The sequence below is a fragment of the Rhinichthys klamathensis genome, unplaced genomic scaffold (assembly GCF_029890125.1).
Source record: "Rhinichthys klamathensis goyatoka isolate OS25496 unplaced genomic scaffold, OSU_Roscu_1.1 h1tg000107l_1, whole genome shotgun sequence".
Taxonomy (NCBI): domain Eukaryota; kingdom Metazoa; phylum Chordata; class Actinopteri; order Cypriniformes; family Leuciscidae; genus Rhinichthys; species Rhinichthys klamathensis.
The window spans coordinates 2,203,011-2,268,577 of NW_026606645.1; the positions used below are offsets into that span (position 1 = coordinate 2,203,011).

General features: G+C 38.0%; 4 protein-coding genes and 1 long non-coding RNA gene across 7 annotated transcripts; 2 read left to right on the forward strand and 3 right to left on the reverse strand.

Moving 5' to 3' along the window:
• Positions 1–10,796: 10,796 nt before the first annotated feature.
• ppp3r1b (protein phosphatase 3 (formerly 2B), regulatory s1ubunit B, alpha isoform, b) lies at positions 10,797–30,703 on the reverse strand. Its single transcript, XM_056253626.1, has 6 exons — positions 30,638–30,703; positions 25,811–25,850; positions 17,211–17,387; positions 16,768–16,827; positions 14,087–14,271; positions 10,797–11,415 (listed from the first exon to the last, which is right to left on the reverse strand). The coding sequence occupies exons 1-6, from the start codon at positions 30,638–30,640 to the stop codon at positions 11,368–11,370; spliced, it is 513 nt and encodes a 170-aa protein (XP_056109601.1). The 5' UTR covers positions 30,641–30,703; the 3' UTR covers positions 10,797–11,367.
• A 2,059-nt stretch (positions 30,704–32,762) lies between these two features.
• cnrip1a (cannabinoid receptor interacting protein 1a) lies at positions 32,763–34,916 on the reverse strand. The gene is made up of 3 exons (XM_056253625.1): positions 34,637–34,916; positions 34,130–34,274; positions 32,763–32,973 (listed from the first exon to the last, which is right to left on the reverse strand). The coding sequence occupies exons 1-3, from the start codon at positions 34,813–34,815 to the stop codon at positions 32,809–32,811; spliced, it is 489 nt and encodes a 162-aa protein (XP_056109600.1). The 5' UTR covers positions 34,816–34,916; the 3' UTR covers positions 32,763–32,808.
• An 843-nt stretch (positions 34,917–35,759) lies between these two features.
• Positions 35,760–36,228, forward strand: LOC130087351 (uncharacterized). The gene is made up of 2 exons (XR_008807351.1): positions 35,760–35,974; positions 36,017–36,228. It is a non-coding gene; the product is annotated as an uncharacterized LOC130087351 (long non-coding RNA).
• Positions 36,223–37,068, reverse strand: LOC130087350 (F-box only protein 48). The gene is given in 3 exon segments (XM_056253630.1): positions 36,223–36,678; positions 36,773–37,011; positions 37,014–37,068. Coding segments are annotated over 3 exon segments (456 nt in total). The 3' UTR covers positions 36,223–36,516.
• On the forward strand, positions 36,565–55,732 carry aplf (aprataxin and PNKP like factor). 3 transcript variants are annotated; one of them, XM_056253629.1, is made up of 11 exons: positions 36,565–36,701; positions 37,976–38,068; positions 39,738–39,809; positions 41,000–41,160; positions 42,679–42,853; positions 43,981–44,086; positions 47,835–48,019; positions 49,459–49,721; positions 50,534–50,671; positions 53,092–53,138; positions 55,432–55,732. In XM_056253629.1, the coding sequence occupies exons 2-11, from the start codon at positions 37,976–37,978 to the stop codon at positions 55,611–55,613; spliced, it is 1,422 nt and encodes a 473-aa protein (XP_056109604.1). In that variant the 5' UTR covers positions 36,565–36,701; the 3' UTR covers positions 55,614–55,732. The 3 variants fall into 3 exon arrangements, with proteins under 3 accessions (XP_056109604.1, XP_056109603.1, XP_056109602.1); XM_056253628.1 differs by lacking the exon at positions 36,565–36,701 and adding an exon at positions 37,454–37,738; XM_056253627.1 differs by lacking the exon at positions 36,565–36,701 and adding an exon at positions 37,454–37,684.
• Positions 55,733–65,567: the final 9,835 nt, after the last annotated feature.

A 65,567-nucleotide genomic window follows, 5' to 3' on the forward strand; every position in this document is an offset into this window, starting at 1 on the left:
ATGCTTAAAGTAAATCACTCTTGTTCAGTTTATAATGAAGAAGAAATTTTTAAAAATGTTGGTTGGTTGATTTGACTGTTTTTGTCAATGTATGAGTCTTTGTGCTAAAATAAGAAGCCCAGAATAATAAAGTGACTTCAAGTAAGTGATGAACAGTATTTATTGAGTTGGAACTGTCATTGTAATCAAGGGAATATTAAATAATTTACAAATGTCCTGTATTTCATCTATATGCTTCGTTTCAGAGCGACACTTCATCATAATTAATCTATTTCAGGTTCTCCCAGTCATTTTGAACATTCATTTTGGAAATTTGGGTTTTAAAAACCTGTGACTGGTTGCATAAACTGCTAAGACTAGTCTTACAAGTCATCCAAAAATGTTTTCTTTAAGACTTCATAACTTTAAGTTCCTTACATAAACACGAAGATTGGTCTAATTTGATACTGAAACGTAAGACCGATTAGCCCCAACTAACTGCAAGTTGGTCATATTAGTTCTTAAGACACAGTCATATCATGATGGCTCTTTATGAAACTGGTCCCCGGTCAAGTCATAGAAATAAAGTCTTCTGAACGATTCATTCAGCTAATGTGACTACATGATTTTTAAACATCCTTATCCTGTTATTTGCATTTTCAGATTGCCTATCTGACCAATACCTTGTACTACTTAAAGGTAAGTAGGCAATTTGGGAAATGCTAGCAATAGCAAGCTAGCTTTGAGAGCATGAGATCCCACCCTCCCTTCAGAGCGTCTCCAAAGCCACGCCTCCTTCAAAACGTAAACGCGCACAGCCAGAGCAGAGTCTGCAAAGTGTTAAAGGGGTCATATAATGCCATTTTTGTACAAGCTAGTATGATTCTTTAGGGTCTAAATTAAAAGTTTGTAATATACTTTAATTACAAATTCTCATTAGTATTGTAAGAAAACACTTATTTTACTTAAACAGCTCTGTTTTCAGCACGCCGTTTCAGTGGATATGACTTTAAATGATAATGAGCTTTGCTCACCCCGCCTCTCTGTTCTGTGCGTACATCGTTTGTAACTTCATAACACAATAACCATAACGCGTTGTTCATTATAAACGTGGGATTATGAATTATATTGAGAACATCATTCATAGAAAACATGCCGTAATGTACCCTAAGTGTAAACCTTAGACGCATTCATTGTGAAGCGTGCAGTGCAGCTAGCGATTTGCAAAGATTAATATAAATATTAATATAAAGTTTAATAAATCGTTACACTCACTTCAGTTGTTCTAGAGGTTCAGCAGGAACACGAATATCTGGTACCGATCCTTTAATCATGAGCTGCTTCTTAGCAAAACCAGCTCATACTGACCCTCGTTTATAAAGCAGTCTGGTGAGAAATGATTTGCGCAAACATGAAAGCATTGACGTTGCTCGTGGGGAATATTCCCTTCGAAAACAAACTCAGCCACTGCGTCTTCAGCGGTTCGGCCTTAGGAACATTAAAATGACTGCTGTGTTCGTTATTACACCCAAGAACAGAACACCACAATCGCTTAGACGCCATTCTGCTCATAGACAGTGCTCCAGCATATCAACAATGACCGCGCCGGTCCGCGCAGACTATGATTGACAGCTCTCACGAGCGAGGGCGGGTCTGTGTTGAAACGCTGCTGTTAATCAACACTCGTGGGAGGGGCTTCTGAGCGTGTGACGTCACACGCTCGAACGGCTCGATTTGAGACAGGGGAAAACATATAAGGAGATTAAAACAAAAACACTGGATGGATTTTTATCATTTTATGATGGTTGTGTACAGGCACTGCCAACACACATTTCAGTACAATCAACTTGTAAAAGTGCATGTACCATTATATGACCCTTTAAACTACCTCATGTCTCAAAGCAAATAACATTACAATAATAATGAACGTAAACAACTTAAGCCTAGTTCACACTACATGATTTTAAGCCCGATTTGCAAATCGTTGAGCTCGCCGACAGGTCAGGGTGTTATCGCGTGCAAATCGCTGGGGACTAGCGGGCGATGAACGCTCGCCAATCTGTTAGTATGAAAGAGCCAACAACGCATCAAAGACGCTCGCAGACGCCTTGCCGAGCCCAGAAAAATATCTAGCATGCTAGATATCCAGCGCTGTCGCACGACTCAACCTCACGTGATGTTTTGAGCAACAGCCAATCAGAGCAAGGCATTGCGTGTTGTGTTCTTCGTCTTCTTCGCTGGGTATTGGCGCGCGAGCTGTTTCGTGTAATTTCCGGTTCGTTTTATCGCGTGATTTTTCGTGACAAAACGTGGTTTGTAGTCAAGATAGAATCGTTGGGTGACAGAGTTGTTGTCAACTCGTGTAGTGCGTTACCTCCTGTTGCGGATCAATCAAGTTGTGTCGTGTGGTGTGAACAGCTCAAGAACTTGAACACTGCTGATTTCACAGAGAGCAAGTCATGTAGTGTGAACCGCACAGTTCAGCCCGATGTTTTAAAATCACGTAGTGTGAACTAGGCTTTACAGAGCTCAGTTGTACCACCTGACTGCTGCAGATTCAGTTTGACATTGATAGTGTTGACATTGAAACGCTTAAACACGAGTCTGAAGACGTGAACAGCTCCGGGTAGAAAGTCACGGGTTGCCATCTCTTAATCACGGTAACAACATGGCTTGAAACACATTAGTTTTGGTTCAGGAGGAACTGTAAAACGCGGCTGCTGTTAGTTTGCGGCGCTCGGTGACTGACGTCTGTCTAAATAGCCTTACAGAACGCGCTGATGAAGTGTGATGTCTGTGTAAATACATGTTGACAGGCAGGTAGGACATTGTATCGTAATGATTGGATGAACATTTTGGTGTCCTGAGACTTCCACAGAAGATATATGTGCATGTTTTAATATTTAGACCACTTTTATTATTGATTGTGTGAAGAGTGTTTCGACCAGTACAACAAAAAGTGTTTATTGCCTACCGTGCCTTTAAGCACAAACGTGCAGGTAAAGGGGTGTAAGAGTGTGTAAGGCCTCTCAGGCGGGCTGTTTCTCATCATTAGCTGTCCTCGGACACCTGCGGCACACATGAGTGCTCCTGAAAGTCGAGTCTTGTTATCAGCCTGCCGGTGTGTAACTGTAGCTAGCGCACAGAACTATGAAAAGCCCCCGCGGCCAGGGATGCGGTTTCACCTGACCAGCCGAGCGTCCAAGCACTTACCTGGACCGTGTGTTGACTGAACTCTGATGAGGACAGCATGAATGGGGCCTTCTGGTGAGCTTCATGTCGTACATGTGGAGATTAGTGTGTGTTTTGATATGGGGCTGACCTGAGGATTACATGGCTGAAGTCAAAGGTCTACATCTGTGCTTCATTAACCACTAGTTCCCAAACAAGTACACACAACACATTAGGTTGATGTGACTGCTATTAAAGCTGAAAAATGTCTCAATTTACACCAGTTCGGTAGCTTGACACATTGTTGAGGCAGAACGTGTCTGGCGTAAAGTGGGCTTTAGAATTAGGCCTACATCGTCATGGTGTCGTCATTACAATTATGATTCCCAAGCCTGAAGGAAATCAACAATGACTTACATCTTTTGTCTGACTGGAGAATTTTGATTTGTGAGAGTAAGCTTTAATCAATAATAAATTATTGGGAGAAGTCATGGACATTCATTGGTCAGAAAGTCTGGGAACTTTGATGACAGTTTGTAATTTATTTATAAGTCAATTGTCTAACTACTAACAGCTTTATATATATTTTTTTACTATACTTATTTTGGATATATTCATATTTAAATATATTAAATTAATAGAAATATAAATTAATAATTAATATATTAAATTAATAATTAATATAAAAAAATATTTTTTTGGATATATTCATATTTAAATATATTAAATTAATACCATAACTTGTTTTATGTTTAACATTATAGAAATTATATTCATTGTTTTATTTATCATGTTAATTATAAAATAGGATATGAATGAAATTCTAATATATATATATATATATATATATATATATATATATATATATATATATATATGTATGTATATAATTTATTTACACACACACACACACACACACACACACACACACACACACACACACACACACACACACACACATATATATATAGGCCTACATGAATATTTATGTCATACATCTTTCCAGCATAGGAAATAAAGAAAGTGTGAGTAATAACACTCATATATTTTTCTTATATCTCATAATTTGCTTGAATGTCATTGTAATGTCTGGTTAGTTAGTGAATCAGTTTAATGAGTAGGTTCATTTTCAAAGCATCTATATCAACGCGGTTCACAAAATCAGTCCGACTCTGAATGGTTTATAGTGAATCGGTATGAATTTGAAATGTCTTAAAACACAAATTCACTGGTCAAATGTGTGGGAGCCCATAGGAATACATGCAAATTCTGTGTAAGAGACTGCACCATTTATTCCCGTATTGCATTTTGTTGCTCCATTTAGAGCCTGTCTGGCCTTCCCTCGCCAGCACATGGAGACGGAGAGCAGGTTTAAACTGAAGCAACAGGATCCTCACTGTCCTTTTGTCTGCTCGATAAACATGCTTATCAGCAGCCTGTGTTCAGGAATAAAGTCACCCGAGAATACACCTGAACTCCAGATGAACCCGCTCTCCTCTCTGCTTTACTCCGATTCTCTCAGTTTCATCAATTATTCTCCTTCCCAATCAGTACGGACACCGATACAAAAATATCGCTCGCTGTCCCAGTCGCCGGGCCTGATAAATGCCAACCTGTGAGGCCAAGACTATTGTCCTACTGGGGCACAGATTCTGGAAGTGGATCAGTGTCCTCTGGTGTGTGTATGCATGTGTGTGGGAAACACCAGTCTGTCTGTCTCTCTCTCTCTCTCTCTCTCTCTCTCTCTCTCTCTCTCTCTCTCTCTCTCTCTCTCTCTCTCTCTCTCTCTCTCTCTCTCTCTCTCTCTCTCTCTCTCTCTCTCTCTCTCTCTCTCTCTCTCTCTCTCTCTCTCTCTCTCTCTCTCTGTGTGTGTGTGTGTGTGTGTGTTGTAATTGATAGATGTTCTAATTTGTCTGTTGTGCTTCACCTGATGCTGACTGATAGGGCTGGTCTTGAATCTCTCCTGCAGAAAGATCCAGTACGGGACTCGGTTTCTGCAAGGAAAAAAAATGACGTGTTGGAAAATGTCTGTTGTAAGTTTACCCTATGGTTTAAACAAAGTGTCATGCCATGGTAACACTTTTATTTTGATAGTCTGTTGACTATAAGTAACTTTGCAACTACACTATCTCTCAATAGAGTAGTAGACTGTGCTTAATATCGGCTAACTCTTTATTGTGATGCTCTCCTAACAGACATACTACTGACTATAAGTACCTTTGCAAAAAAGTAATCCGTTACTTTACTTAGTTACCCCCTTTGGAAAGTAACTTTTTATGTTACTCGTTACTTTTACGTTACTTTTATGTTGCTTGACTTTGGGCAGAACCCAATATCTGTTCCTAAATGTGTAGGCCTACATAAAATTCTACTATGAACTCTACTTATTGAAAAACTAGAAAAAAAACTAGAAAAAAAAAGAGAGATTTTGAGATAGAAAAAAAATATATTTATTTAAATAAGATTTGAAAAACCTGTATAAACTGAACACCAAAGCACAATATTAACTATTGAGCGGTGGTGACGCGTTAATGAAAAATGTCACAAAGAATCGGCAAAAGAAATGATTATGAATATCGAATATCAAATATAGCAAGGAGACATTTCAATTGTTTATTAATAAACAAGTGTTTTCTTTGTCAGTCAGTGTCGGCTGCAAAGATAAAGTTGAGATGCTGACTTGCGATCTTCACAGTAGTGAACGCGCCAGAGAGAAATGCACATTTCATATGGATTACATAAGCAGAGAGTCTGTTTTCTCTCGTTTTGAATAGTTTTGTTTTAAAGTACACATTTCAAGCTTTCTATATATTTCTCAGATCTTTGAGGCAAGTAGCTTGCGCTAAGTTTCGGTTCATTTATGAGACGAGCTCAGTCCACGCGCCGACACGGAGCTCCTGAGAAGTCCTGATTATATTGCCTGCTATATTTACTGCTTATTTATTAAAGACAATTGGTTGATGAAACATTGATTAAAATTAAGATACAATTAATACAAAACGAAATTCACTTTAAAGAAAGGCTTTCTACAAAAACAAACTTAATGAAGTGGTCAAAATCATGTCTGCCCACTCCATTTGTCTCCCGATTGCGCATCTTATGCTCTTACTCATGCTTTTCACTTTTCATATAGCCTAATCAACATTGATGAAATTAAAAAATAAATGATTTTATTTAAACATAAATATGAAACTAAATCGTTTTCTTTAATGACTAGGCTACAACACGCAGTCTATACAGAGAAATTTAATATCGGAGCGGGATTTGAGCGAACCCCGTCTTACTGTAAGCATGTGGGGGTAGAGATTTTCGAGCAATCATCGAATATTATTTTGCTTGATATGCCAATCCTTAATATTTGGTGTTTTAAATGCCTGTTTGAGGTCTCTGTGAAAGATTTAAAGCAGTCTTTTAGTGCCGCTTTCAGAGCGGTCAAGTCCGAAGAACTGTTACGTCCATAACATTGTTTCTTTCCTCATAAATGCGAACACGAAAAATTCAATACAATTAATATTTTATGTTCTGTGGAGAGCCAACCCTTCTTCATCCGGTGGGAGTATTACTTTTGGTTTGCGCAGTGTAATTCACAGAATTGATTGCTCTGCTACCAGCCTCTGTCACGTACCATGTGGAGCTTGTGACTATTGCAAGCGCGCAGCTGAGGAGACAGTGTTGCTGTCAAATTTGTCCATGGGGAAAAGTAACGTTGTGCGGAATTGAAAAAGGAACTACGTTTCGTTACCAAATTTTCAGTAGTAACGCGTTACACTACTTTTTACCCGAAAAAGTAGTTACGTTACTGTAACGCGTTAGGCCTACTTTGTAACGCGTTACACACAACACTGCTTACGAACTATTAATAAGCAGTAATTAGGAGTTTTTTGAGGCAAAATTCATAATGTTTAGTTAATATTAAGAATTGGACCCTAATCTAAAGTGTGACCAGAAACTCTGATCCTCTTGTAGGGTTGCCACCTGTCCCGGTTTTACCGGGATTGTCCTTTTTAATAGCTTGTCCCGGGAAATGTATGCACTCTCCCGGGACACTGAATGTCCCGGTTTTCGAAAGGCTACGTGAATATGTTCAAACTGTGTAGCGCGCGGACGACAGAGAGGGAGAGAGCGAGAGACCTTGCGTGTGTGTGCTAGTGTGCGTGTGTGCCTCAAAATGCGCATGTAAGAAGCGCGCATTTAATCGCTTTTCCCCGTTGGGCGGGTCATCGATATGTCCCGGTTATTTATCAGACATAGGTGGCAACCCTATCCTCTTGTCTAACGGCTAGTTGGTCAAAGGCAGTTTAAACAAGCTAAGACTAACAAACCAGCTTTGGCTGTTTTAACTTAACGTCTTTGCCAGGAAAATGTGTTGTAAAGCAACAAACTACAATAACCTTATTTTTTCCCAAAAGATACAACATTTAGTACCTTTTCGCTTTGGTAAACGTTTCGATATTTCTTCATAGGTGTCATTTCTGCCCGCTAGCGTCTCCTAACGGAATTGTAGGTTAGTTTTTCTGTAACCAAAGTCTAACTTTCCCTGAACGTTACAGGGAGTTTTTTTGTAGTGACCTAATGAGAACTTATACAAAACGTTCTCTAATGATTTTAAGTGTTAATCTTATTATAACCATAAACTAACTACAAATTGTTAGCTGGGTTTCCCCCTTTGACTGCATCTTTGACTCACTCAACAACCTTTTGAGTTCGTTGGTTTTTTGTGTATCACTGACACCTAGCGGCAAACAACTAATATTACAGCTTTAAGACTTTTAAAGTCCCCATGAATCAAAATAGAAGTTTTTTGGCTTGTAGTATGAATATGTTAGTCTTACTGTTACCTATATTGTGACTCAAAACAATGGCAGTCTACAGTCTCTCTTCCGCCGATACGGATCAATGACTTTGATGACATCACTCTGCACTTCAGCTTCTCATCAGATTGTCTGTCCAATCAAATGCTCTCAAGAATCTGAAACTACATTATAAATAAACTGCATCTGAAATCAGTCACTTGTTCACACGATTACCATTTACTACATGGTGTGGCACATATTAATGCACTATATAGGGGATAAGGAAAGATTCAGACAGTGTAAATTTGCACTTTAATAGTATCGGACCCCTTTGAATTCTGCCCAAATGCTATATTTTAAAGCGATATGGAGGATTAGGAGAAACGATTAGAGATTAGGAGGAAACTGCTGCTTAACTGAGCTCAACGGCCCTCGCCGAGCTGTGATATAATTAAACGTTGTTGGCTATAAGGTGAGGAGCTGTTCGATATGTCTCACCCTTTTTCGTTTCAAGACAATTCAGTGAGCCTTTAGTTTAAAGGGATCATAGTTCACCCAAACATTTTAATTCTGTCATTATGTACTCACCCTCAAGTTGTGCTAAACTTGCATGAAGTTCTTTCTTCTGCTGAACATAAAGGAAGATATTTTGAAGAATTTGGGTAAATAAACAGAACCAAACGGGGGGAAAAAAGTCAATGGGGACCAGCTTGTGCATGGAATTTAAGGACGCATCTCCAAACTTAAAGGCATAACAAACTTATTACACTATTAATAATTTATTTACACAATGGCATGAAAATGACACGGAGGATTTAGGATTGAAACAGATAGGCTAGATAGCCATACTCGTGACAATTTAGATATTTATAACCAGCTTTTGACAATTTATTACCAAACAGGATATTTAAGAGTGAGACAAACCAACTAACAGCCGTAAAATTAATCAAATCCATTGCTAATAATTGATGTTTTGTTTTCCCACCAAACAAAACGTCTATTCCTGGTAGATTGTCAAGTCTCCCTGTAGTCAATTTATCCCTTAAAACATCTTTGATCACCAAAATTACATATTTAAATGTTTTTCCTTGAAAAAAAAAAAATCTTCATGCCAATGTAACTCTACACCCTTGCCTCATTTAGTATTTCCAGTTCTATGCATATGCAAATGAGCCCCGCCTCCACTCACTCACAGCAGCTCAGAGATCCACTCGCTGACGATCAGGTTAAAAATAACAGTATTAAGGACAACCCAACTGTGACATCAGTCTTATAAGCATTACATCCAACAGCCTATATTAAGAAATGCATGATGGGGACATTAAAATGTTCTGCTTTTTCGACATTATGGTGCAATTGACACAACCAGAACACAGTTGTACAAGTCTCAAATATTTTATTTCTCACTTTCAAGAATGACATTTGGTTCCCACAGCATATGACGCAGCATGCAGAGAAATGAAGAAAGAAACAAAACGTTGAACCTAAAAGCGAATGTTTCCTTTGTCCAAAATCCCACCACACCGAAAGTTATATAGACGGCTGTCTGACCCCCAGCTGAAGAAATACAAAACAGAACCGAAAGCAAGAAGCGTTAATAAACACACATTCTGTACAAAACAATTCAACCAAACCAATAACGAAAAAAAAGAAGAAAAAAAAGAGGAAAGAACAAAAAGAAGCTTCGCTGGGAGTGATGGACACCAATCCAGAATAACTCACACATTTCTATTTTCAGAATAATATTTATGGATAAATGTAGTGAAGAAACTCGCTTTAAAATCATTTCCATATTTAAACATTTACCAAAACTTTGGCAACGTCCATATATTTATATGTAACTGTCATTCAGATTATATCTCAAAAGTACTATTCATATGTAAACAAGAGAATCTCTCCCCCCCCCCCCAGAAAAAAAAAATCTACATGCACAATAGAAAGAAAGAAATAGAGAGAAACCCTCCCGTATCATGCAAGCACATCACGAGACCTCGACGGTCTTCGGGAAAGCCCGTCTCCGTGCAGAAGATGGCGCCGGTTTGCGCGGGAGATTCACATTTAAAGCAAACTAGCGGAGTGGCCGAACGCTTCGAGTTTATTCATCCGCATTGACAGCGTTTAGTTTGGTCTCTCCTTCTTGAACCCATCGATCCGTCTTTGAAATGATGAAGAAAAAGAGAAACTGATGGTCAGTCTGTTTTTTTGCCAACTTCGACGGCAACATGCTGCGAACCAACTCGATTAAAGCTTAAAAAACCCAAGCCCACAAAACACACATTCTGTCCTTCAATCCCTAATATACAAATATGAGCTACTAAGATCTTTACAATGCTGCCTGCAGTCAAGTTGAAAAAATTAACCTTAAATTTCCACAACAAATATTCAAATTAGGTGTTATTGTGGATTCAGTCCGTCACAATATGCACGGTATCCTCGCAAGTAACTACGATGTCGAGAGGTAAATCAAAATGACTCGTTTGCGGTGTTAAAATGGTAATAAATCCAGAACACACACACACAAAAAGTTGAGTTTACTGATGGCACGGTTCCATCCTACAGTAATATGTGATCTGATCGCCCCTCCTCCTCACCCCGACCCCTGCGATAAAACACAGGTCTTAAAAAGTAAACCATACGTATATATGTGCACAACTTCAAATATATTTACTTTTTATCCTAGTCTACTGTATATCAGAAAGCAAGACGGTAGATGAACTCCCTGACAATATTAACACGGCACACGTTCACATACACACACACATTCTCGGTAGAAAATTCGAATTGGATTTGCATTTTTTGCGTGAGATCGAAACCAAAAGAGGTGGAAACAAAAAAAACAATAAGCTTGTTAACAAACTTTTTTTAATCTCCCCATGACATGAAAAACATCAGATAGCGATTTCAATATTCAGCTATTGTATGTTTCGATTGGCACTTCATGCTTGAAGAGTGTTGCACTGAAATCAAGTGTCAAGTCATATATCGCTCGCATACATGTATTCCCTGTAGACCTAGATCATCTTTAAAAAAAGACAGGACCAAAATAAATACAAAAAAAATCCCCCCCTTCAAAAATAAAAATCAAGAACGTACACACACACACACACACACACTCCTCTCTTCCTTCTCCACCACACTGAATCGCTCGGTAATCGACAGAGACGACGTTTCTCTGACTGTCCTTAAATACCCGAGAACGTGGACAGAAGAATCTCATGCTCTATAACACTTAGGATGGCTCAGGGAGTACAGACGGGGAACAGAGGCATCATTCAGAGAAATACTTCCATTGAAAGAGAGAGAGACAGAGAGAGAGAGAGAGAGAAAGAGAGAGAGCGCGCGTGTTAGCGGAACGTCTGGAGCTGATTCTCAGAAATGGAGAAGTGAAAAAGAGGGTGTTCAGTGAAGGGCCTGTTTCGTCTCTTCACACGTCCACCACCATCTTTTTGTGAATGTCTAAGCCACCAACCACCTGCGGATAAAGGGTGACAGGGAACAAATATCAGTGCATTTCATAACCAGAGATTAAAAAAACAAAAAAGGAAGAAGAAGAAGAAAATAAAAGTGTAATGTTTCAATAACCAACTTTTTTTTTATTCTTGTAGCACGCTACTTAAGGCACCGCCGCAAAAACATACCAAAACTAAAAAACAATTACATTCATATTAATGTTAATGATTCTATTTAGTGTTTTCACAACTTCTGATCAATAAATTTATTCACGAGAACTGGACAACGATTTTTCAAAGCCGTTTATAGAGATAGAAACGTATAAAATAAAATAATTTGAAGCCAACAACAACCAATGCAGGGTTCGACATTAAGCCTTGTGATGTGCTTGTCCGAGTACAAAAGTTACTGATGAATATTGTCATCAGTGTTCTATCAGATTTAAATATGCATATTTTTGGATAATAACCTTATTAAATGTATGCGTCATCTTTCATGTCAAATTCTTACATTTGATCAATAAATTATTTATAATAATATGACACTATAGGGCCATTACCAATCAAATTAAATAATTTAGACTGCAAATTTTAAAACCGCAAGAAACAAAGTTATGTGGTTAATGTTTTAAATACATTTTTGAATATACAAATAAGAAATGTTGGACAAAATGCCATGATAACGTAAAACTAAACTGCCAGTAGGTGGCAGTAAGTAATTTAATAAGCAATTGAATCTTTGATTTAACCCAGGGGTCGGCAACCCAAAATGTTGAAAGAGCCATATTGGACCAAAAAAAAAAAAAAAAAAATTCTGTCTGGAGCCGCAAAAAAATAAAAGCTTTATATAAGCCTTATAATGAAGGCAACACATGCTGTAAGTGTTATATTAGCCCTCTAGTATCAAAATGATAAGTAGGCTACAAATTAGAGCTTAGATCGGGCCCAAAAAATCAAGCCCGGCCCGACACATTAAACATAATTATGAGCCCGATTTTAACCCGACCATTTTTTTATGCGTGGGTCGTTATAACTGACGTTCTCAGCTTTCCTTCTCCCGCCCGCAACATTTATGTTTTGTCCCGCTCCCGCCCGCAAATAGACTTTTTTCTGTACCTCCAAATACTTTCAAGTGTCGCCACCATACATCCTCCTGATAAATTATTTGTTATTAAAGCATTAAAACACAAACCACTGTTAATTTAACATAAAAGCAAGCAGTTTACTATGCGTGCATGGTTTGGCAAGACAGAATGCGCGCAAAGTGCGCTCTCTTAATAATTCCTAAAAAGCTGACAGTTCATCGCGATCTCACACATCTCTGTTATTATCAATGAAGCTGACTGCACAATGAATCTTTCATAATATCCACACTTTGTTCGTTATAATTAGAGGATTTGCCAGCATACAGAATTCAGCACTGAACAAAAAAGTCAGTTTTGAGCGTGAGGGGAGTCTATCTTAAATGCTTCCGATTGGCCATTGCGTTCAAGAAATCAACACATATGTCTGTGATTGGCTATATCGCTCAACGCTGCAAACATGAATAGAAATTCTGGCCTGTAAATCGTTTCTATTTTGTTTTAGTAGAGTGAGTGCATTACCGCACGCGCCCGCGCTCGGCCATCAAATCTAGTCCCGCGCCGCACTCTATTGTGTTGGGAGTGCTCAGCTATCTTTCTCTTTTTCCCCTTGGGATCCATGGCCCATGACACACCCGCCGGTTAGTTTGTTTGTTTGTCAGCCACCGGTCTGGCATCACGCCGATCTGACAGACACCTGTGTCACAGTCTATGACGTAAATTCTTCGTTGACAGAAATGTTGAAATTAAATATTTATTATACACATTTTTACAACGTTGAAAAACTTTAAGAATTTTTGTCATGTTTTTCATCCTACAGAAATTATATTAAAACAAAAAAATATTTTTTCCATTTTCAAATTTTTGAAAAAGCTCCAGGGAGCCACTAGGGCGGCGCTTAAGAGCCGCGGGTTGCCGACCTATGATTTAACCGATTAGTTCAAAACGCTGAATCATTCAATAACAAAATGCTGCTTTGAAAATACGCAATGGTTCTGTGCTGTTTGGTGAAATAGAATAAAAACAATCAATATTGTGTCTAAAATGTAAGTAATATTAACTACTTGTTTATTGAACTATAAATTCATTGAAACATATGCAATCGTGATAATATTCGGCAAACAGCTCCCTTGGTCATGTTATGTTACTTAACTATATCATATGTTATGCATAAAAAACGAAACATTTGTGAATTATTACCTCAGTAGTCAGTATGTTTTTTTATGAGAGCTTTTACACATATTTTTTAAATTTCTCCACGAAAGTCTCTCACGCAGAGACAGGCAGTGCGAGCCTCTCTTATTACCAGAAATACACTATCCATTATCAATAACTCTTTACACTGAATGTAATAAAATCAGAATCATTCTTGCGTTTCAATGCTACCCTAGTTATTTTTTGTCGCTGAAGTTAATTAATTTCTTTCACTTGCCCCTTGAAAAAAACCCACATGTCCTGGACAAACGTTAATGTCGAGCCCTGCAATGACCCTTTTGTTTTATTTTCAGCCTATATTCTCTTGCAGTGAGAGCTGAAAACGGCATCAGCGGATGAAAATGTGTCAACTTTCGCCGAGTCCCTACATTAGAAAGCAGAACCATGAGAGACTCACAGCGCAGAACTCCTCGAAGGATATCCTCCCGTCCCCGTCCTTGTCTGCGTTGATGATGGTTTTGTCGACGATCTGCTGCAGCTGGGTGTCCTTCAGGTTATTCCCTACCATCATCTTCAGCACCTGGAACAGCTCGCCGTTGGATATGTAGCCGTCCTTGTCCATGTCATAAATCCTGAACGCAACTGCAGAAACAAACCAAGAATCAAAAACATGAGAGGAAAGGTGATATAATGCACCATTGCACTACAGACTAGTTTTATGGCTTTTTTGAGGTGGTTTGAATCAACATTTTTAGTCTGACATGAAATAATTCCAAAAAATCTAATAATAATTTAAAAAAAAGTTTACGCATTTAGACATACTGTATATGCCAGGCCAAAAAAAAGTCACTGTTTGGATTTAAATAGGCAAGTGGTAAAGGGATCATTATTGCAGTGATGTTTCTAGCATGTTATATGTGTGGCAACAGTTCTTCTAACTCTAATTGATGGAGTGTACAGCATTTCATTTCTTAAACAACCATGTAGGAAGACACATGATGTTCATATTCCAGGATGACAATGTCAAGATTCATCAGGCTCAGATTGTCCAGACCTTAAATTCATTGAAAGTCTATAGGAACTAATGTTGTGATGTTATTTCCATCAAGAGGGTGCATCAGTTTTTGGTCAAGATCTTGTATTGACAATGCAAGAGTCCAGCGCTCTGTAAAGTCTCCTCCAGCACATCCCGAAGACTTTCAGTGAATTTAAGATCTGGACTCAGAGGAGCCGATTCATGTGTGAAAAATGATTCTTCATTCTCCCTCCGAACGAACCATTCTTTCACAATCTGAGCCTGATGTATCTTGACATTGTCATCCTGGAATATGAACATGATGCGTTTTCCTACATGTTTGTTTAAGAAATGAAAAGCTGCACACTCCATCAATTAGGATTAGAAAATATAACATGCTAAAAACATCATAATCACTGCAATAATGATCCAATCATAGACTCTTAAGCATTGCATTTAAATCCAAACAGCGAATTATAATTTTTTGTGGCCAGGCAGTGTATATATGTAAAGATTGCATGTGTTTTTATGTACTAATTTAATTATGTACCAGACACGACCCGTTTGACACTGAAGCTGTCCATCTCTTCAATTCAGTGCGATTGGCTATAATGTTTAATTCTGCAAAACGCATTGTATATAGAAACCTTTGACAGTCTTCAGAATGTGAACAAATATGCACGGACCGCTTGAAAGCAGCTGCATATCAGCGTGTACCGAATGGAGTCGAAATAGTCATGGATATTGGACCCGCAGTCCGTCCCTCGCCTATTTATTCCCGACACACACCCGCTTCTCAAATGACATCGTAAATATTCTTCCACCCATTACATCAAATATTAGCTGTTCACCCGCCCACGTGCTTTTATGTCTCATATAGTATCATATAGTGAGAATATGGAGCTCAAACTCTAGAAGGAAAAACACAGCTTCATTTTATTCATAGGCACAAACTGAACAAAAATAATGAAATTTGGTGCGGTTGCACCAAGATGAAATTCAGATAGCTTGTAATGTAAATTAATATGATTCTTTCCTTGAATGAATCAGCTGTTTGAATGAATCGTTGAATCTCAATGATTTGCTTATTAACAGTGACTTGCTGCCACCTATTGGCGGTTTCAATTTCACATTTAAAGTATCTTTTCTTTTTTAAAATAATTTTAAATATCAATATTCAATATTGCAAAGATGAATTTTGTTGATACTGATTTCATTTGATTGGTAACAGCCCTATTGTGTCTTATTTTTATAATTGAATTTGATTAAATGTATGAAATTGACACAAAAGATGATGAATGCATTCAATTAGGTTTTAAAAAAATGGCGTTATAAAAGGTAAAAATTCCCATATTAGGTAAAAATCAATTGAAACATATTGGAAAAAAATTATTTCTGTCACTGCTGTGAACTTACCACCACACAGCGTATGAAGAAAATCAAAACTTTAGGAGTCGGCTGTTCACGAAAGTCCTAAACCTGCCAAAGTACCAACAATAAACACTCTGCAAAATATCGTCTAATAATCATTATCGAGAAAATCCCAGAAAATATCGAGATATCATTTTTTGTCAATATCGCACACCCCTAGTTGTATTGTATATAATATCAGTTAACACTATTTCTTAAATTTATGTCGAAGTTAAATAATATTTAAATGCTTGGTTTTATGATCGGTAATTTTTATTGTGGGAGAAAAAAAACATGCAATACAATGATGATTGAGAGATCATCTGATATATCGATACTCATATTTTCATGTGAATTTTTAAAAAAAATTGATGTATGGATAATCAAGTAAACATAAGTTGCTTCAGTCCAGTAAGTGTTCATCTTGAAATATTAATAACAATATAATAGTTATTTTTATGTTTTTAAAGATTTCAGAGCAAAATGACACACGGCATCCCACGACCTGAAGGTGGACGTTTTTAGAATGATTCTTAAAAGCCTTTTACTTGCTGAAACAATAACTATCAATCAGACAACAGAAGGCATGGAGTAGATTGTGTTTCAGTTATCATGTTGATAATGTAGAAGCTTTAGAAAATGTGCACATCAAATATGATACAGTAGGGTTAACTAGGAAAAGTGCTGGTGAGATTCAAAACTGAAAGACTCACAGCGGAGCTTCTGCTCCTTGTCGCCCTTCACGCTGAACTGAGAGACACCTTCAATGAACTCTGCAAGGAAAAAAGACAGAGAATTGAAGGGTGAGGTAGCCATTTACACACTCCTGATGCATCTGAACTCCTCAAGTACACAGAGCACCTCTGAAACTAGCATGAAGCTTGTTCTTCTCAATGCAACAATTTCAACTGGTCAGAAAGCACATTTAATATTACATTTCCAAGGCCACAAAGAAACAATTTTAGGCTTTGGTTCTGCATAAAGGCAGATATGAATGGTTAAATATATGCAGGGAACACCAGACCAATCACAACTGATCATGCAAATACTGTAGATGTAAGAAAAAAGACTAACTGGAATTCAGTATGCTTTGCAATGTCGTCACGATCATGACGCTTTAACACCCTAACCAATGTATAACTGCACATTTACTGACCTTTAAAGTCCACTTCTCCATTGCCGTCTGTGTCGAATATATCGATGACTCGCTGCACCAGCGGGTTCTGTTGCAGCTCGGGTAGAGACATAAACTCCTCCACGCTGAGAGAGCCCGAGTTATCAAGGTCGAGCTTCTTAAAACGCTTTCCTAGTCTTTTAATCTCATCAGCGTCAACTGAGAGAGAGAGAGAGAGAGAGAGAGAGAGAGAGAGAGAGAGAGAGAGAGAGAGAGAGAGAGAGAGAGAGAGAGAGAGAGAGAGAGAGAGAGAAGAGAGCAATTCATTTCAATAGAACCGCAACACAAAACACAGACTAAATTATACATCCTTTCCTCATTCTCTAAGCTTTCCCTCGGCTACAACCATCAATAATAGATCTTCAAAACGTCAATCTCAAATGGTTAGGAGGATTGCACAAGTCTTAAAACACACACACACACACACACACACACACACACACACACACACACACACACACACACACACACACACACACACACACACACACACACACACACACACACACACACACACACACACACACACACACACACACACACACACACACACACACACACACACACACACACACACACAAGGAGGATAAACTCCATATCCAAGGCTCTCTCTCTCTCTCTCACACACACACACACACACTTCCATCCATCTTTGGCTCCCATCAGAAAGCCAGAAGGAGCCGTACCCAGTTTCTTCTGCCTGGCAGTCATGGTCATCTCTCAGAGGACTGCCGTTCAGCTACGGCTCAGTGTTATGCTGTGTGCCACGGACTGCTAAATTACCTAATCTCATTCACACAGCCACATGGTACACACCTCAAGTAACCAGCTGTCAGACTGTTTGCTGTTAGCGCTGTGTGGTTAATCGAATTAAACACCGAAATCACAAGAGATCAGCGATTCTCAAAGTTTGCAACTCTTCGGTCGCCAAGTGTCAGGGATACGATTCTGAGGCCCAACTCACTCTGTTCAACTACAGGCTGGAATACACTACACCATCGGTTCCCAACAGGGGGGTCGCGGCCCACAAGGGGGCCTCAGCGAGCTCTGTGGGGGGTCGCGTCATATTTTGAAAGGTTTGAGCAATGAGCATTAAATAAAAGTCCATAACTTTTTTCTGTTCAAAATGTACAAAATGTATATAATGAGCGAGTTCATCATGAATCCATTTTCCAATCCGTGTTTTTGTCTTATCCTGAACCACTATGGTACACCTATAATAAGTGTTTACATTGGGACTATTTTACACTGGCTCGGATCGCTGCCGCTGCGGAGTAGCCCAGTACCTGCGTGAATCGTCATAGACGTATACAGAGAGATGTAGTTCCGGCTACAATGTTCTTCCGAAAGACGCATTATTCTGTTAATAAACGCAAGTTTATTATCGCTCGCTATAGCTCCAAAAGCGTAAAAAATAAAGCCTCACATTGATAAAGCCTCACAAATAACATGCAAGTATTGAGGCCCCAGACAACAGTCATTTAGTAATAGCCTATATTCTTTCTTTTTTTTCCCTACACACCAGTGTGAATATTTTTGTTTTTGCATTTCAAATAGGGCCAATTTATAGGCTTCTCCTAGGCTTACGTTTTTAAATTACAAATGGCCTACTGATGTTTTTGTTATTGTATTTTCAATATTATAGGCTATTATTTGTGCATAAACATACCGTTTGTTTGAAAAAAACATATTTTGTCATCCTTGCTGCAAGCTTACAAGAGCGATAATATCATTAAATGTGAAGGGGGGCCCTAAAATATTTTCTTGGGAAAAAGGGGGTCTCAGACAAAAAAAGGTTGGGAACCACTGCACAACACGACCTTTAAAATACTAGGCATCTTGCTGACTTTGTAAATGGTTAAGTAGGAAAACTGGGCATCATGCACTAAATGACTTCCAAATCGTTCCGACAAACTCACACACACAATATGATCAGTATGTTATTCTAATGATGATCTTACTGCTAGTCTCATATAGCCAACAAACTAACACATAGAAAAACATAACTTTCAACACTCAAATGCGGTTTAGTATGATGGTGTACCGTTAGACCAAGTGAAACAGCACTGCATTACCTCACAAGTTTAATTCGTCAAATAAACTGACCTGCGTGAGTAATTCAGCACTTGCGGGTAAGTTAGTTCGGTAGAATTAAATGTCCTTATTCCTTTATATCCGCGGGACTCGCGTGTGGCGCTGATATCGGTCTCTCATTAGCAATCGCACCCTGCTTCACACCACAGTCACGTTAAAATGTTTTAACTCATCCATAAACATTATTAGATCCATCGGCATGACGACAAGTTCCATGATTCCGCTTATTCCCTGCGTCATCAACCTACGCCTTTGTTATTGTAAGAGGTTAGCGAACCCTAGTGGCGGAAAAAAATGACATATTGTAGCTTTAAACCTAAATTATGTAAATATCCCTGACAGACCAGATTAATCAGGTAATGCATACAATTCGGAGAGAGGCAAAGAGACGCATGCTGATTTCGCTGTGCTATTTTGAGTTTGTGGACACTTCCCAGATTACCCTAAAGCAGATGATATAACTGCTCATACTTCATATCTATTAATATACCATGGATTAACCCTGATACAGCTAGTGCCAATGTGTGTCAATAAACCAGGTGACTGTATTACACCATCATGCATCTGTCGTGCCGGCGAGACGTCAGGACAAAGTGTGTTATGTGTTAGGTGTGTCTGTAGATGCACCGATGTATTGGCTATTAATCTGCATTGGCCGATAAAAGCAATTATTTTCACTATCGGACGATTTTTTTTTAAAACAGCCAATGATCAGGGCTGATTGTCTCCTGTCAATCAAAAGGGTGCGGAAAAACGTGTTCAGGCTGCAACCCATACTGTGTGTGAAGAAAATCTCTTTTGTGTTGAGGGCAAGTTAATGCAACAGTAACGCATTGACAGTTGAAAATAGTGACGTTAAAGCAGACTCTATTTGACCCTGTGAATCACCCGTAGTTGTTGAAGCCAGGATTGTCAAATCTGCGTTTTTTCCTACATCAATCATTATTTGTAACGCCTCCCATTCAATAATCTCAAAGAGCTTTGCTCTGTCACTTCAGATAAGAAACAAAGTCTCAGCTTTCAAATTCTGTCCATTTTATCACAAAATTTTGACATGACGTGACAGATCTGTAGAGCGTCAGATGAAGCGGCAGAGTCTTTTCTTCTACTTTAACACAAATTATAGCAAGAAGAAAAAACATGCATGAACATCAGAAGATATGCTGAAAGATACAGTACAACTTACCGAAATGTAAGTGCAATTATTATATCAGAAAATAAATACCAGTTGAATATAGTAGCTCTGTTGTTAATTTTATTGTACCAAATGAGAGGGTTCCCTGTATAGTTTGCAGCATTATTTGGGAGAGTTTTTTTTTCCTTAAAGCTGCAGTCCGGCATTTTTCCTCTTTGTCGCCATCTCTGTTCGAAATCTGCAATTGCAGTCATTCGCGGAATTATCAACTTTACGTGGGTTGTAGTTCAACACCCTCGACACGGCACAGCGCGGATGAACACAGTGTTTGAGAAGAGTGTGCAGCTGTCAGTCACCGCGCCGATGTGGATATTGTCATTCAGAATCACAGATTATTCTTTTTGGAAGTATGACCAACATTAGAATTTTCACCGGGAAATGTCATCTGAACTAGTAAGAAACATTCACTTTTGTTCTGGTTCTGACATTGCAGTAAATCGCGCTGATTAAATCTAACAATTGCTTATAAGTTATCATTTCACGCAAAACCGTGCAAAGTAGCTATACTATGTTCTCTAATTGTTAATGTTAACAACGTCAGCAAGCATTGCGTGACTACATCATGTAATGTCCTTCCGATATTATCCTTTTTTTCGCATGGGTCCGGTTGCAGTCTCTTTTTTTCTGTAGCCACTCCGAAGTCCGAACGAAGTCTTTTGCATGTTACAGCGGGTGAGTCTCTAGTTGTCACTGATGATGATCGTCGTTTGAACCTTTCTGGATCCGCCATCAAATTGATAAGTTTAATTATATCAAGTGCTGTGAGAAAAGGCTATAAATCTCCACCTCCAACATCCTCACACGCAATATAGCTTATACTAGCCGAGACTCCTTCTTTATGTGTACAGATGTGACGTAATGACGCAAAGACATGCTCGAATCTCCCGCGGAAATCCACCAGTACCACTAAAATTAAAAACATTATTACAAGCTTACCGTTTTGCATCGAGCTAAGGCAAGCAGATAGTTTTGAACACTGGCTGGTTATGTATTTTATCAAATATGTATTTTGGATAATTTTTAACCCAAAAAAAGCTACGGACAGCAGCTTTAAGAAAATCAAACTATCGGTATCGGCAGATATCATTCTGAATAACCGGCTATCGGTATCAGCGGATCTTTAATAAAAATAAAGTTCTCACACTCTTCACTACACTCAGGCACTTTGGCATCAGCATGACTGTTGCATCACTGAGCCACAGCATTCAAACAATGTCGAGATGGGAAAATATTTATAGCACTCGGGTTAATCGTCTATGGTCTCTCACACTGTAATGGCTGATAAGGGCCTTTCAGAAAAGCCCCCTAGCAACACACACATCCATCTCAGCGGAGGGAGAGCAGTGGTGCACACGCTCATTAGAGAAATGTGTCAACTTTTGCTATATCATTTCTGCTGGCGATTTTTGCTTTAATCAGTTTAATTTAAAATGCGTCAACGACACTAGATAGTGCTCCACTGCGCTCCAACTAGACGTTTTTAAACGAAGAACGTGTCTTATGTAAATGCCCTTTACATAATACTTTATAAAATACTTTAATATTGAAGCACCTCCTCAAATTTGTTTGAAAGTGTGTGTGTGTCCGAAATCACCCCTATACCCTTAAATAAGGCACTATTTGAGGGAACAGCCATAGTGTAGTGGTGTGCGAAACCATAGTGGACGTTATCGAATGCACACATTCAATCCCACAATGCACCGCAATAACGAGTATACAACTGATGTACGCTCAACGGCTAGAGAATACCCATAATGCACTGTGACTGACCAGAAGATGGCGCCCGCAGCTGAATCACCCATCCATCCATCTTCCAAACCGCTGGTCCAATGTGGGTACAGCGTAATATCATACAGGCATAAATAATTCCTTTTTACTTGATTATTAAATTGTTTAATTAAGGTTTATGCTAGAGTTCATTACAACTGGAGCCGCCAGTTTGTTATGTTTCAAATGATTATTAAACAACAAGCGCAAACTATGCAAAAACAACAGCCCTTCCGGCGCACTCAGTGTCCGAATTCACTCACTCGTTTTCATTCACTCCTTCAAGTGGACTAATGTGGGGAATAGTGAGTGAGGGTAAAGGGGGCGATTTCGGACACATATACATTTCGTGTGCACATCCCTCTTAAACATGATGCCTTCTCATGATCCAATACAACAGTGTAGGGGTGAAATGTAGTGACTGGTGACCAGAATCATCTTTTCTTTTGTATGTCAAATAAACAGTCTGTGTTTGCCAGATACATCTCATCTACAAAAGTGATTTGGGATGATGTCATAAGTGTTGTGTTACCACAGCTGCTAATTTGAGAGGCCTTATGATGTCCTTGTGGTTGCCAAGCACCCATCTGACCAACAGGTGGCTCAGTTTCACAGCAGCGCACTCGTTATCACCCAGTTACAGTCCTGCACAATTCATTACTGGAACCTAACTCGGCAGCATAAGCTCCTGGGAATTCGGCTCGCCTTGACCTTTGACCTCCCACTGCTTTCATCATTACGGTGTTGAGGAAGAAAAAAAAAATCACTGGATTTGCCATGTTAGTGCCATCAAATATTTGAAAGAGTTTTGTCCACAAGGACACACACAAATGTAGCGTATTCTCCGCGGTGTGCTGTACGTACGAGTAAGACCCATCTTAATCCCATCTCTGTGAAGTTGAACAAGTTTATCATTTAAAAATAGCTAGTGAATTTCCCAAATAATTACAAAGACACGACATGTAACGCATTGAATTAAACATGACATTTTGAAGTAGAAAGACTGAAATGGTATCTGCTTATAAAACATACTTAATAATCTTAGTGGAGAAATTTCTGCATGTTCTTTCTCAATATGTGCAAAGGTTATGAAGTAACAGTAACATTAGGATTATTTCTTAAAGGGATAGTTCGCCCGACAACAACAATTCTGTAATCATTTGCTCACCCTCATGTCTTTCCAAACCTGTATGACTTTCTTTTGTCTGCTTGGAGCACAAAAGAAGATCCCCTTTGACTTTCATTGTTTGGACAAAACAACAAGACTTTTTTTTTTTTTTTTTTTTATATATCTTCTTTTAGTTTGGAACAGCATGAGTTTCAGAAAATGATGGCAGAATATTAATTTTTGGGTGAACTGTCCCTTTAAGTGGAAACAGTTGGTTCTTGGCCATCAAATTCACAGCAAAAAAAGGGTTATCAAAAATTCTAAAGCTCTCCTAAACGTGTTAGTCAAGAATTACGAACCACACAAATAAGAAACCTATTAAAAATGGGCCATCGCCTCATGATCTTTTACTCACCCCCACCAACTCTATAAATAAACAGGCTCGTGCTTCCTGCAGCCCGAGACTAACCTTTACCAGCTGGAGGCATTTATAGCCCACATATCCACAGCAGCACCCTTACGCCACCCAGTCTAGCACTGGCCCTCCTCCAAACCTGGATAGCCCCACTGATCCAGGGAAAGCCCTCTCCCTCATGTCTTGATCTTCCAGCTGATCCCAAAGCAGCAGGCACAAGTGTTTGAAGGACCAAACTAGACTACACTGACGGCTGCGTATTCTGATCATGTATTGACTGATAGAGCTGCACGATTAATCGCTAAAAAGATCAGATTAAAATACCCACGCGATCTTATTCCTAAATGACAACGGTTCAGCCATGTCTATTAATCTTTGACAAAATCACACCGCTGAGCCTGAAAGAGCAGTGGTCATGTATAGGGATGAAAAAACTCAGTCTTTTCAACCACACAGTATAATTATTTCTGTGTTGCAAATATTTAAATTACCACAGCCGATTACATCGTTACGCCAGTAGGTGGCGACACTTGACTTACATTTGAATCATTTAATCAAGAGATTGGTTCAAAAAGGTTGATTCATCTAGTAGTGAAACATGTGAAGTATTTATGAGCGAGTCTTGAATCATTTATTCAACCGGATTAATCACGATTAATCGCATCCAAAATAAAAGTTTGTGTTTACACAATATATGTGTGTGTACTGTGTATAATTTTTAATTCATAAATACCCACATGCATGTGTATTTAAGAAATATTTGCATGTATATACTGTATATAGACTGAATGTAGCCTATATATAATGTATATTTTATATAAATATAAACATTTTATATATAAATAACATATTTTTCTTAAATATATACATGTGTGCATTTATAATATATACAAAATAATTATACACAGTACACACACATATATTATGTAAACACAAACTTTTATTTTGGATGCGATTAATCATGATTAATCGTTTGACAGCCCTAATATATATATATATATATAATTTAAATTAATTAAACGCTTTAAAACTAGACTGCAGCAATTAACATTTAGTCATAACCTCTGGTAAAATGTTATTTTGTTCAGTTTGAATTTGTTAGTCATTCTCAATTTATCCAGAATTGTGCAGCTCTAGCGACTAACCACGGTTCATCTTTGTTTACGTGACGTAAATTTGCAGGAGGGTCAATTAATAAAAACATTGACCGGTGCACAAAAAAGTGGTTTATTTAGGTTAAAGTACTAAATCTAAAAAAACCCCAGCTAAATTGACATTTATAAATAATAAAATGACAAAAACAAAACAAAATTACTAAAAGTTGAATTAAAATGGAACATATTCTACTAATATAAAATGAATTAAAAATTTTAAAGGGTCATTTGATGCCATTTTAAAAGTTCATTATTTTGTTTATTGGGTTAATAGATTAGGTTATGCTTTAATGTTCAAAAAATACATTATTTTTGTACATGCTGTACATTATTGCAGCTCCTCTATTCCTAGTCTGTCTGAAACGTGCTGATTTCTACAAAGCCCCTCCTTCTGATTAACTCAAGAGTGCTTTGATTGGCCAGTTTCCTTTCATCCAAAAGTGCATTTGAAAGATATTTACTTTATGCAGTAGTCGTGCAATATAATGCAATATCTAGTTCTTTCCCTGTAGGAAGGAAACAAAATGGCAAACCTCATTTAACCACTGCCCAGGGGCCTATCAAGATGGCCACCATGTGGACTGACTTGCCTTAAAGCGATTTTAACCCATCCTAGCATACAAAAGCATCAGTTTCCAAACCTCGTCATCTCCTACATAATCCTCAATAATTACATAATCACCATTTTCTATATGTTTTTGACAACTGTTGAAACAAATCCAGACATGGACAGGTGGTGTTTAAGGCATCGTTTTAGATCTAGTGCTCGACCTGCATAAACTATGACTGAATTTCCCTATTTACTAATTAAATAGTAAGGAAAAGTACTAGAATACCCAATTTACTTACAGTGTGTGCACATCTCCAAGGGATAACTCGCCTCATTTCCCTGTAGAGAGAGAACAAGAGTCTGGATCAGCATGACAATACACTTCAAATGTTAACCAAGGGGGATTAATTTTGTAATGTCTTTGATACTGATTGAGGAAATAAATTCAATTATAACTACATAATCAATGATTTGGTATCATCAAATACCTCAAGTCCTCAACCAAGCATAATATGTTTTTAGGCTACTATTTCCTGTAATGAAAAACTTGTGTGTGTGTTGATGTTCCTATGTCCTCACTACATGACACATAGCTGTCACAGAGTCACAAGGGGAAAGGGTCCTCAAGAGTCACCACTATGGCACCTAACGCGTCTTAGTTAAGTAGATAATCAGATTTTCGGGGTGTGTTTACGGTGCTACAGATGGCAAAAGAAACTGGATTATTATAGATGTAAATGGTAGCAACACCAATATCTAAAAATCCTACGATGTCATGGTTTTCAGCATTCTTTGAGCATTTATTTTGAAACAGAAATCTTTTGTAACATTATAAATAGCTTTACTGTCACTTTTGAATTGTAATTGTAGTTTTACTGAATTTTGAATAACCTCATTTTGGGTTTCAGGGAAGAAAAACAATCTGGCATTGGGGATGCGTAAATGATACAATTCGATTTTTAAATGAACTTACAAGACAACCAGAGGGCAAGATTTCAACAAACGGCGTGATTATCACTAGGCGTGACACATCCCAGACAAAAAATCAAGTTGTTTCAAGTCAGTAAGTGGGCTGGTGCCTTCAGGAGCGGATTGCTGAAGGCCTGTTATGACTTGCAGGAAGAAACCAAAGCTACCACAACCCAATATAGAGAGCGGGACAGATAAACTGGGCCATCGCTGTGCCTAGAAGGATCTACAGCAACTTACCTCTCCATTAAATGTGTATCACATAGTTTCACAGCTTACAAAGTCAAGTTCCCGTGGGGGATAAGATGAGAGAAAATGAACGAAAACTGTAAAAAGGAGAAGTGTTAACATTTCTGTTCTAATATAAATTTCGAGCACACTTTGGCACTGATAAACATGTAGTAGAGGAGGTGTATTTTTGGCGCTGTGTGTACATGCTTGTTTGCACATATGGTGTGGAAGTAGATTACACCCGTGTGGGACAGGTCACACTTCAGTCACTGTGTGGTCACACACAATGACTTCTCTTATTTACTGTATTCAAATAGAGCCGTTTCAGTATGTCTCTCCCTCTAATATGAGTTAGTACGCTCATGTGCGCTACAATCAGACAGTGTTTTGCCACAGCTAGTAGGTTAGCTAAGGTTGAGTGCCCTGTGCTATTTTAACTTTAGTGGTAGAGCGACAGCAAATTAACTTAAAGTGGATTGAGGGTTTAGGATTACTTCATCTGGTTATATGGCCTCAAGCGTGAGCAAAGTCACCAGGCAAGGAAAGACACCTCGAAGCAAAGCAAAAGCTGGAGGAAACGTTCATACAGGGAATGAATGCTCGGCTAAAATGTAACTATATTTGGGCTACATTTTACCCTTGATGACATCACCACATTCCCAATCATTTCAAATATCCAATCAGGAAGTTCCTTCAGTAGGCGCATCTGTTAGGAAGCCAACTGGCACTTACTTATATCTTTACTTTCAAGGGAAACCCTTGTGATTTGTGCTTTATTTTGGAAGAAATACTTTAATAAATGCTTGGCAGATGAAAAGTAATGATATTAAATGAATACGCAAATCAGGCCTGTACCCATAAACATCAGGTCAACAGATACATTTACATAATGTTGCAGATGTACTACTTTTCAAAGCTGTTTTAAAGAAAATCCACCCCATCTCTTTTCTACAAGCATGCTAACACATCTTATTGTGAACAAGTCATCTGTGCATGTTTCATTTTTAACAAATGTTTTGACCTCGTAATGTTTCATTAAAAAAGTCATAACTGGCGAAAACAAGACTTTTCTCTGATGACGTAAGCAGGACTTCTCCAATCATTTAGTGCACTTAAACCCTGCTCCTTCAGCGGCCCTGTCCCAAATTGAACCCAAAACCCTCGCAAAGTCCACACTTTCGTGAAGTTACGCCGCTGTGCCGGTCGGGTAGAAGTCTGCAGAGCTAGTGGGTTTGCGGTCTCGGTAAAAGTGCACATAACAGCCGCAAAGGGACACTTCTGAAACCTAAAATGACACATGGGACACCCTACGGTCTTGTGGACTTAACGGACACGCACGCGGCGGCCATTGCAAGTCCACATGAAGTGTGCCATTTGGGACAGGGCTTGCATACACATCTCAACATCCACTGCATCGAACCAAGCCCCGCCTTACATTTGTTTTCAACAATCCGTTATACTCAGATGTACGTCACAATACGGAAGAAAATATCGCTCACTACTTCTGTTTCATTACGACTTTAAAATGATGAATCAATGCCACAAAATAACTAATTAAGAGATTCATCCTAAAGAGACAGCAACAACAAATACAAACCAAAGTTAGCTAATATACCGTAGTACAAGGCGAGCTACTGTTAACTGGCTATTATTTCAGAATATAAAACTTTAACATGAAGTTAACATAAGTTAATATAGTACATAAGTCAATAGTATGGTACTCTCAACTCTGCTTAAAGCATTTTACCATGCTAATTTTTTTTAAAAACAGTGGAAATGTGAAAATGATCCGATTTAGTCCGGATCTTAAGGTACTACAGAAGAAATGTTTGGGCCTGGGGTACTTATACAAGGGGATACAATTTAAGATGAATATAGACATGCTGTTGGTAGTGTCTGAGACTATAGGCTGATTCTGGGTCTGTGAAGCTAGTCCTTGGAGCACGTAATGCTAGGCTATACATTTCAGGTGTGCACACTCTTCTTTCTTTGAATTGACTGCATTGAATGCCTTCTTTTAGGGTCATTTGCATTAATACACAGATATACAGACAGAGATCCTCTCATTGGCCGATTGCAGCATCTGATTAAAAGAAGTGCTCCTTCCAAGTTCCAACTAGGGTCGTTTTTAAACTTTTACATTGTGTATCTTTTATTAGCTATCATTAATTATACATACATGTGCATTGTATCAGCCACTCTGCTCATGATAGCAATTCAGTGTAAATTGAGGCTAAATTCAATGCCTATACCACAGAAATCGGTACATAAACAACAGGTTCAGGGTTCCCACACCTTCACACCAATACATTTGCATTATTTGATCAGTCATAAACCAGTTTACTAGAAAACAATTTAAAAAGAAATGTTTTACTCATTTTTAGGTCAAGAGAGACCCAAAAAAGGGTTGCAGATTTGTTCTGATAGGATCAAGGAGGACAGCAGGGGGGAAAAAACGACAAAAATGCAAATAAAATAATATGCAACTAACCACTAACTTATAGTTAGGATAGCAAAATAAATATCACTTTCCCATATATTTTGTTTCCCTCAATGACAGTACATCCAATCAAACCCTATTTTGGCACAAATTCATTTGTCATTAATACAGCTAATGCTAATAATAAGACTTTTAGGATCAGAAGAATATTTTTTTTAGGTTTTGCATAACTGAGGGAATCCTGTAGGTTGCTTGTTTCTTCAGCTTACTGTATATTGGTAGATATGAACTGTATAAAAAAAATGAGATATGACTTCCTCTCATATCAATCAGCTCATTAACTGTCATAATTGCATATACAACACTAAACAATATTACAGTAAACGTGATTCATCAACAATGTTTCTAATAAACTCTATCCGTTTGGCCAATGATGACGCATAATAAATCCACTCTCAGATCATGATGTAACATTTTAAAAACATTCCTGTCACTTCGCACTTTTATTAATAACCAAATATTAGGTTTGTGAAGAAACGCGGCTTGGTGTGCGTGGCAGTAATGACAGCAGAGTGTAAGACAGTGATTGTCTTGTTATAAGAATAGAAATGCACATGTTAATATCAAACCAGGGCGAAAATGTTTTTACGTTCTTCTTATAAAAAGTAGCAAGTTCCCTAATTTTAGGACTTTTTATAAAACTATTATACAGGGTAAGTTGAAAAGTCCGGGTGGGTGGGGCACCATTGACTTCCATAGTATTGAGGAAAAAAACACAACTGTTTGGTTACAAACATTCTTCAAAATATCTTCCTTTGTGTTCAGCAGAAATTCATACAGGTTTGGAACAACTTGAGGGTGAGTAAATGCTGGAAGAATTTTTGGGTGAACTACCCCTTTAAGAAACCCTAAAAATGAGGGGAAAAGGAAATAATATAAACTGTTTTATGAAAAAGCATATATTAAAATCATGCCAGGGGATAGAAAACTTCCCCAAATGTAGGAATCCCCATCGTATAATTGATGGCCCAGCAAAGTCAACCTTTCCTGGAGAATCAACCAGTCGATTCAAGTTGTCAACGGATCTATTTTACGAGCAAACCAGCTCTCGATCAGTTTGACAGCCGTATCGATTGAGCCAAAACGTTACAATGTTTCTCTTTTCCAGCCGCGCCATTACAGTTGATCACTGATCGTTTCAAATACAGCATTTACACTAGGATCTATAAGATAGCGACGTGTTTACCGTGTGTGTTTCTTCTCAACTCATAGCGTACAGAGCCTGAACGTGGGCCACACTGACAGCCATGGCTCTGTTTTATCAACAACGGCTTTGATCACGACACCGCGAGCGCGTTTCCAGTCTGTCACGGCACCAGAAAGGCGCGTTAAACGCGCGATTGATACGACGCGCAACAGTATAGGAAGTATCTGCTATCTCGGGTATATTTGCAGCGGTTTAGCGAGAGCTGTTGGGGATCCTTACCATTCTGTCGGCGGGGTTTCTTCGCCTTGTGCAGGGTCTCGCGGAACTCAACTGTCGCTGACGGTTATTTTTTCTGAGCGATAAGCGCGTCGCTCGGATCTTGTTCTCGGTTTGAAGATTGGAGGATTCACTGCAGTGGCTTCGGTAGGTCCGCAGCGGAGGGGGAAGAGAGGCAGTGGGTTGAGCTGATGGTGGTGGTGGTGGAGGGACAGAAAGAGAGAGAGAGAGAGAGAGAAAGAGAGAGAGAGAGCGAGAGAGGCAGGGAGGAAGATTGAGCGGAGCGGAGGGGGGAGGTGCATTAGAACAGCACATCACATCCGGGTGTTTATGCCTGATACACGAACTTTTGCATCATTAACGTTGATCAAATGACTTTGCATCTCAGAAAGAGAAACATAGTATTTTGACTTTACGGAAGAGGAGATAAATGGATATTTATTGTAAGCTGTTATTAGCCTACTTAAAGGGATAGTTCACACAAAAGTACCAATAACATTCATTACAAAAACTATTTTACATTACTTTTCATTGTATAATAAGGTACTGCAGCATTTCAGCATGAACCAATACTGAATGCTGAAGGCATTCTCAAAGGGATAGTTCACACACACACAAAATGAAAATTCTGTCATTATTTATTCACCCTTATGTTGTTACAAACCTGTACGAGTTTATTTCTTCTGCTGAACACAAAAGAAGATATTTTGTCGGTAAACAAACAGTTTCTGTTCTCCATTGACTCCCATTGTTTTTTATTTTCCATACTATGGAAGTCAACGGTTTGGTTACCCATATTCTTCAAAATATCTTCTTTTGTGTTCAGCAGAAAGAAAGAAAAAGAAAGAAACTCATACTCATAAAGGACTTTTATTGTGAGGCCTGCTTTTGTGTTTAAAAATATAAAATTTTAATCGAGATTTGGTGGCCATTACTATATGCACGTATTTGCATCTTAAAATGTTGCAGGTGTGCGTCTATGAACATACCTTTGCAAAATAACATATTTAATCTGCACCAGCTGCCCGTTGACAAAAATAGCTTCATATGATGGACATTATAAGATAATCTAGCTATATCTATAATGTCTGTCAGCTATAAGGTATATCAGTATGCGTAGCTAAAAAACAACCAGCATGTTATTTTACATTTTTCAGTTTTTTCTTGCCTTATTCTTCTTTTGGTCTTTTGTCTTAAACTGTAACGTATTTATTAAAACAGCACAGAATTTCAAGCAACAATATTGTTTATATTCTTACAAAAACAAAGTCAAATGTTTGGCTCAAATTCACACGAGACTGATCAAAATCAAGACTGATATTTAGCAACACGCAAAGGCAAACAAACAATCTGAAAATGAGTGAAAATGGGAATAGAATTAAGTCAAAATGATAGAATTAAGTCAAAATAAAGCACTAACTTCATTTCTGATTCACTTCTAACTCTCACCAGTGAACTAATGCTTCTGTGAAGAAATAGGCGACATAGATAACAGTTTAAGCAGTAAACAACAGTAACACAAAATGGGAAATAATTAAACATCCATTCACACCATAAACAGGCACGCCTGTCATAAAATAAATAATTGTTTTACGCTGGTACCAAAAGACCACAATATTAACTGACTGGTCTTTACTTTTATAATATTACATTACACTAATATAGAGTATCATGTATAGCCTGTGGACGTTCATACAGCACCTTTTTGAGCAAGCGTTGCCTGTCTCTTTAACAGCAAATGACTCGGTTAAATACAGGCCTTCAGTGCTGTCTCATCCGAGTCTTGTGGAAAGATGGTCTCAGTGTATTTGTAACCATAATAGAGCAGATATGTGATGTGCAAATGACCAAGAGAGAGCTGAAAATCCTTTCCCATGGAAACTTTCACACAAAGTTTCCCCTATAACTCGTCTTTTTCAGATTTCACCAGCTCAGGCATGATAAGGAGGAAGAGACATACTGTAAATGAGGCGTAATTCTGACAACTGAAACTGGAAATCATGCATCGAACGAACAGGTGCATTGCTTGACTGGTGAACAGATACCCTGATGGATCCGCCTTTAACGTTCACTGAGGAGCTTGGAGTCATCTGTCCCGCACACAGCGGCCCCATGATGGTTACAGGTCATATTGTGCATATTTGCTGCTGCTTCTGTGCCGCTGCGCTCGTGTTTTACAGGAAGACCTCTTTGTTGATCCACATGAGGCTGCGGGTCTCGTTGGGCTTGGCCTCGTACTCGATGCAGTTGAAGCTGTTGCCGAACTGGCAGTGTTCTCTCTTGTAGTAGTTGTAGTATTTCACTTGCCACACCGTCTCAAACATGCCGGCATCTTTGAACTGGCAACAACAGGAAGATGGAGGGTTAGTAACATTTTATAGTTCAGAGTTCTTCATACGCTCAATCAGTTGTACCTCTTTGTGTGGACGTTTGCATGCTTGCATAACTATGCAAAATGAACACAATGCTCTTACTTGTTAACTATGTACAGTACATGTACAGAAGCATCCTAAATTGATTTAGCTCACATTTGTTTGGCCATTTATTGCTATTAATTTTTAGGTGTTACAGGTTTTTCTTGTTTGTCCAGGTACTTGCTTCCTATTTAATATAGATCAAATATAATACAATTCAAATATAAAATTGATTTTTTTTAAGTTTGTCATATGTTTTGGAGATTACCGTTAATGTATATTGATAATAACAAAAATCTAGGCTCTATATATATTTTTGGGCTTCAAAATCACAGTTACTATTCACTCCTATTATAAAGCTAGGATGAGCCAGGATTTTTTATTTTTTATTTAACTCTGTGTTTGACTGAAAGAAGAAAGTCATACACCTAGGATTGAGGGTGAGTAAATTATGGGATAATTTGACTTGAATCATTGACTCAAACTGATTTAAAAAAAAAATATTTATTTAAATTAATGTCACCCAAGTTCTAAACCTAATTGGGTCAATATGAAGTAGGATATAAATTGAAATCCAAAGGGTCATAAATCCTCTTCGACTCAAACTCAACTAGGACTCCTTGCAACTCTCTCAAATACCGGTTTGGATGTTCTGAAGATGCAAAACTTGAGGGAATTTGAGCAGATTGCATAAATGGCGAATAGGATTCTCCTATTATTCGGCTGTCATGAGACAGAAATTTCTTGAATTTTGGAATAAACTGCAGCAATTAACATTTTGTCAGAACCTCTAGTAAAACATGTTGTTTTGTTAAGTTTTCTGTTCAGAATCGTGATTTCTATCTTAAAAAAAAAAAGGGGGATTCTCAATTTATCCAGAATTGTGCAGCTCTACTACAAATATACGAGCAAAAAAAAGATTTGAGGCATCATGCAAGACAAAATAGTGTGGTAGGAGCTACGTGTGAAGTCTTATACTTAGCTTCAAGTCCCTAATCCCCTGTATGAGCAATTTAGCACCTACCAATTCCACATGATTTCAGTGTTAATTCTATACTCTTTTCCCTGCTGGTTTTGTTACCTCTATGGAGACCTGCACTGGTTGCCTGTCCCCGCTCTTGGTGTGTGGCACACCCTCAGTATCATAGGTGCCATTGTAGATGATCTGCTCCTCATCTTTGGACTGCTGCTCCAACGGGAAGGTCTTTCCACCGATCCCCATTGTGCTGAAAACCCATTTAAACAAATGTCAGGCTGAGACTGCCTGTTTAGACACGCGTCTGAAAGTCCTTCAGTCAATAAAACATTAAAGACTCGTGCACTGTAACCACACGGCTCGGTTTTACAGCATAAAGCGTTTGTACAGAATCTCCTTTAATGCACATACATAAAGCAGTCTATTTATAGGCTATATTATAGGCTATTTCTTTTCTTACAGGGGCGCAGGTGCATATTTCGACAGCATTACAATATTACGACAACACATCGAGTCCTAAGAGCTATTTGTACGCAACAACATATCATATGCATGGCTCATATAGGCTTTACACGATTCATTCAGTCGCGTATTCACGTTGAACTGACTTACGTGGCCTCCGCGCTACCCGGTTTCACGATCACCTCGATTTTGTATTTCGATCCTGTTAGCAATTTGATTGTCCTGCTCTGGCCGAACCTGGTCCCATCCACTTTATAAAACACCGGCCCGTCATTAGGTTGGATTTTCAATGAAATCGCGATGTTTATTATCGCTGGAACGTCGGCCATAGTTGCGAGATAACGGAGGTCGATGTGTTTCCAGGGCTCCCCGTCATTAAAGGGATGGCGGATCAGGGATGGTCCCAGGAAGCTGTTGAGAGATGCTGTGACGTCTACACAAGCCATCACAACCATGCAGCACATGCTTATGCATAAGGCTCATTTAATACACCCATTATTCTCGCTGGCGCGCGCTGGGTAAACAAACGCAAGCAAATAGGAATAACTACCCTACAAATTGTTTTTATATTTTCTATATTTGTATTCTAGGAGTCATAGATATCGTAAATAGCTTATCAAGCATTCGATTTAGATCGTAAACCCATTAGTTGGTGTTCATCTCATCTCCGTTATTTTCGCGATTAAAACAGTCCCTGTCCAAAGTGCTGAAACTGACGAATCATGTGTTGCTGTAACATTTGTGTCCTCAACATTAAATATAAAATGTTCTAAACACACACTCAAAAAGCTGCTATTACGTGTTTGGTGAGCTTGAAATATTAACATAAAATTAATATAATTAACTAAATTAACTATAAACCTTTTTTTTTTTAATAGGCTGTTAATTACATGATGTTTTTGGAGGAATATGCATTTTGTGATCATTTTTTCGTCTTTGTAAAAGCTTTGCAATAACAACAATGATATAAAACCATATCTGTGAATTTTGAATGGATAGGGTCATTTTAAATTATAAGTTACATACAGTAATCTGAGTAATCGCAGGTTCTATTCTCATTTAAAATTCATATTTATGTGTATCGCAGATTCTTCCCTCATAAATTAACAAGTTCATTTAGCTTGATATTGCATAATGCAATTAATTAGCTGTTAAAGACATAGTTGGTCTGATTTGACTATTAAAAACATACTCATGTACTTTTTTAAAAAAAAATCTACATGTCAACATAAAACAGCTTCTCATTTCATAGCATGACAATATTTCTCTGTTGTTTTAAATGGTTATGTGGTTATAAAGAAATATGCACAGAGAGCAGCAGCAACAGAATGGAAGACCGGGGACGAGGATAGAAGTATAGCATAGGGACGCATGATTTTAAATAATATATTAGTTTTTATAAAATAATTGTTGCATGATTTAAGGCAAAACACTTTTGGCGGTGACTCTGAAAATCAAATAAATTAATAAAAATCTCAATTTCAAAAGGTGCACAATTTTGTTGATCTAAAATTAAAAAAAAGCACAAAGTAAAACAAATCCATCACATGAAACCTATAAAATGTCATTTCCCATACAGTCTGAAGCAAATTTCATTAATGCAATTACAATTTTACATAACAAAAGCCACATTATCATGTGTTCTGACCACAGCAGAATCTTTGTGCTTTTTTGCAACACTGATTATAAAATCAAAACTTAAAAAAAATCATAAGGTGCACAATTTTGTTGATCTATAAAAAGAGTGAAGGAAAGATCTCTCTCTGTTCCAGCTTTAAAACGATTTCAAACCTATAAAATCTAATTTCCCATACAGTCTCTAGCAAATTTCAGTAATAGAAATAACATTTTCCATTACAAAAGACACATTATCATGTTTTCTGACCGCCTCAGTCTGTGTGTTTTTTTTTTTTTTGCAACACTGATTATAAAATCCAATATAGAATCCAGCAAGTGTTTCAGTCAAAAATTCTCAGTTGTAGAGGCATATCTGATATATTTCAGTCTGTTGGCATGATCCCAAAAGTCTCTTATCTCTCCAGTTCTGCCTCCAGTATCTCTCCCCAGGTCTCCACGTCCAGTGGACACATGCTGTTGGGTGGGATATCGTCGGCAGAGCGGATGTTACTGTACCGGCCCTTCAGCCACCTCCTCTTTACGCAGCCTTTCCTGTAGTTACGCACAAGAGTAACCTGGGACAGAAGGAAGAAGAAAGGTAAACAGACAGCAGAGGTTTAGGTACAAAATGAAGCAGATGTTTTCAGACAGAACATTAATAACACAAACCTTCCACGAACATCCATCAAGCCTGTCCCCGTTCACCTCTCTCTGGCAAATAGCCAGCACCGTAAAACAGTGGCTCCTCCACAGGTGATCGCTGCCCTCGATGATGTCATTCCAGTTTTTACAGGTGAGCGAGGCCTGGCACAAACTCCTGACGTCCAGCTCGCTGAAGATCCTCACACTCATCTCTGTTGGCAGGGTCTCTACAAAGTCCTGCTGAAGTGGATCATGACCACCTGGGACCATGGATGGGTCTCCTTCAGGCCTGAAGATGGCGCTTTTGCTCCTTTTGAAGACATTATCATGCATCTCTCCGCGTCCTAAAACAGTTTCAGTTTCCCAAACCAAGTTTATTTACACGACAGAACCTTTGACTTACAAATAAAACATTATTATTTAAGCAATACGACGCTAATATTGTCCGTGTTGCAGTATCTGTTCGTTACTGGACACAGCAGCACCAAAACCGTAAATCTAGCTAACGTTAGCTAACCAATGGCTAGAAGAGATTTTAAAAACAACCACGAAACGGTCACATCTATATAACTGTATGCGGTGCAGTGATATTCAAGATGATATTTTTTTTAAAAACATGTTATTTGTAAAGGTTCATACCGAAAGTCGCGTCTCGCTGACAGCTGAGGATTTAAACGTCTCTGTTTGTTTACGACAGAAACGTCACAAGGCAAACCTCCCCGCCCAGTTCTCACTGCGCATGCGCGATTCTTCAGCGCCAACGTAGAGTCCTTTTGAGTCTTTGTTATTGGTGCAAAATATGAATTATAGGTTACATTTTATATAATATTAAATTTGCACACCTTCGTCGACAAGAGCTTTGGATAAGTCCGACGTGCGTGTTTATACAGCGCATGCTAATGGTGGAGTTCACCGGAAGTGCTTATTCGCGCACGAAAAGTAAGCATCATTATTGATTTTTTTTCTTATCACCTTTCACGGTCAGTCAACACAGTGAGTTTCTTTTGCACTTTAATTTACATGAAGTAGCGAAACGTTGGGTTGCATACAACACTAACGAATTCGTAGTTAGTCATTCTTTCTCAAACTAGTAATGGGAGAGTTTGTACTGAGAAAGACAGCAGCGCGTGCGAGCACCAATCTGTTTGTATGCACTTTGTTGTTTTTTTATAGTTAAGTAAAGATATGATTCATATTCATATTTTGGTCTCTGTTTTTTCTTCTGCACAGATGCCAGGCTTTGAGTTGGAGCAGGTGGACGGTGGCAGTCCTATAAACCTTCCCGATGGAGAAACTGTTTTGGGGAGAGGACCATTTCTTGGGGTAAGCAAAGTCCTTTTAGGCTATATAAATAGTCTTTATATATCCCTTTATATAAATAGTCTCTGGGGTAAGTCAGTGAACCATTACTATACTGTGCAGTGTATTTTCACAAATATGTCTTGATAATATATCAGTCAGTATGCTGTATTAACCTTGCACAATGGTTCTTGCCTTTGTTCAAATTAACAAGTTATAATGCATATACTATAGTGCCTTTAGTCTGTTGTGTGCTTTTACAGAAATGCTGTTATAAAGTTCAATATGGCATGGAGGAATGACCCAACACTCTTAGGAAAAAAGGTACAAAGCTGTCACTGGGGATGTACTTTAAGGTACAAAAGCTAAAAAAAGGTACTAATATCATATGTACACTAAAAATGTATTTTTAAAAGTACTAATATGAACCTTTAAGTTGCTATTATGCACCATTTTGGGGTAAATAATGTACCTTTTTGCTTTTGTACCTTAGAGTACTGCCCCAGTGACGGCTTTGTACCTTTTTTCTGAGAGTGAATTAAAAGAGAGTGTCTTTATGTGAAGGCTTCATGGATAATTTGTTGATTCAGATTGTTCAAATATTTTGTCCTGTTGAATGTTTTCGTTGTTATTTTGGTGTAGTACTCTCACAACAAATGTGTTACTTTCAGATTCATGCATGATGGGGCTATTTATTTTGGAGTAATGACAATCAAAGCCCTGAAGATGGCACTCCACACTCTCAAATCTTAGGGTTAGAAATCTGTGACATTGAGGTTAAATCTCTTATGGAGTGGTGGTAAATATTATCTTCATTGTATTTAACAAACCTCAGAAGTCGTTTCTTTTTTTGAAGACCCGTTCAAATCAAAATGGGAGATTTTTGCCTTTTATTGTATGTGTGTTATCTGTCTATAAGCTAGTGTACACCTATATATAAACACATTTTTAAAAATCTCTAGGAAATATGTCAAGACAAGACAGAACGCTTATACGGGCAATTTCATTTTATATCGTGTGGTCTTTGAATCACCCAGATCTCAGATCTAAGTGTGTCATGAATGATACTGAGATACTGAAAACAATATGTTTATGATAGTGCTGGGTGCCATTGGACATTTATGATTGATTTTTTCCATATAAGAATACTACACTACCATTCAAAAATTTGGGGTCAGAAAGATTTTTTTTAAATGTTTGTGAAAGAAATCACTTATGTTCACCACGGGTTACATTTATTTGATCAAATATACAGTGAAAAATACATTGAATATATTTTAAAATATAATTTATTCCTGTGATCAGAATTTTCAGCATCATTCCTCCAGTGTCACATGATCCTTCAGAAATCATTCTAATATGATGATTGATGCTCAAGAGAACGTATTATTATCAATGTTGAAAACAGTTGTGCTGCTTAATATATTTATGGAAATTGTGATACATTTTTTTCATCTTTTTTTTCTTCAAAAGAACCATATATTTTGAAATAGAAATTTTTGTAACATAATAAATCTCTTTACTGACACTTGCTGAATAAAAATATTAATTTCTTTAAAAAAAAAATCTTATTGACCTCATGCAAATTTGAACCATAGATGAGCAGATGCCTTTTTAAATTCCAATTTAAGATGCAGTTTATCATTATATTGTTTTGCAAAGATGTATATTTCTGTTTTTTTCTCTGCACCAGGTGAATGATAAGAGGGTGTCCAGGAACCACTGCGTCCTGGAGAACCAAAACGGCCTACTGCGTCTGAAGCCTGTAGGTTTCTGCTAGTTGTCTGATGTGGGCAGAGAGTCGTGATGGTGGTCTTGTCATTTTAGACCCTTATGCCGAACAAAAGCGGCACTGGCCTTTGATGTTAATACATCAAAAGTTCGCGATGAAGAGCTCTTTCTCTCTTTCGCAGCTGTCACTCTTAATTACATGTGTCATTACTGCCTCTTAGTCATGCTGGCATAGCAGCGATGATTGCATTTGGGTAATTTTCACCTCGATTGATCTTTTGACTCTTGAGTTTTTAACCAGCCCATGTTTTCAAAACTGCATTAATCTCATGAATATTCAGATTATTAATAGCTAATTGAATTAAATCATTAAACACACTATAGGCAAGTATGCAAATGTTTCTAGCTGCACAAGCTCAATTCAGTTTTGTTAATGTTGTAACTAAAACTATTTAAATTTTGGTAATGCATTAGGGTCTCCTTTGTTAACATGTATTAAGTACCTGTTATTGGTTGACCTGATTGGTTACAAGGTAGTGTGTGACGTCAGAAACACCAGCGATTTCGAACCGTGTTTTTGAGACTGTCTTTGGTTCACTGCAGTTTTAAGGAGAAAATACTCAGCAATGCTGTCGACTTATGAATTTGCACATGGTTTGTCTTAAAGCATATTAAAAACACCACATAGGCAGACATAAACAACATTAAAACAAAAAAACATTGTAAAGTGTCACCAAAATTATTTTCGAAATAATTATTATTGAAATAATATAGTATAAATATTAGATGAAATGTTACTTTAAACATAACAAACTTAAAATAAAATTAATTGAAATAAAATAAATAAGTATTTTATACTTTAATAAAATAGTAATAAAGTGCTAAAATTACTAAAACCAAAAGTAAAGCTAAATGGAATTATCTTTTTAGTCATTTTTTAAATGACAATAGTGCATAACAAAATAACAAAGTTAAACTAAAAATAAAAACTGATTCAAAATATGAATACATATTATAATAGTATATAAATAATGGTAACATGAGATCAGCTCAATTATGTGACTTAATTTGAGAGAGATTGTCCAAGCTGTGTATCAGCGTATCTCGATGACGAATCAATAACAACACAATATGGCAAAATAATTCAATATGGTAAAGACCTGTGCAAAAGGAGTTGTTATGTGCATGTGACTGACCCGAATTCCTCTTGTTTCTGTCCTCCAGACACACCTGAACCCGTGCTTTATTCAGACGAACATTGTGGCCAGCCCTCAGCCGCTGGAGAAGGACCAGTGGCACCGCCTAAAGGAAGGGGACATCTTCTCTCTCATGCCCGGGAAATACGTTTACAGAGTGCGCCTCAAAGAAGAGGATCAAACCCTCAGGTGATTCAGCCTGTCACTAAAAGCCGCTCATTTATTATTCAACAACAACAACAGAGCCGAATCTGGCTGGCCGTGCGATGATATGATTTTACAGTGTACAACATGTTTGCAACAACCTCTCTATTTATTTCACCCTTTAAAAGAAGGGGTTAATATATTATTGACTCAATTTACCTTCTTAATACATTCAGGTCATTCTGTTTGAAACACTTTTATGATCTAAATTGATTCCTGATGGAGAAAAATGAAGTGCTACGTTGTTTCATTGTTGAATATTGTACATTTTGTCACATTATGGAAGTGAAATTGGTTTGGTTTCAAACAAGGATCCTTATGAATATTCTCACCCTCTTGAATATTCAAAAATACATTCGTGAATGTAGTGTTATAATTATTTGTCATCTTAAAATAGTGCCGGTCATTTATCTCATCTTTCCATATTTCCTCTGGTCACGATGACGAGCGTCTGGATGAACGTGTTCATTTTGACCTTTACCCTTAAAATCGATCCGTGACCCGCTGAGTTTAACTCAAAGGACACTTTTATTGTCTCTCTCTATAATGAGCTCGCAGGCACACTGGTTTTGACTGGACACCTTCAAATAGACGCTCTGATAACACCCAGATGATCAGCTGAGAAAACAAATGAGAAGTGCTGCTGTGGCCAATTGATTCTGAATGTGTTGATTTGCATGCATTTAAAAGTCATGCCTTTCATCTGTGAAATTAGACAGTCAGGTGTGTGTCTTTTCTTATGGCGTGCTCACGCAGACAGGGGATTGTTGTTTTTGCTAATGATGAATTGTTTTAAAGACTGGCACGGTTCTAAGCCTTGATTGTCTCCTCAAAAGGGTGCAATTATTGTGTCTGAATTGTGCTATACATTGTTGAATATTATCCAAGGGATTTTACCAAAGTGAGAGGCTAAAAGAGGACCTATTATGCGTTTTTAAATTTGACATTTTCTATAGTGTGCATTACAATGTTGCTGTTTGAGCATTAAAAAGGTCTGCAAAGTTACAAAGCACAAAGTCACTCTGACGGCAGTTATTCCCTATATCAGTGCGCACTGTTTCTGAACTCCCTGAAACGCCTCCATTGTAGTCTTGAGTTTTTTTCCGGAAACATAATCACAATGTTCCTCATTTAAATAATTCCCGCACAAGGCGTATGCAAATAAAGGGGTCTGGTTGAGTTAGTTAGTAGTGTGTTGAAACTCGCAGTTATGGTAAGGGGTGTTAAATTTCCCAAACACGCTCGAAGTGATTGACCAATCACAACACACTGATCCAGCCGACCAATCGTCTGGATCAGAAGGAGGAGCTTCATAGAGACAGGAACTAAACAGAGCGTTACTGACAGACTAAGAGAAGAGAGGTGCCGCAACAATGTCAAATATATGAAAAATTATGTTTCTTGAACATTCATTCAAGCATGAAAACATTCTAGTAGAGCCCAAAAACTAAATCAAGCATAATAAATCGTCTTTAACTTGGAGAAGATTTGCTCTCTTCACAGAAACAGTCAGGCGTTTGAGGAGGGGATGGAGGTGGAGAAGTGTTTGACTGGACCGGCAGAGCTCTCTATAGACGCTGCCACACTCGAAGCCAACGGCTGCACGCCCACGAGCCCAAGCTGCACACTCGCAGGAGATAAAGGCGCTTCATCACACACTCTTTGCTCTTTACCCGAGGTGTGTGTGTGTTTGCATACTACATATAAACTACCATTCAAAGGTTTGAGGGGTGTACGATTTTTTAATACCTTTGAAAGAATTTTCTTATGCTCAACAAAGTTGAATTTATTTGATAAAAAAAAACAGTTATATTGTGAAATTTTAACAATTTTCTATTTGAATATATTGCAAATGTAATTTATTCCTGTGATCAAAGCTGAATTTTCAGCATCATTACTCAAGTCTTCAGTGTCACATGATCCTTCAGAAATCACTCTAATATGATGATTTGCTGCTCAAAAAATATTTCTGATTATTATGAGTTTTGTTAACAGTCGTGCTGCTTCATATTTTTGTGTAAACCATGATAATAATTCTTTTTTTTTTTTAGGATTCTTTGATTAATGGAAAGCTCAAAAGAACAGCATTCTTTTATTTGAAGTATAAATCTTTCGTAACATTATAGTAAATGACCCGAAGCATGTGCTCAGTGCATCTCACGGGTCTAAAAGCTTTATATTTCAGAGTCTGAAAAGTCAGCTCACTGTATATGTTCCAAACATCTGTCACAGCAAATGACGATAAACTGCTGTAAGTGACTTCACATTGGTTGGAAACATTTGTTCATGTGAATCTCAATGTTTTTCGACAGGTTATTATAGGTCTTTCACTGTAAACTGGCTTTTTGTTGATTTTAAACATATTGACACATGCATAATTGTACTGTATCCTGATGTTTCTTCCATTTAACAGTTCTTTACGAATGGGGAAATATTATATTTCAGGAGCAGCAGGACTATCTCTGCTGTTATGACTGCTTTTGCTATTAGTGGTACTTTCTCCCGTCACATCATGTGCTCTTTGTTTGCTGTGTAGTTCCTCAGTTCCCCCTCATGTGTCTTCTACACATATTATTGATGTGTCTTCTACACATATTATTGTACTGTAGTTCTATACTTCAGTTCTATAATTTCTCTATCTTTGTCGATACATATAATTCTATACCCTACTCTTCGGTACTCCTCTTATATAAATTCTACTTTTCTTATCTTTACTCTTCTTTATTATGTTTTCATATGCTCTTCTATACCAACTTAACTATAGTCCAATAATTTTCTCATCTAAAGCTATTTTGTGTTTTCAAGGTGCACACAAAGAGCCAACACGACGAGTCTGATCGGCCACAGAAGAAGCGTATCTTGCCAGCCTGGATGATGACGTCAGCATCCACAAGCCCGTCAACCTCCAAAGGTACCGTCACTATGGCGATGGAACGCTGTCCCCATGGCAACAGAATCAGGGGTCTGTTTATTCACACCCATACAGAAACAAACCCCACATCTGTCAAGTGTCCGGTCATCACAGTGATTGTCCTCAGACTTTTTTTGAGGGATAAATTGGAAAAGGCAGAGAGAGTTAGTCGCTTTTAGGGTTGGGTACCGAACTCTGTACTTTTAATGGTTTACTTTTAATTAGGGGTGGGCGCTATACCGGTATGAACGTGACTACCGGTATTATGTTGTACCATGATATGGATTTTGCGATACCGAGAATACCGTTAGATATTCATAAATACAAATTTTGTAGTTATATTGTTTTGTTCAATTTGGTACTCTTTACAACGTTAAAATAACACTACTAATGACGATACAAAATCGAGGCTGAACTTAATCTTTTCCTCTTGTGTCCAACTCGCGTGATGCACAGGCATTAATAATCAAACACTGAGAGCATGGTAACAGTCCAGTGTTTCCCACCACACACAGACTAATTCGCGGCGGTGCGCCACAGAATCAACACCGGCCGCCACATAATGCGTTTCGTTATTATTATTATTCTTTTTTACGCTATTTAAAACACGCAGTGTATTCGTTCTCTGTCACTGTGACAGTGTGTCACTCCGTCTTGTCACACTCGTGCCTCTCGCACACGCGCACACACACACACACACACACACACACACACACACACACAGCGTCTGTCTATGAGGCGCCGGACGGGATAAAAGCGAAGCGAACTCCGCGATCGACAGCGAGAGAGACCGCGTGTGTCCGAGCATTAGTAAATTGATACATAGTAATATATAATTACTATATAAGAGGTATGGAAGTTTGATAAATAAATATATATATATATATATATAAAAACAACAATTAAATTCTCACCACTGAATTAGCAGGATGTAGCCTACTTCTCTCTTTTGGTCAGTATACAAAAACTTCTCGGTTAACATAATGTTGTCTTCAATTAGGCCTAAGTGTCAAACCTCTCTGAAATCACACTATTTCATATTTATTGATTATAACGTATTCAATAAACCAAACTCCAGTGTTACTCATCTTACGAATTATTAACGTAGGAATTATTTGACCCCCGCAAAATAAAAAGTGGAAAGAGATAACTAGTGAATTCAGGCGACCTCATGTTGCACGTTTGCACTTTTTGAGAAAAACAATGGCACAATAAAAAAAGATTTTTCAGGTCTATGTCCAATTAAATCCCTCACCTTTTTCTAGTAATAGGGTTAAAATACATATTTTGCCTGTAATTTAACTAAGGTGTACTAAAATGTGATTCCAAATTTTTTTTCTCATATCGCAATATAATATCAATATCGTCCGGACAGTGAAAAATATCGTGATATGAATTTTTGCTCATATCGCCAACCCCTACTTTTAATACCGATTCACATTAAATCAATCGGTGCCAAATTTCTGTACCTGAGAAGGCACCTGGGCGCGAGAGTAAGACTATTTAAATACGAATCCTGAATGTCTCTGTGTGAATGAGCGGTGCAGACGCGCGGTTTCATTTACACACACACATTTACACACATTTACACACACACACGCACTGAAGCACGCGTGACGCTCGCGGTGTTTTTCAGCCTCTCCAGTCTCACTATATGAGAACATGAATGCATTTGAAGTTCATCAGCATTTTACAGTTTCATTTAAGAAAAACTATCGTTATGTCATTAACACACGGAAACTCAAAGGTCTTCACCACAACCCGTCAAAATAAAGTTCGGTTTAACTTGATAATATATTACTGTTGTACATTAGAATTGAGATATCTCAATTTAATAATAATACTAACACTAATAATAATAAATTATTATCAAAAATGTATTTTTTAAGGAATAATTACTCCTTTTCTTCTATGTTGTAATTTGAACAGTGTAAAGCTCAGTTGTGCCGCATGTTGTTTGACAAAAAAGTTTAATTTCATATAAAAGATCAATTAAATTAATGTTTTATGTCTTCATTTGATTACTAGAAAATTCACAACACAGAATTTGTGGAAAACAAAACATTTAATAGAAATTCTTTTCTTTTTTTTATTACTAAAATGGTTGTTTTTATTAATATTCAAGCATCACAGACAATGGCAGACAGCGACCAAGGCATCTCTGGCATAATGTCAATAACACTTCTACAAATGACTTAGTTTCTTTACAGTTATTGAGGTAAACATGCCTAAAGTACCGAAAAAAGGTACCATTTGGTACCGGCACCGAATTTCAGGTACCGGTTAAAATGTGAACGATACCCAACCCTAGTCGCTTTCCACTTGTGAAATCAGTTACAGTGCTGTTACTCCAACCCAGCCGGACTGGGTCCAGATTCGGCCCAGATGTCCTTCTCATCCTCAAGGCTTCTCGGATGAATTCTGCAGCTCTCCAGAAATGGGGATGGATTGCAAAAGAGCAAGTAGCCTACAGACTTCATAAGCACATCATTAGCACCACACCTGTCATATTCAGCTCTCCATCTGGATCTCGTGGCACTGCAACACTTTCTTATTCAGCTCATGTAGGTGCAGATTTGTGTCTTTAGCAGGCATGAGTCTTCATCTCTCTATTGTATGATGGCCAATACAGTGGACAGATCTTTAAACACCTTTTTTTTTAACCATTCAGGGTGTGTTGTTACATCCTTACACATAATGTTTTAGCACTGTCCTTGTGTTTTTGTATTTATATATGACAACATAAAATCATAAACAAAAACTAAACATCAACATAAACGATCATTCAAAAGTTATTTATATATGACAACATAAAATCATAAACAAAAACTAAACATCAACATAAACGATCATTCAAAAGTTTGGGGTTGATAAGATTTTTTAAAGTGTGTGAAAGAAGTCTCTTCTGCACAGCAAGGCTGCATTTATTCGATCATGTAGTAAAATGTAATTTATTCCCGTGATCAAAGCTGTATTTTCAGCATCATTACTCCAGTCTTCAGTGTCACATGATCCTTCAGAAATCACTCTAATATGATGCTCAAGAAACATTTCTGATTATTACCAATGTTGAAAACAATGTTCAGCTGATTAATATTTTGTGGAAAAAGTAATCTTTTTTTCTTTAATGATTAGAATAATGAACAGGTCAAAAGAATATTTTTTTTGAAAACCTTTATAACATTATAAATGTCTTTACTGTCACTTGTGATTAATTTAATGCATCCTTGTTGAAATAAAAGTATTAATTTCTTTAAAGAAGAAAAAAGCTACTCACCCCAAACTTTTGAATGGTAGTTTTCCCCCCCACATAATATGTAAGCGTAGTTTTGGCTGTCAGTAGGACTCCAGTTCAAAACATCTGCTATTATTTTCTGTCATGTGTTTCTGAGCACAAGCATGTCGGAGACTGAAACCCCAGTTTTAAACAAGTAATGGAGGCTTAACACTTAACGTGATTTGGAAAGACTGACTCCTGAGGCATGCACTAGTTGTACTGTTCTCTCTGTCTGCAAAACATCAATCTCATCTCTCATCTCTGACCTTCTCAGTGCTACAGGTCACATCTGGAGCCCTCTGGGGCCTTTTTCGCTCTCTTGTGGTCGTACAGATCGTACAATGTGTCACATGATTTGAGAAAAAAGCGATTTTTTCCTGCACCTTTTAACTTGCATTATAACTTGCAATGTTCAAGCATTGACATTATCCGTCAATTAATCTTCTTTTTTTCACGTTCTTTGGAGCTCAGCAGTGAGAGGGACTCCTACCAAACCCAAACGAGTAGCTGCACCAAAGCGGGCAACTGGACCCAGCCGAGCTCGAGCCGCACAGCTGTCATCTGAGGAAGAGGAGCCGGAGGAAGAGAAGCCCAAGAGAAAAACAAAGAGACTGAAGAGTGACTCTGAAGAGGAGTCGGTTCCTCTGGTATCTCTGGTGAGAGAAATTATAGTATATTCATATATTATTAATTAATATGCGAGTATAAAAAGAAGAATTGTGATTCTTAATCATTTGAAATGGCCTGTAGACTGCAAGTTTTAAATTTTTCATTAATAATAACAACAACAACAACATCAATAATAATAGTTTGGAATGACATGCATATTGCAAGTTTTAAAAAAAACTTGGTGGAAACATACTATTTATTAAATAAAATTTATAATATCACATTTCACTGCTTATTTATGTGACTTATCATTTGCTGTTACTGTATAAAATATATTGTATAATATATATATATATATATATATATATATATATATATATGTATGTCATACATTTAATATAAAATAGTATAAACTGTAAAAGGTATGCACATGCCAAACACTACATTTTTGGATACATAATAATATTAATTAATATTAAATTAAAAATTAGTTCCCACGACTTACTAATGCGGCAGCACGTTTTACTAATTCGTTCCCTAGTTTTATGTAAATCCTGCACACGATATAATAATTTGTGCCCTCGGTTTAGTAAATCGTGGGCACGTTGTAATAATTAGTTTGGTTGTTTTAGTTATATCAAAATGAGGGAACAATTTAGTAAAACGTGGCCAGGATTTACTAAATCAAGGGAACCAAATATTATATCATATGCATGATTTAGTAAATTGAGGGAACACATTATTATATCATGTGCACAATTTATTTAATACGAGGGAACGGCATAATAAATCATGGCCACGATTTGCTAAAACGAGAGAACAAATTCTTAATTTGTGGCCACGATATGTAGCTTTTTTGTCCGCATATCATGTGCAGTAGCCTCGTGAGACCATCCTGATCTCGCGAGCTTTCAAGGTTTCACTCGCAGATCAGTCTGGATACTTTCCGTTAAAGAAAATTTGGGAGCAGTTCACCAAACGAACGTCCAATCAGCGTTGGCTTTGAGGCGGGTTGAGGTGTGACGCAACGAGAAGCGCGTCAGTTCAGTCTAAAGAACATGTCGGCTTCAGCGGATGAAACTAGCATCAGCGTGGCTATCGAGCAAGTTTTATCGGAATTACAGAGTATTTCTTCACTGAAAGAAGAGCAAAACACTGCTCTGGAGGCTTTTCTCAGAGGAAAAGATACGCTCTGTTAGTACGTCATATGCTTCGTTGATCTGATTGGTTGATTTGGCCCGTCTATCACCAACATAGGCCAATCAGCTAACCAGTATTTTCGCCCCTTACCAAAACTACTTCAACGGAAGGTTTCCAGATGGATATGCGGAGCAAATCCATCTGGCGGAGTCAGGTTACATGTGCAGGGCTCCGTAGTAAAACCTGGTAGAGATGTATACATGAATTGTCCCATATATAGCTAATACCTGAATTGTGTTGCATTGAAATGGGAGTATTTACTGTGTGTACACGGATGTCCTGACAGGATGATGCCGCAGCTCCCAGGACCAGTAGAGTCAGAACAGTCCCAGACGGAGAGAACAGCACCGGTTTGATGGAGCGGGATGATGGAGAGACGAAAGGAGATGAGGTCGGACGAGGAGCTCAAGCTGAAGATCCCAGTGATTCTCAGGCCAGCCAGGGACCCTCGCAGAGGTCAAAGATCACGGAGGCCGAGAGCAAAACAAGCATTAGTGAGGTGAAAAAACAGCGGCGGATGCGGTGTGCTTACGGCAGCTCCTGCTACAGGTACTTCGATGAACTTCTGCTTTTTAAACTCTACTGTCAAGACCGCGTTCAGACATTCTGTCTATAATGCCATAAATATATAACTCGAAATATTCCTTGAAGATCAACGCTGCACATGTTAATTAGTTTCATGTAGTTGATATTATCTCAAGTTAAAATACTACAAGAGGATTAAGACTGAAACAGTCACAAGCAAAAGCTCCTCCGAGATGTTTAATATGCGTAAATCTGCGACTGAAATGGTTTGCGTGGTATTTCAAAGACATATGCACATGTTTTCCTGTCTGGTTCTCTGATGTTTATTTAAAATACCAAAAAGCTGAGAGATAAAAACACCAAATCTGTATTTTAGCTGGAGGGTGCCATCCTCAAACGCCAAGGTGAAGCTTGACATTACCTTGTAAACCATTTACATTTGTACCCAGTTCGGTTTTCATCTTTGAAAACGCAGTTCGAGCTTTCATAAATTATTATTTTTTGGTTCATTCCCCTCCAAACTTTTCTTTAGAAACAGTCATAAATAAGTAAAAGCATCATCTCTAACTGACAGCAGTTGTAATTGATCAATTACTCTTTGAGAGTTTCTTTCTGTTGACAGTTTAATAAAAAATATTCCTGTTATGAATGTTCACAGAATGATAACGACAATCGGAAATGATGAACAGAAACTTTCAATTTCCAACTAGATTAGCTGTCAGTCAGTGTGATTAAGTTGCATGAATGCTCGTGATTGAATTTATTTGATTTATTGTGTTCCAGCATGCATTGCAGTTCACTCAGCACTCAGTTCACTGTGTTTTTCCTCTCTCCAGGAAAAATCCACTCCACTTTCAGGAGTGCAGTCACCCCGGAGACAGTGACTTTGAGGAGGAGGAGGAAGAAGAGGAGGAAGAAGAAGAGGACGCTGATGATGACAGGCCGGAGTGTCCGTACGGTACCGACTGCTACAGGTGACAACAAATGAGATTAAAAACACCACCATACTTCATTTAAATATTTATTTTTAGTTAGAAGTTTATTAAAGTTTTTGGGTTTTTGAGAGAGTTCAGAGACTATTAAAACTGTTACTTTCAGAACTCAAAACATTTATTGAAACTTAGATACAAAAAAATGACTTGTTCTGAAATACTTTTTTAATTTCATACAAAATCTGAGACATTAAAGGGTTAGTTCACCCAAAAATGAAAATGATGTCATTAATGACTCTCCCTCATGTCGTTCCAAGCCCGTAAGACCTCCGTTCATCTTCGGAACACAGTTTAAGATATTTTAGATTTAGTCCGAGAGCTTTCTCTCCCTCCATTGAAAATGTATGTACAGTCCTTGTCCAGAAAGTCAAGTCAAGTCATCTTCATTTATATAGCGCTTTTAACAATGGAGATTGTTTCAAAGCAGCTTTACAGAGATAAACATACAATTTACGGTAATAGAGATTGTTTTGGCTTTATAGCGATTTTGAATAATGTTATTTCCAGCTAAAGTTGGTTTTGATGGATTCACTTCCATCAAAATTATCATTTGTTATTACATTAGGGGCCACTAAGACGACGGCGTTCTCTCTAAACAGACTTTAAGCGCGAACCTGTGACCTGATGGCGTTCACATGCGCATTCAAAATTGATTCTATAGTTATATTCGTTTTTGTTACGAAGAAAGAAAGGAAATAAAGACATCATCAAAGTAGTCCATGTGACATCAGTGGGTTAGTTAGAATGTTTTGAAGCATCAAAAATACATTTTGGTCCAAAAATAACAACAACTACGACTTTATTCAGCATTGTATTGTCTTCCGGTTCTGTTGTGGATCCGCGTTCAGTGACACCGCTGACGTAAGACGCTGCTGACGTGTGTCTGGTGCGTCCGAGCTTCGTTTACAGTCTGAGGGAGACGCACGCTGGAAACAAAACAATCTTCGCACACATGTCTAAGGATTTCAACACAGAGGAAGACTTGCATTTTTTTGCCCAGCCATATTTATTTGAACCCGAATACACGGACGCACCAGATAACACGTCAGCAGCGTCTTACGTCAGCAGCGGCACTGAACGCGGATCCACAACAGAACCGGAACACAATACAATGGTGAATAAAGGCCTAGTTGTTGTTATTTTTGGACCAAAATGTATTTTTGATGCTTCAAAACATTCTAGCTAACCACACTGATGTCACATGGACTACTTTGATGATGTCTTTATTTCCTTTCTGGACAAGGACAGTACACCGTACATACATTTTCAATGGAGGGACAGAAAGCTCTCGGACTAAATCTAAAATATCTTAAACTGTGTCCCGAAGATGAACGGAGGTCTTACGGGCTTGGGACGACATGAGGGTGAGTCATTAATGACATCATTTTCATTTTTGGGTGAACTAACCCTTTAACTTAAAGGGATAGTTCACCCTTAAATTAAAATTCTGTCATAATTTACTCGCCCTTAAGTTGTTCTAAACCTGTATGAGTTTCTTTCATCCTTTAACACAAAAGGTTATATTTAGAAGAATGTTGGTAACCAAACAGTTTCGGGTCCCCATTGACTTCCATAGTATGAAAAAAAATAAGTGAATGATGACAAATTTTCATTTTTGGGTGAACTATCCCTTTAAGGCGGTCCACTTTTACACGTCTATATAGGAAACATTAAAAGTGGAGCTTAGGAAGAAAAACTGAAGGCAAGGCGCTAAATTGAATAGGGTGAACAGTTTATTAATCACAATACATTTTCTGAAATGTTCTGGTTTGAAGATGTATGCAAATTAGTGCAGAAGTCCAAACTGGATAAAGCCAGGCTTAAAATTCTTGTTTCATTTTGTTGCCAGATTATAGATTCGGATCTTTATCTATAAAGATTTTTTTTAATCTCTTTTTATTACTCAATAAATCATAAAATATGTCTTCAGGAACCCCCCGTAAAATCCTCCAGAATGTAGATAAGAATTAGATTAATCGATCTTTTAACGATTAATTGAAAGAGCGTACTTAATACTTTATTCATCTAGTAATGAAACAAGTATTTGAGTCATTGAATCATTCACTCGAGATTCGTTTAAAAAAAAAACGCTAATTCTTCTGGTAATGAAGCAAGTGAAATCTTTTTGAGTGAGTAAATTATTACAGTAAATTACTTGTTACTTTGTTTACGGTAGTTGTCTAGTTAGAATCGGGATCTTTATTTTAAACAAAAAATTGTGATTCTCAGTTTATCGAGAATTGTGCAGCTGTTATAGGAATAAAATGAGAAAAAGGTTCAGTGTACGTAAGTACTACTGAAGTGGAGATTTGTGGCTCAGTGCAGGAGAAAAATCTTAGCATTGTAATTGAAATCTAGCATTAGTTTAAAGTGTGTTCTGTGTGCTTGTCTCAATGTTTTAGGAAGAATCCACTTCACAAGAAAGAGTACAAACACACTAAATCACCACGTGAGTATATTTTTACATGTGAATTAATGTGAACTCTCTGCCACAATTACATACTTGGAGACCTTGAAGGGTTTGTTCAAATCTCTAGCTCTTAAGTATAACAATAATAAAAGTGATGCTTACCTTAGAAGACTCCACTAATTGAGAGTAAGAGGTTTCTATCTGTCCTCCTTAAATTCAAACTGAATATAATGTTGTATTTACTTCCTCTTGGGATCCTGGTTGGCAATGTAGAGAAATGGATTTAGTGAGTCACTCTCCAGAATTCAGTTATTGGTGCCAAAATAGTTTTTTTGGGTAATATGTCATTTTATGACTGCTCGTGCTAAATCACCACATTATTGCTTTTCAAATGTGAAATAAATAGTTTTTATCTAAGAAGGAGAGGAGAAATATTAATTGCACTTTCCAAAATGCAGATCCCAAGTCCTAAAAAATGCCACCAGTCTTTCTTCCCTGTCTGTCCTCTCCTTTCCTCTGTCCTGTCTCATTTGGATTGATAGACCAATCAATCACGAGCAGCGTGAAATTCCACTGTAGGCCGCGGTGTTTATGTGAGAGGTGTGAACCAAGATTATCATCCTCTGGACTGTTTTCAGAAGTACACTGCGTTTTTCCTGCATTTATGTTTCCTTTAGGAATAAATTGTGCAGTGGAAACTAGAAAAAGCTAGGCTATGTGAGCCATTTGATTTAGTCACATAAATCTCCAGTCATATATCTCAAATGACCAAGCGCTTGGTTGATATTTACATTTATGCATTTGGCAGACACTTTTATCCAAAGCGACTTGCATTGCATTTCAAGGTACACAATTTACATTCTTATCAGTTCTTGATATTCAAATTTAGCACATTGGATCTAAGGACAGGCAGAGAAAATTAAAAAAACTAAAATCAAAAATCACTAAAATCTTATTGTATTTCGTCAACTAAAACTAGACTAAAACTAAAACAATTCAGATGATTAAAATATGACTAAAATTAGTTTGTCATATTTTTAGTCAAAAGACTGAGACTAAAACTAAATCAAAATTTGCTGTCAAAATGAACACTGCTGTATGTAACTTCTCCGTATTGTATTTTTCCTCAAAAGTTTCATTTGTCAACCACGATTATTATGATTTTCGATGTTTATTGTTCAGGGGTCTCTCAGTTCCCCATATTCCCAGCATGGAATAAGTAGCTAGCTAATGTTAAAACACAACTTAACATTGTTCGGCAAACTTTCTCGTGGCCTACTGAAATGTTTTTATTTTTCACACCTGCTTGGCTTATCATCTTTTACCCATTCCACATTTGAAAAATAAATGAACACAAGTTGAAGGAATTTGTTTATCTTTGCTGGTAGGGACGTGAAATAGGTATTCATTTTTTATATAAATGGTCTTAAAAAGACTTGAATTTAACTTGAAGAAACCTGTAGGAACCCTGAATAGTGTAAAGTCAATCAGCTCTATCACATAATCTACCACAAAACTGCATTTTTCTCCCAGTAAAATCCCTGTTATATAAGTGGATCAGCCTGAAGTGAGTCATGTTGAAGGCTCTCTGACATCTTCACTGTAAAGCAGTGCGTCTTCATCCTCGTCTGAAGGGTTTGGTTTTTTTTTTGTATCTGTAATTTAGTTAAAAATAGCTAGGTGGTCGTATCGGTCATCACTCGGGTTTAGCTATCTCATCTCTGTTTGCATACAGCCCTCGACGAAAGTGTGATAAACAGTTTCTCTTCTCGGAGATGTGAACGCTTTGACATTCTGAGCTGAGGAATAATTGATACGTTTATTGTTCCAACTCCTGCATATTTAACACCCGCAAATCCGTGCGTCCCGCTGAAGCCCAAATCTGAATAATTTTCCATGGGGACTGAATGAGCGTAATGTTTGGTGAGGACATTTATCATAATTAAACTGCTCTTAAACTAATTGAGAACATGCTGTGTGAACCCTGAGGAGGAACACTACACCGTGATGGTTCATTATTAGCAGTCACTGATGCTTCACGAAGTCACAGACTGTTTAGCTTATTTTTCTCCAGAAAACGGTGTAGTGCTTTCTGGACGCCTCCCAAAAACCAGGCCCAGAACCACAGATGCTTGAAGCTGTTTTCAGAACATTTTCCTTCTCAGAAAATCTTACAAATTGAAGCTTGTAACCGCATTACTGTGCAAGATGTTCTTCTTAAGCCCTGTTTACACTGTCTTGGGTGCTCACGAGGGGTCGGTGCGAAATGCAGGTGTAAACAGCTCCAAAATGTTTAATTCAAACCACGTTTCATGTTGTTCTGTTTCCCCAGCTAAGACCGTAGCTGAAGAGGATGAAGATCACTACGAAAACAGTTTTATTAATGACGAGAGTGAGGAGGAAGAGGTGGATGAAGACTCGGACTATGTGCCCGAATCGGACGACAGTGGAAAAGGAGAGGACTTTAAACAGCTGCAGAAAGAGGCAAAAGCCTTCCTCAGGAGGAAGAAGTGACTCGTTTGGGGTAGATTACATGAAAACCACTTCTTCACACTAATCTCACAAAGACTGAGGAACATCTGACACTGGGTTTGACAGAATCCATGTCCATGGAGGCATTTTATTCAGTTTTAGATTACCTTCAATACCTTTTTCCTTCGCATTTTAAAGAATGGATCACCCAGAAAAGAATGTAGGTTTTTTTTTTTTTGGAGATTGGCATTTAATGATCATCTACTTTCATTGTAAATGACGACACAATTTTTGTTTTTGGGTAAACTATTTCTTTAATTCTAACTGAATCTTACTGTCTTCACAATCTGCTGTTTTTTTTTTTTTTTTTACCTTTCTCTTATCCCGTCCTGTGAGTGTTTTTTGCTGCTGGGTTTGACAGAATCCCTGTCCATTGAGGCATTTTATTCAGTTTTATATTACATTTATTACCCTTTTACTTTCACATTTTAAGAAATAATTTTAAATTATGAGCTGTAATGAGCTTGGCATTACGTGATCACCATCTCTTTTCCTTGTAAATGATACTATTTAAATTTGACCCTTTAACTCTCACTGAATCTTATTTTCTTTGCAATCTAATGTTTGTTTGTTTTAATAGCCAACTTATATACTTTTATACTCTTATCCCAGCCTGTCTTATCCTGTCTGTGAGTGTTTGTATAGATGCTATGTTGTAAGTCTCTTTTTTTGTTCATTGTATGAATTCAGTTAATTATAGTTGTGTGGGCTTTTATTTTCACTGTCCGGCTGTTTATTTCTACTGCCGGGTCTTGATTGAACCGAGGTTTAAAGTAATAGAAAAAATAAACCGATGAACCAGTAGCAACAGTTAGTTCAGTAACACAATTTCTAAAATGCTTTTTAATTGCTACAATTGCACAAATACATTGGTCATATATATATATATATATATATATCTGCCAGTGACATTTTTAGAGCAACAGCAAAGGTCATTGCTGCTTTGAGTTTGGCATCCTAACTGAAATGGAACCTTAAGTGAGCGATTTGGAATATTACTTAAGCCATAAGTAGTGTTCCAAATAATGTTCCAAATAATGTTCCAAATAATGTTCCAAATAGTGTTCCAAATCGCTCACTCTGGGTTCCATTTCAGAATGCTATTTGAATGATTCACGGAGTTACTCCCTATAGTCTTTACAACAAATACACACGTCTATAGACTGAATAATACGGATGCGCATGACGTCACCATTTTCACAAATTCACATTTTTGTAGGTTACACAGGGACGACAACGTTATCTTTTTTAAAAACGTGCACTTTGAATCCCATTTTCAAAAGTTTGCCTTTTCAGGCCCCCAAAATGGCTTTGCTGTTGTGTAAATGAACGGTTTTCTGTTTTTAGTTGAAAATGGTGTCGTGTAAATGGCTTAGGGAGTAACTCATAACAAAGAGCGCTCTTTTCAGTGCACAGGATAAGACAGCTATTGATACTTTTTGGTATTGAATAAGCATTGCCTTGTTTGATGCAGCTTTAAAGTTTGGCCAAAACAAAGTATCTTAGAAGGCAGCCTACATTTTAGAAGAGCATTCACATCGGAAGGACATCTTTGATACCTTAAAATGCTGTTAGATAGGCAGCTCGCATGGTTTTTGAACACAGCCTCTGAAAGCAGAGACATCACCAAGAATCACTTCTGTATTTCATTTCTGATTCTAGCCAGAACCCTGTGGGCTGCAGTTTTATAGAAAGTGTTTCAGAGATTATGTTATTATCTGTGACTGAGCAAGAACAAATGACTAAATGGAGAAGAGAACAAACAGGCCTTAAACAGGAAATCCATGACTTTGAGAAATGGCTCTTTCCAAGTCTTTATGCATTAAGAGTCTGAAACCGTTCAGTTTAGAAATCACAAATAAACATCTGAGCATGAAGATGTGTGGGAGTTTTTGTCCTGTGGAATATCTTGGACTTCTGTCTGTTTATAAAGCTCATTGTTGCACTTGTCTGTTGATGGAAAGCATTGTTTCTGTTTTGTCAGATAAAGCAACAACACCCAGAATCAAGCTCGTGTTTGTGATCCTCGTAAGTGATTGATTTGGAACGACTCCATGTGCCACATTGGGAGAGTTGACTCATGATTGATTGGCACATGTGAAATTACTTGACAATTATGAAGAATCTCCAACTGTGAGGTCGAAACTTGGAGTGTATGCTTGGATCAGGGCTTATTTTCTGATTAAGACCAGCGTGTGTGTGTGTATTCTGAATATGCACTATATTCCAAGTCTTTTGAAGTCGCACAATAGCTTTGTAAAATGTAAGATACTGTCTTAAATGATGGGCTGTTGCTCACACAAAGCTGTCATGTGACTTTATAATACTTAGCATAAGTCATATAGAATAGAATACTTTCATGATGCGTTTGATTTTTTTTTTGTTCTTTTTGTTATTTGTTTCTGTTTGTTTTTTTTGGGGAGATTGGCATTAAATTATCACCATCTGCTTTAATTGTAAATGATTTTAATGTTTGGGTAAACTATTCCTTTAACTGTCACTGAATCTTACTTTCTTTGCAATCTAATTTTTGTTGATCAAAAACAGTGATTGAGAACTGATTCTGAACTGCCTTAAACGAGTCGTCAGCCATTCCAGTCTCGCATCCTACACAAACCTACGTAGGTTTGTAACAAATTTGCATAATGCCAGCCTATGGTCTTCATTGTCTGCCGGCGAAAAACGTCCACTTTGACCCTCAAACACTAGCTGAGCCCTGAAAGAGTTGCCTCGTGTTGTCGACATGTTGAGAAGAAACTGTTTTCTTCGTTGCCAAAGCAAATCCACTTTGCATGCACTTCTAAAGGATTTGGACTCTGGCTGGATATGATATGGAAAAACTGACGGCATTGTTACTGTTCGTATCACTGTGTATCAAGTGCTATGGAAGATCTGGAGCTGAAATTCAGATATGGTAATTAGCTTTTCGTTTCCGACATGTGCTGTAAGCGGTCGACCAATCACAACAGACTTGGCCATCTGACCAATCAGAGCAGAGTAGACCAATCATAACAGACTGGGCCATCTGACCAATCAGAGCCGAGTAGACCAATTACAACAGACTGGGCCATTTGACCAATCAGAGCCGAGTAGACCAATTACAACAGACTGGGCCATCTGACCAATCATAGCAGAGTAGACCAATCACAACAGACTGGGCCATCTGACCAATCAGAGCAGAGTAGACCAACCACAACAGACTGAACCATCTGAACAATCAGAGCAGAGTAGACCAATCACAACAGACTGGGCCATCTGACCAATCAGAGCAGAGTAGACCAACCACAACAGACTGGGCCATCTGACCAATCAGAGTAGAGTAGACCAATCACAACAGACTGGGCCATCTGACCAATCAGAACAGAGTAGACCAATCACAACAGACTGGGCCATCTGACCAATCAGAACAGAGTAGACCAATCACAACAGACTTGGGCCATCTGACCAATCAGAGCAGAGTAGACCAATCACAACAGACTGAACCATCTGACCAATCAGAGCAGAGTAGACCAATCACAACAGACTGGGCCATCTGACCAATCAGAGCAGAGTAGACCAATCACAACAGACTGGGCCATCTGACCAATCAGAGCCGAGTAGACCAATCACAACAGACTGGGCCATCTGACCAATCAGAGCCGAGTAGACCAATTACAACAGACTGGGCCATCTGACCAATCAGAGCCGAGTAGACCAATTACAACAGACTGGGCCATCTGACCAATCAGAGCAGAGTAGACCAATCATAACAGACTGAGCCATCTGACCAATCAGAGCCGAGTAGACCAATTACAACAGACTGGGCCATCTGACCAATCAGAGCCGAGTAGACCAATTACAACAGACTGGGCCATCTGACCAATCAGAGCGGATCCTTTATCAAACTGTTTCATATGCTGTGAGAATAGGTGTTTTTATTTATTTATTTTTTTACCTTGGATGCATGTAAACCTATTGTTGGGAGACCTCAAAAACAAAATTAGGAGCCTTTAAAATAGCATAATATGGGCATAATATGGGTTAGTACAATTAAAGTGGTCCACTTTAGCCGAACTATAGTGCTGGGTGAAAGTTTCAACATCAGGCTGTTAGTCCATAAAAGCAGGATCTGAAGAACCTCAGTCTGGGTTGAATTGAGACTCTTTCTCAGGGCGATCTTCCTACAATCAGTGCCAGATGCCCTTCCCACTGTCTCCACACCACGGCCATTATTCCAGTTCCCTTTATTCTACGGAGGAGAGAAAATTGTTTCTTTCTGCTGTCGGTCTGAAGTTATTAAACACAGTGGGAGAGATATTTTGTCATGACAGTTGCTAGTTGTGCTTGCTTATGAAATGAGCCAGACATTTAGTCGCTCTGGAAACAATTACTCTGTTCCAACACTGCTGCAAATGTAAAGTTTGTTCTAAAAGGTAGGTAGCATAATTATACTGCCATCTAAAATTGCTTACTTTGGCCAAATTCTAGCACTGCATGTGTCCTCCGCAGAGAAGCTAATCCCGTAATGCAACACGTTGGAAAACATCCATCTAAGATGGTAAACGAAGAGAAATTTTAATTGCATTTCATTCAGTATTGAAGTTGACTAATTGTGTGCTGCATATTTTTATGCTTTGTGTAGCATGTCATTATCTTAACAACATGCTAACACTAAGCTCTTTTCTGAAATCATGCAAATGCTTGAGCATAAATATAAATGATTATTTTCATTCTGACCCTCTGCCTGAAATGATCAGTTTTTAAGGTGCGGCTTCTTTAAGGCTTGTCAGTAAACGCCACTGTTATGATTGGCTAACGTCATTGCATAGGAAACCGTATCAACCCCAATCACTATCACATGAGAGTAAGTGTTTTGAAAACATCCATATAAAATCGTAATTTACAGACAAAGCATTATGAAATCATTTACTTACAGTTTGTGATGCAGCTGCTGTCAGATCTAGTACAGTCGCTGCTTCATCTGTCGACGCAAGTTTCTTGCGACCTCTCCATTACACTGTGGCTCGTTTACAAAACAAAATGCCCCGAACAAACATATAATCCTCTGACGCGATCCATGACGCCATTAAAAATAAACCATCCACTTGTTTCCAACACTGGGATCCTTCTGAAGTCTGTACAGAGACGCAAACACGTTTTCAGTGTAGACAGCGTCAGTGATTATAATAGGTTTTAATTACTTTTGACGCAACACAAAGTGATGCTCACAATACATCCAGTGAAGGCAAACGCCAGCCGTTACTGGACGCCAGTGGGTGCGATGATGTATAACTATTCGTCGATGTCTTGCTCAGGAGGCAGGAATATGCTTTTTTAATTTATTTTTTTAATAATTTATTTACCCGTACATCACAGTTCCTGCAATATCAAAATAAGCCGTTTTTGAAGCTTGATTAAATAAATGTTTTAAGCTCTGAAACTTGCTTTTTTTCATGTTTTGAACCCTTTAAAGGTGAACTAAGTAACTTTTTTACCTTAACCGAACAGCTTTGGACTCATTGTAATGTTTATATTACTGATTCCGGGTTGAATGGTGGTCGTCTCGCACCCCCCTGGTGCCTGTGAGCCGCATAACAGTTAAACAGGGCGCGCGCAGCTCTTAAAGGGGCCATACCTTATTTCCACTCGTTACAGCGTCCATCCTACTGAACAGGTACCGGTGTACAGGGGGAGGGGATCCGGCCGTGAGTGCGAGCCATCTCTGCCAAGGGGGTAATCCATCGACCGGAAGTTGAAGCCGGCCGGGTGCCGCCATGTTGTAGCAGAACTTCACTTGCGTTAGCATTTCCATTGACTCCCATTCATTTTGGCGTCACTTTAACAGCGAATAACTTTACATCTGAGGCGTTTAAAGACTCCATTTGTCCATTATTTATTTCTAAAGAAACACGACAATGTATAAAGTGCTCCATTACCTTGTATGTTACATTATGGCCCCGTAGAAACAGATTTAGTAAAAATAGGCTAACGATTGCGTCATAACCACTCGACTCTGTCGCGCTGGACAGAAATGACCGTACAGACAGGAGGAGAAGCTCGCAGGCAATCGGGGGGACGTCCCGTCAAGGGAGAAGCCCATAGATAATGAGTCCATAAAAGCAACGGAATACTTACTCCTGCTCACTCATGCCAAAGAACTCTTTGCTCAAGTTCCCCGTCTCTGCAAGATTAACGTTGGCAATTTTCACGCACAGCTACTAGAAGAGTAACGTCTGTCAGACAGGTTGCTCACGTCATCAAGCTTAGTTTGAGTCGGTTTGAGTCTGCGCGTCAGGAACGGAAGTGGTCAGAAATCGCTAAAAATGGGCTTCAACTGTCTCAACTGAGTTCCAATGAGATGGCTCTGTCCATTTCTTATACTGTCTATGATCTCTGCGTGAGTGCTATTCACGACAGTACAAGTACTCCACAGCGACTCTAGGGGTCGCTGTTTGACAAAAACGGAATTCCTACTTAGTCATTTGCATATTCATAGAACCGTGTTTACTAAATGAGACAAGCGTGTAGAGTTACATTCAAGCTATTTTAAGGCATGAAGAAAAATTTTTAAGGAAAAAAACGTTTAAATATGTCATTTTGGTGATCAAAGATGAGTTTTAAGGGATAAAATGATGGACTTTAAAACAAACTTACACTCTTTAGATGAGAATAGTATTTGTATTTAATTTCAAAATACATATGCTATTTTCTAATACTAGGCTACTTTCTCTTTTTTGGTAATATTTCTTAATTTGTTTTTGTCAAGAGTGAAAGAAGTCAAAGAGTTATTTTATGCACCATTGTTTTGGTTGTGTATAATCAGTTTCACGGTCCTCACTCATCAGTTTTACCTTATGTGGTTGGTGGCCGGACTGTGTCTGAGTCAGAGAATCACGGCACACAGATTAAATTCAACCAGTCCTGCGTTTCACCCGGTCACTGTTCAGGATTTAAAGCTGATCTCTCAGAGACGTGAAATAACAACATGCTACCAACACCGCCTCATTCCTGACCACCCATCTGTCAGTGTGCAGTCACAGTTACAAAGCCTTTTTTTTTCCTTTTAACTTTCAATGAGATAAATGTGATATCATGTTTTTTTGGCTTAACCTTAATCCCTCCAGACACTTTTTGTCCTGGACAGAAGAGAAAAGAGGCAAAAAGCGACCGTGCGTTTACCCTTAAGACCGAAGATAAACACAGTTGAGAACCTTTTGTTTTCACATGATGTTCCACACGTTTACTTTTGCATTGTAAGGCCAGATGAAAAAAATATTAAGTTGCCATGCATATTAAAGGGTGAGTAGTTAAAAAATGGATTCTTTCACTGTTTTCTAAAATGCAGGTATATCAAATGTTTAACTAAAAATACTTGTTAAATGTGCGTTGCAAACAGCAGGGAGAAAAATAAATGCAAATAATACAATAAGAATAAGTACACACTTGACTTAGGTTTGCAAATCTAATTGGACTTTTAACTTTAAAAAGGAAAGAAAAAAGGCTTGTCATATTTTCATATTCATAGACTTATGCAGTTTGTGTTACTTTAATAATTCTTTAGTGTTTATTTCAAGGATTTTTTTATTTATTCTTGTTTATTTTGGACTATTTTGGTCCTGTGTTTTGATTGCACATCAGGTCCCATGTTGTCCCCATAATTGTGTGTTGCTGCTAACTAAACTAACTGCTAACTAAAATAAAAAAAATCCTTGGCTGACCGGGGCTTTTCTGGTCCAAGGTTTATTGGAGAGCACTGGGCGATGCGTCTAACTTTAGTCACGACGTTTGAAACTTGAACCTGGAACATCCTGAAACCCCATTGAAACCGTAAGCGCTTAGTTGAAGATATGCAGCACTTTTTTTTTTTATGATTTCATAAGAAGTGCCCACAAAACGGCTCTAAACTTAATGGCAGTCAAGCAGTTTGTGTATGTACAGTATAGTTCAAGAATTTGGGGTTGGTAAGATTTTAGTTTTTGAAAGAAGTCTCTTCTGCTCACCACGACTGCATTTATTTAATCAAAAATACAGTAAAATCAGTAAAAATGTGAAATATTATTACAATTTAAAAGAACTGTTTTCTATTTGAATATATTGTAAACTATAATTTATTCCTGTGATCAAAGCTGTATTTTCAGCATCATTCCTCCAGTCTTCAGTGTCACATGATCCTTCAGAAATCAATCTAATATGATGATTTGATGCTCAAGAAATAATTCTTATTATCTATGTTGAAAGCAGTTTGTGCTGATTCATATTTACATTCTTTGATGAATAGAAAGAAAAGAACAGCATTTATTCAAAATGGAAATCTTTTGTAACATTATAAATGTCTTTTCTGTCACTTTCGATTCATTTATCGCATCCAATCTTACCAACCCCAAAGTTTTAAACGGTAGTATATTTGTATGTAAATCAGCGGCTTTTGCTGGTTTTGATTGGTCCCAGCTGTCCCGAAATGCTGCTGGTTTCCAAATCAGCATCAGTCTCCAAGGGAAGGGAGGTAAATAGAGACGTTGTGGTTTGGTCTGTTTCTAGCATTTAGCGTTTTAGCAGATTTAGGCGGTTATCTTTTTGCGAGTCCAGCCTCAAGAGCGGGAGTCACCAAACCATTAGGGAGAAACGTGTCTGTTTTTCTCATAAGCTCAGTCAAGTGTGAAGCATTCTAGTCAGTGCTCGACTCATATACAAGTAAATGTTGTGTGCCTGTTAATGCATAGTTTTTGTTGTGCATCATAATCAGTGATGTTCTACCAAATGTTCTCAATAAAAGCCAGTTTTTTTCAGGTGATTCTGTATGTTTTCTTGTCACTGTCGGCTCTTGCTGGCTAAGTTGGGGACGCTTAATATTCAACAATATTATTGATTATTGACTGCACTGACGCTGCCGTATGAGAACTGAACTGAACTGAGGGGGACGATGACATCACTGTTTTCTGCAGAACTGCTTAGAGATGAACTCATTTAATAATTGATCATCTTTACAACAGAACTGAATGAACACTGAAACGACTTGAGCTGAACAATGACACTATTTTCTTTTAGAGCTTCTGTACAGGCGAAATGAACTGTTTGCATCATTGAATCATTCTCCTGTTATCACTGTAAAGCTGCTTTGAAACAATCTGTATTGTATAAAGCACTATATATACACTCACCTAAAGGATTATCAGGAACACCATACTAATACTGTGTTTGACCCCCTTTCGCCTTCAGAACTGCCTTAATTCTACGTGGCATTGATTCAACAAGGTGCTGAAAGCATTCTTTAGAAATGTTGGCCCATATTGATAGGATAGCATCTTGCAGTTGATGGAGATTTGTGGGATGCACATCCAGGGCACGAAGCTCCCGTTCCACCACATCCCAAAGATGCTCTATTGGGCTGAGATCTGGTGACTGTGGGGGCCATTTTAGTACAGTGAACTCATTGTCATGTTCAAGAAACCAATTTGAAATGATTCGAGCTTTGTGACATGGTGCATTATCCTGCTGGAAGTAGCCATCAGAGGATGGGAACATGGTGGCCATAAAGGGATGGACATGGTCAGAAACAATGCTCAGGTAGGCCGTGGCATTTAAACGATGCCCAATTGGCACTAAGGGGCCTAAAGTGTGCCAAGAAAACATCCCCCACACCATTACACCACCACCACCAGCCTGCACAGTGGTAACAAGGCATGATGGATCCATGTTCTCATTCTGTTTACGCCAAATTCTGACTCTAACATCTGAATGTCTCAACAGAAATCGAGACTCATCAGACCAGGCAACATTTTTCCAGTCTTCAACTGTCCAATTTTGGTGAGCTCTTGCAAATTGTAGCCTCTTTTTCCTATTTGTAGTGGAGATGAGTGGTACCCGGTGGGGTCTTCTGCTGTTGTAGCCCATCCGCCTCAGGGTTGTGCGTGTTGTGGCTTCACAAATGCTTTGCTGCATATCTCGGTTGTAACGAGT

Coding starts and splice junctions, on each gene's coding strand:
- cnrip1a (XM_056253625.1), bottom strand. CDS start 34,815: ATGGCCGACGTTCCAGCGATAATAAACATCGCGATTTCATTGAAAATC. Junction 34,275..34,636: donor CCGGGTAGCGCGGAGGCCAC/GTAAGTCAGTTC, acceptor ATGGGTTTTCAG/CACAATGGGGATCGGTGGAA. Junction 32,974..34,129: donor CAGTGCAGGTCTCCATAGAG/GTAACAAAACCA, acceptor TGTTGTTGCCAG/TTCAAAGATGCCGGCATGTT.
- aplf (XM_056253629.1), top strand. CDS start 37,976: ATGCCAGGCTTTGAGTTGGAGCAGGTGGACGGTGGCAGTCCTATAAAC. Junction 41,161..42,678: donor GAAGAGGATCAAACCCTCAG/GTGATTCAGCCT, acceptor CTCTCTTCACAG/AAACAGTCAGGCGTTTGAGG. Junction 49,722..50,533: donor TACGGCAGCTCCTGCTACAG/GTACTTCGATGA, acceptor TCCTCTCTCCAG/GAAAAATCCACTCCACTTTC.
- ppp3r1b (XM_056253626.1), bottom strand. Junction 17,388..25,810: donor CTTGGAGATGTGCACACACT/GTAAGTAAATTG, acceptor TCTCTCTCTCAG/TTGACGCTGATGAGATTAAA. Junction 14,272..16,767: donor CAAGGAGCAGAAGCTCCGCT/GTGAGTCTTTCA, acceptor TTGTTTCTGCAG/TTGCGTTCAGGATTTATGAC.